This window comes from Xiphophorus maculatus, chromosome 11 (assembly GCF_002775205.1).
Source record: "Xiphophorus maculatus strain JP 163 A chromosome 11, X_maculatus-5.0-male, whole genome shotgun sequence".
NCBI classification, from domain to species: domain Eukaryota; kingdom Metazoa; phylum Chordata; class Actinopteri; order Cyprinodontiformes; family Poeciliidae; genus Xiphophorus; species Xiphophorus maculatus.
Window position 1 is genome coordinate 5,028,081 of NC_036453.1, and position 60,948 is coordinate 5,089,028.

The window sequence follows — 60,948 nt, forward strand, 5'->3', positions numbered from 1 at the left end:
TGACATTAAATGAAGTCATTATAAATACATAAGATTCCATCTCAATCGCAATATTGCATGAATGGCCTATATACGTAGTTGTACATGCAAAACGGCCCACTCTTGTCACTCACTTTTCTGGGTATGTCTGAATCATCTGGCATAAAGAAAGTAAATGTAAATGGTAATTGGTTTTTACGTGAGTGTCTGATGACAATACAAAAGCTCTCTCTTCTCTGCAAAGTCTGAAAAATTGTTGTTTCATACTTTTGCCTTTCTATTTTCTTCAATTAGTTTCGTCGTCATTGGCACTAGATTATATCTAACACACTAAAACTTGCTAGCTTTTATATCCTGTCTTATTTGTGTTTGTAAATATACTGTGAGTTTTTTTTCACATTCTTTTAACTGTGGGTTAGAAAAAAATACTTAACACAAAGTCAAAATGCTCATAATGCTGAACCATCTTATGTGTATCTTATAAATATCAGCAGAATCATTTAGCAAACTGCATATTTGTGCAAAGCTTGGAATATTGCATGTCTCACATATAAAGATAATACGATTCTCTGCATTTAGATTTTTTGCAGTTTTATCCATGGGGAAAATTTCTCTGGGTTTCAAAAAGGGAGCGAGAAGAGCTGCCTCTTGCCTCTGATAAGTTACGAATGAGCAAAGGAGCTGAATGAGTGAAGCTGCTGTTACATAAGCACATTACTCTATGCATGCATGTCCAACTCGCTCACATACACGCATAAAAGCAACACCGAGTTGCATTCTGCTGCCTGCAGTCTATCATTATCCTTGACAGTATTTCCACTGTGAACCCACTGCTACTCATCAGTACCTTTTAGACTGAAATAAGTTAAATATCAAAACAAGGCCTGATGTGTGTCAAAAAGTAAATTATTAAGATTCCTTATGTGACTTTTTCTCTTATGGTTAACATGTTGTTTCTCATTACACTTAGTATATCTGGCTAATTTAAGTTTAGCTTGGTGTATTTACTCAGCAAGCTCAAACTAATCTAAAGAAATATGATTGAGCTTTAAAACTCTATTATAAATCTTCTACTCTAATTATTATTCTTATTCTTATTATTCCAGCTGTTTGAATTCTTACATCCAGTTGAGGTATGTGATCAAGTAAAACAACTGCAGTATAGGTGTGTGTTTCATGGTTTTCCTGTAGGTTTGTATAATTTTGTAGAAAATTCCAGGCCAGCCATTTTGACTAAAGATATCAAATATTTTCGCAAAATCCCCACCACATGGCTGCTTCACCTTTTCACAGTTTTACAACATTGTAGCCATAAACTTCAGTGTTTTACTGGGATTTAGTGTGACTGACCAACACAAAGTGGTGCATACTTGTCCAGGAAAGGAAAGTTTCAAATTTGCTTAATAATAAAAATGTGATTTCAAAGCTGGATATTTTCCACAGAATGACCGATAAACAGACCACCAGGTCACATGAAATATATGAAGGTAGCAGGATTTTTGATCATTTTATGGTTTTGCCTAAACAAACATTGTAACAACTACACCCAGTCTAATCTGGGATACCTCTCACTAAACCTAACATTTTCCAAACATTCAGATTTTTCAAAAATGTCTAGACCTTCTAGATCCAACATGGCACTCAAGCATTGTTTGTCTCAATGAATCTTTCTCTCACATATAATTATGCAATGTCTATTAGTCTTCTTTAGTGTTTAATGTTAAAAATGGAGAGGCACTTTATGCTTCCAATGTGTAATACTATTTAGCCTACAGTACAAAAATAAACCAGTCCTACTGTTTTCTGTTAGTTCTTTTTCACTGGTTTGTTTTCATTCACTTATTCTATATTCCTTGTCATCTTCTTCAATTTCTTCTGAGTTGAAGTTTCAAAATATTGTGTGCTGCTCTTCCCGTTTTGGCTTACTAGGCATGTACTACTGTATTAATCTCACTGTTTGGCTTATTAGTGGTACAATATAACCTGCTTATCTGACACTTAGCTTGTGAATAGATGAGCCCAGAATTTCCTCTGAATATCACAAATGCTGAAAGTATTACCAGTAATTTTTGTGCCACAGTTTGAGAGCCATAGCCATAAAGTATTTATATATATTTGATTTAAATACAGAGGAGCAGCATGTTAGTCTGTTCAGAGTAGATTTCCACCTTTCTCATGATTCTACAAGACAGTTTGACTCAGAGGTCACAAATTTTGTCAAGGCTTTCAAAGGAAGTCATATTGATTTATGTTAAGTCCTGCCTTCAGGTTTAATGCTGACGACACAACTTCTGACCTAGCTAGATGATGATATATTATTGATCACTGTTTCCACTATGTAGTTTTTTCAACGGTTAATTATTTTGCATATTACAAATCTTTAAAATGTATCAATGATTTACAGTTCTGTTCAGAAGTTTATGTAGGTACCATGTGCTTGAATGTCATTTCTGGGCCTCTAAGCATGCATTTGAATACTTAATTTAATAACATAAAATTATTATGAATACTTCTACGAATTTCGAAAACAATTGTTTGCACAGGTTTAAATTTATTGTAGGCTTTTTTTCTGTAATCCACACATGATCTAAGCTATACTCATAGGATCCAATATAAACAAATCCACACAAGAAAGATTTGGTAGATGGCCATTATTAACTTACACCACAACCACATCTTTTTGTAGCAATGTTATACAAAAACATGTTGTTGTGTTGAATATTTAGGAACTTCTTTTGGTAGAATTGGTGTAGTTCATTTATTGTTTTTTGGGCTATTATAGTGCTTTAGACATTTTTTGAAGGGATAGAGGTTGAGATGTTTGCAGAAATTTACTGTCAGCCTGCTTTATCATTTCCAAAACCATGTTTATGGTTTATGGTTATGCTTAGAACACCAAAGTGTGTCGAATTCGTTGCCAGTTTTCACACTGGGAGATTTTCCAGCTTTTCCTTACTTCTACTGGTAACTGTTTTGGTCAGCTTAGACAAAATTGGGTGATCCAACATGGAAATGAAACCAAACACACATCATAACTGGTCTGATAGAGAACAGTTCATGCTTCCTGAAATTACCTTGCAAAACTTTTAACCTCAAACATATTGAAATGTTTTGTGTTAAACTTAAATGCCGGATAAGTGCATGGAATCCAAATCTGTAAAGTAAACTTTACCAAATTCTACCAATTGTTATTCTGCACTAACAAGTGGTCCATCCACAATCCAGAATTGTGGCATAACTTTGATGTCCAAAGAGAATCTAGTTGGTAGAACACATCTACTCCATAAAGGATCACGATTATATGGACACAAATTTAATCTAGTTTCAAAACGTTTATGCTCATGTTTACAAAACTCTAAATTAACTGGGTTTTATTTGAGAAGCAAATTCAATGACAAGTATTACGTATGAGCTACTTTAAAAAGTGAATGCCTCTGAAAGTCGTCAACATTAAGAGGCACTGTTTAAGGATGCCACCCTATGTTAAACTTTGCCTTTGTTTGCACCCAAATTTAGGTTTGCTAATCAGGCATAAAGGATGGGAGGGAGAAGAGGAAGAGGTCAGCTGTGAAGTGACCATCAGGTTATGTAAATGCAGACTAAAGGCAGCGAGGACACCACGCTTTGGGAGCTGGAAAAAAATATGCGTCACCATTCAAAATCAATTTCTATCGATCTTCTGCAGTGGCATTACCGTCCAATACCCACTGAGAGTCAAAGGTATCCTGCCCAAAAAAACTGGAAAAAAACAACACATCAAAAGCAAATGAAAAACGAACATACATACATGTTTATTTTACAAGAAGGGCACATTTGTTTTTTTGTCTTTGTACAAACTGTAAACTAAATATTTCTCAGGGTTATAATCTTTGACATCACTTTCATGGATCAACACCAAAAACATGTAAGATAATACACAAATTCTCAGTGAACTTTGCATGTTATCGTAGATTTTAATCCCACACTTGAGAAAACATACAGCATGTAAGTCTGCTACACACATTAAGGATTCTGAAAGATAGAAAGCACTTGTGTTCATCACAACTACATTTTGAACATCATTGTACAATACTCTATCCCTGCAAACCCCAACCCTTATTACTGCCATTAACTGTTTAAATAGTTTTATGTATTTTTTTTTTACATGAAACTTGCTGACTGTGGTTGAGGTAGGGACTCTGTCATTAAGTCAGACAGTTAAATGAGGTGAAACATCATTGCTAAAATGACTCCATACTTGCAGCGCCTGGCCACTTGTTTTAGGAGGACACAGAGGGATTCTGCACTGTCAGATTTGCTAAAGTTGTCATTCGTCACTGCTAGAACACTGATGGAGAGACTATGGACTGTCACCACAGCCATAGCTCCCTCAAAGGAACTTGTAGGGTCTCCCAGAGGAAATGCTCCACATCAAGCAAAACATTTTGCTTCTGGGAGTTTTGCACTGACATCGGCGTTCTCCAAAATCAAAACAGGGCAAGCTGGAGAGATGATTCACAAAGCTGACAAGGTGAAGGCTCATGAAGAGGGCTGGGGGGAGGAGTGGGGTTATACAGAGTCATAAAAAGATAATTTCAAATGAAGGTTTCAGTAAACCATCATAGGTTTACCAACGGCGTGTATAAAAAGACGTCACAAGAAATGGCAAATTAATCTTAGTGTCATCAAGAGTCCCCACATATCCCAACGTTCAGCGTATAAAACACTTATGTTACAGCATATGCTAAAAGTACATCCACATTCAACCAGACATGAGAACTTTGGCAAAAAAAGAAATAAACAGTATAAATACAGGTAAAATAACCAGTTGAGCTTTGATTTAGGGCTTTGATTTGGCGTTTAATTTAAATTACAAAATAAGAAAGCAGTCAGCTCTGGTTGCTGAACTATAAATCTAGTATTTATTAACATCATGAACCCTCATCAAGTCGACAGAGGCAGTCAAGAGAAAGAGACAGAGAAAGAAGGAGCTGCTGGGAGCAAAGGGAAAGGGAGGGGTTTGAGGAAAAGCCCACCCAAAGGCAGTTTTCTTTCATGTCCGGTTCTGATGGATTGTACACACGTCATGTTTTATCGCTTGTTGTGGCCGGGATGTGTTAGGAGATAATTACAGAGAAAAAAATTAAATGAACTGGTGCTGAGTGAGCATGCTATGAATGATTGTTTGTAAAATAAATGGGTTACAAATTATAAGGGATTGTTCACAGTTTATGACACTTTGTTTCACTGTTGCCACTCTCAACATGAGAGAGGGTGCTAATCCAAATTGAGTCCGAAAACATCAAATCCTAACCTGATGGAGCAGAGCACATGGGAGGCTACAGAGAAGCAGGGAGGACAATGAGGTGCTTTTGTGACACAAGCCAAGCAACATATTGAGCTAAAAGCTTTCCCCCCTCGCTTTGGTGCCATCCAGATAGCATTGGATTTTCCAATGCAGGAAAATCAAATGCTTTATTCAAGACCAATTGCCTTGTATTGGATCGGTTATTCCTTTCTCTGATGTGCAACAGTTTGACGCCATCATGGGCACACACAACATGCGGTGAATGATCTGCATGCAATGTCAGCGTGAGGGTTCCTTCCCCAGCAACTTCAAAATGAACTGGAAAACACAGCAGGGTAAACTTTGACTGGACTGCTGAGCATATTTAATACAAACTAGATATTTCAAAGTTCTTTTTTCAAGTGGAGATTCTTAAATAATTTAAAATTCTAGGTTTAAGTCTAATTTTAATGTTGTGGTAAAAACATATGGTCTAAACATTAAACAATTATTAAAAACTATTTGATCTGTGAGAAGTACTTCACACAGACAATGGAACAATTTTGAAATCTGTTAGTTTGTCCTCAATCAGCTGACATTCAATTGTTTGTAAGCTAAATGTGTGTCATAAAACAAATTTTAAAATATAAAAAAGAACATGTTAAAAAGTTTTGCTCTAAGGGAAAATTGTAATCTAGAAAAAAACAAGAAATAGCCCTACCACTGTTTCTGAGAATATTTAGTACAACCCTAATTTAGGCATGCTCAAGATCGCATCACATTTTGAGGCTTGATGAAAGTAATCTGGACTTCATCGGAGACTACTGGCAGTGCATAGATATTATACAGGATTACTATTATTTCAATAGTAATCCTGTTTAAAATGCCAGAAAAAAATACCTGTTTCATAAAGATATATCCAGAGAAGTGTGTCTCAGGTTTTTGACCATTACACTGAAATTCAGATTGAAACCAAAACTCTTTTGGTCATTTCAGCTCCGTTTGTAAATGACCTGTGCTGGCCTATTGTCAAAACATTTTTGTTTACAAATCAAGTTAGTTAAAATCTGGTTGCTCAGGAAGAACTACATCTGATCATAATCATGGAAAATAAGTGAAAATACTACTTCCTAGGGCAGCTGCATTCTAATCAGCAGCATCTGGACTATTGTTCTGTAATAAGAACTTAATGTTTTGCTCCTGTGAAATATGCCAATTTATTCCTAATTAGTCCTAATTTGGGAGTGTTTTCTAAGTGCATCTGTGCAGAGACGCATAACATGTCCGACAGCTCAGGGCTAATCCACATCACGATGCACCGTCTGTGACTTCACCTCTGTAAAACTAAGCGACTCTGTCACACTGCATGCTCCACATAACCACTGCAGCACAGTATGGTTCCCAGCCTGAGCAATTTACAAATCTGATATCTGGAAGTTTGCAAAAGGTCAGTAAGTGTCGTGTTTCAGCTTAACTTGTATCCCCGGCTTCTCTGTATGAGTGCAATGATTATTTAATTTCATTAAATTTTCTTTTTGTACCAGATGTATTTGCCAAGTGAAAAACCATCAGTACCACTCAAAGTGGGCAGAAGAAGTAAGTTAAAATGGAGGACTGCCAAAGGAGACTGTGAGGAGAGTGCAGACAAGATGCACAAGTGCCACAAAAGAAGGCTGTTAACAAAATGAGAAAGAGGGGCATCGTGAAGGAGAATGGGATTTGCAGACTGAGCAAACAAGAACAGGAAAATGAAGATGAGAAAAGAATAAATGACTGCTTAATAAGAAGCAGGAGGTGGGGAGATAAAGCAAAGAAGAGGAGGATGATGTAGAAAAGAAATGCAGGATGGTTTTGGAAAGACAATTTGATCAGAAAAAGGATACAGGAGATGAAAAACAAAACATTACAGTATTTTCAAAACTTCCTTGTCTCTCTTTCTCTGACTACAAATCATCTGGACATTTTACATCATAACCTTAAAACCAAGATTGGTTTCAAATAGATCTTTTTAGGCTTGACTTATAGAAAAGTTACTTTGGCATTTACAAAAATTTAAATAGTTAAATAAATAACCACTGCAATACAGATGTAAATTTTGCAATAAAACCACCATTGCTAAGATACTGAAGAGTTGAGCAAAAAAGTAACAAGCAACTAATTTGACTGCACCTGTTTAATCCACTTTGCTCTTTCTTTCATGTAACGCCTACAAAGCACCTACCTACATGATATTTCTCTAATACTACATTTTCCTCTGCTGAATCTAATGTGTTTAAGTCCTTCCAGAGTAGTGTCAATGCTGAGCTGTACAGTACACCTGAGCAGATGTATACATCCAAGGAGATATTTCAAAGATGTATGCATATGCACTGTTTTTCTGCTTTAATATACATGCTATCAACATTTATCATCAAATAAAAGGATTTCAACCTCAAATGCTGAAAGTATTTTGCAGATAGTTATATCCCGGATAAAGTGCCTTTACTTTTTGACATTCTGTAGGTTTTTCTATGTGGATTTTTATTGACAGTCCAGAGTCCTGTCACATTTTTTTTCTATCAGGCATATTCTTGGAGATCCTTGTCCTGGATGTTTGTTTTATGGTCCTCCATGAGTTTTGATCCATCTTCGCAAAGGTATCCTCAACATGACACAGCTTTGTGTTGCCCGTTCTGTGTGATGGGATTGATCTTTTCTAGGGTTACCTCGGTATCACTGTCTAAATTCCCAGAAATGGCCGGGGAGGGTTTCTCCAGGGCGCTGTTTACTATTCCTGCCTCAATCTCGCCTCCACATCCATCTTTCCTCTGTAACTCGTCCTCCTGACACTGGATGCTGTGAGGAATCACATAGCTTGCAGAGTTGTTCCCTTCCTTTGGGATGTGGCTCTTGGGCTCATACTGAGAGTTAGGGTTGGGCGCGGGGGCTGCCATGTTGTTGTTAATGCTGACGATCTCAATGGCGTTGTTCCCCGGGCACAACCGGTGGCAGCCCAGGAGTCTAGAGAAGGCCTTGCGGAAATCTGCATTGAAGGCATAGATGATAGGGTTGAGAGAGGAGTTTGCCCAGCCAAACCACACGAACACATCGAAAGTGGTAGAGCTGATGCAGAAGAAGTCTGCGGACCCATCTGGCAGGTTTGGTTCGCAGAAGGGAACCATGCAGTTTAGGATGAAAAAGGGCAACCAGCAGCACACAAACACACCCATGATGACCGAGAGTGTCTTTAAGACTTTGGTTTCCCGTTTGAACGACATTTTGAATGAGCTCTCGCTCTCTATGTTTGAGGTGTTCCCCATACTGCTATGTCGGTTTTTGGCACTCTCTGCTGCACGTTCCAGGGCAGATATTCTCCGAATTTGTTTCTGGGCGATGCGGTAGATCCGGGTATAGGTGACGAGCATGATTGCTACAGGGATATAGAAGCTAATGAGGGAGGATGAGATGGCGTACGTCCTATTAAGGCTAGAATCACAGTTATCAGGGGGCAGTTCACTGGGGTATGTACCATTTAACTCTGCATAGCTGGTGGTCTCAGCTTTGTGCCAGTCTAGCTGAACAGGAATGAAGGAGATGAGTACAGAGAGGGTCCATGCTACACTGATCATCAGGCACGCCACTTTCGGGGTCATTTTGCGTTCATAGCGGAAAGGGCTGGAGATAGCCCAGTAACGATCAACACTAATAACACACAGGTTCAAGATAGAGGCAGTGGAACACATAATGTCAAATGCTACCCACACATTACAGAATGCCCCAAATGGCCAAAAACCCATGATCTCTGTGGCTGCCTTCCATGGCATCACCAAGATAGCCACCAGAAGGTCCGAGATGGCCAGTGAGATTACAAAGAAGTTGGTGACCTTTGACCTCAGGTGTCGGAACTTGGTGACAGCAGCACACACCAGGGTGTTGCCAAGCAGTGTGGTGAAGATAAGCAGGGAGAGAAAGCATCCTGTTAAGACTCGCTTGGACGAGTCCCTGTCTGGCGTGAGCTGCTTGCCGTCTCGTACTGTTGAGAAATTCTGATCCATTGTTTGTAATCGCAGCACTAATGCAGTGAGAGAGGGAGGGTGGGCGAATGGGGATGTTAGCAATCACCCCATCACATCCCCAACCTGCAGCAGCTGTGCTTCTGCTGGAGTTTTTTTACACAGATGGTGGAGATACAAACTGTCTGGGTACCAGCTCTCTCTTGGACTGGGTCATCCACTGGCTGCTCGTCACAAAAAACATTTTTGTGCAAGTGCAGCTATAAATTTTTTAAACTTTTCTCTTCAGAAATTTCTTTCGCAAAACTCCGCGGTCCACTGATTCCCGCAGCAGCAGTAAAAGCAGCAGAAGCGCAGACAGTCGACATTCTAGTGTGTAGAGGGGGAGGAATTTTCCAGCTGTTGTTTGCATCCAGACTCCCAGCCAGAAGAGGTTTTCATGTAAAAATCTGAAACAAAAACGAAAAGTGTATCCTTCAGTTAATGTTCTTTTTGCACCCTGTAATTGCATGCAGCAAAAGTTCCACAGCCACTGCCCTTGAGCTTCCCAGTCAACAGCGGTTTTGCCAATCATTAGCCTTATATACCACCACATCAATGACTTCTATTGATGAGTTTTGCACCGCATTTATCTGATTTGTTTAGTGGTTTTCGAGGCGTGTCTCTGTGGTTATATTAGGCACTGTAATGACGTGGATCCACCCCTAATAATATGTGCCTTCTTTTTTTAAATCTAGTTTTATACATTTTTTTTCCTATCAAGCAAAAAGTTTTGAGATGGACAATTTTAACCATTCAAAATTATAACAGTTAAATTTAAGACAGACAATGATAAAAAAAAAAAATGATTAGAGATTAAGACATGTTAAATTGTGTCATGAATGTTTGGTCCTATAATCCTCATGCGTTTTTCCTTACATGTGGGTTAATGCGCATGGCTATTCCTGTTAACGCAGCACAGCAGCTTCTGACCCCCTTTCAAAAAAAAAAAATAAAAATGCCACTCGTTCTGACCACCCACCTAAATCATCTCTGGCAGTCTGATCCCTTGTTGGACGTCCTTGAAATTCGGGGGCAGTTTTAGATGTACATCCTGAGGCTTTTTTGTTGTTGTTGTTAAAGACAGCGTGCGCCTTGCTGCGTGAGAATGGACAGCTCCTGAAACGCTCAGACGTCCTGGGTCGGCTTATAAAATATGTTTGAATTCAAAAATTCAACAAAGTGCTAAAAAAAAGTATTAAACTGAAAATCGAAACCAACATTTGTCCAGTTTGTATCTTGATGCCAGGGAAGGCGCTCACCCTGTCTGCGCTCTGCTCTGTGGAAAGCTCTCCAAGACGCCACGGTCCTCAGGTGTTTTTTCGGTCCTTACTGGCTTTCCTTTTTGTTTCGCCGGGGTGTATCCTTGTTTGTGCGACATTCAGTGAGACTGCAGCACCGCGACGTGACTGCGGCCGGCGGAGAGTGACGGAAATGACTCTGATCTTTCCACGAGCGTTATTCATGCGCGCTCTCCTCTCTCTCCGCTCAGCTGCCTGCTGCTTTGGTCCACGTCCCCTGCCACAACTTCTCCATCCAAGGAGATTGTAAGGGTATAGCCACGCAACTCGAATCTAAGCCCCTAAACGCTTGCACTCGGAAGAATTTAAGCTGTGTAACGTGACCAGCTGGTTAAAGGTTTTTTTTTTTTTTCAAACCCATGTGTTTCACGATATCATATTTGATGAAGGAAGCAAAATTGTAAGAACTTTCTTAGTTATTTACTTTATCTAATGCAAATGCCACAAAGGTGTAAAATCAAAAGTCGTGCTAAAAATGTATTCCCCATATGTCCTGCGCTGAACTTGTAGCCAGCAGACACAGCAGGCCCAACGAGGCCATCTACTGGATGCAATATGGTAGAAGGTGATGTTTGACATCTCAATAATCCATTATTGTCACCCAAGTAAACAGAGCAACAGTAACTCTGAGTTAGTTGAGTCATGACAGCAAAGAGACCCACAGAGATCAAGAGTGTAAATTCACAAATGGCCAAAGGATTTAGAAGGGCGTGGAAATAGAATTTCATTTGGGGGTGACACACTTCCAAAGCAAGGCTTGACTGAAGATTCTTCCAAAACATTTGTAGCTCAAATTGCCAACTTTGTCTGCTTACATTTAAAGTTTAAAGAGGCCTCCTACACCTAACTGCATTATTCGTCTTGTTCAGAATCTAAAATACTTTGAATTATCAATTCTAACCGTGAGAAGTAAACATTGAGCAAAGATTCTTTAAAACAAAGTTTGAGTTTTATGTATTGTTATTCTATTTGTAAAACACACAGACTTATCCTTTTCATTGTTTTTTGTTTTGGCATCAGGATCATCTTAAGTTGAGACAAGCATACTACTATATAGGAACAGACTTTTACCGGTTAAATCTCGATTGAATTATCCTGCAAAGATTACAGGTCACTTAAAACTCTTTTTTGTGATTTGGGTAAATAAATGAATGAATGTATATTTTTCTCTTTCCAAAATATTACTAAACGATTTTCAGCTCCCGCCCATTGACCAAATATTGTTGTCTTGGGACAACAATATGCTTACAGCCATAGTAACTAAAAAACAGAGGGTTTTTTGTAACATGTCCAGTTGAAATGTATATGTTCTTGTGGCCCTTGGGCCAGGAAGGGGCCTTAAGAAACAAATAAAAAAGTATTTAAATGAATAAACATACCACCACTAGTATATGTACTGTCGGTTTGACCCACATACACAGGCACAGGGCTTATCTGTTTAGCTTTTTATCTCCTTGCTGAAACCTAAATATGTGCTACAGCTGCCACTAACTCTTGTTTGCATGTTCTCCCTGTGCATGCGTGGGTTCTCTCCGGGTACTCCGGCTTCCCCCCACAGTCCAAAAACATGACTGTCAGGTTAATTAGTCTCTCTACATTCTCCCTGTGTGCATGGTTGTTTGTCCTGTATGTCTCTGTGTTGCCCTGCGACAGACTGGCGACCTGTCCAGGGTGTACCCCGCCTCTCGCCTGGAACGTAGCTGGAGATAGACAGCAGCAACCCTCCCAACCGCATTAGGGACAAAGGGTGAACAGGAAATGGATGGATGGATGGATGGATGGATGAATTTTAATATAACAGATATAAGCAGAGATTCACTGATCGCAGTTTTTTGGTCAATTTATTTGATCTGAAATGTTGCTAAACAAAACAGTCACTGAGTTGGCAACAGTGGGATATGCAGACATGGCCTGACTCTCAGTCAAACTTCTTTTCGGCAGAGCCATAAAGGACAGTGGTTGATTTTTAGACTTTTGCTGAAGTAGATAAGATTGGTAAATAATTTCGGCTGCACATATAAATATCAGACGATACCGAGGACTGATTTATCGGTGGACTCCTAATAAACAGATTATAGTCAGGGAAGGGCACGCCAACATCTAAATTTAAAGACATAAAAATCCTCAATGGACTTTGGCCCTCTGTGCCTGCGTGCTCTGTGACTTTAGTTTTGTATGTGTGCATGTATGACTTTGCATGTCTGTAAATATGTGAGTTTTTGTGCATGTGTCCCTGTGTGTTTTTGGGGATATGTGCACATGTATTTGTGTCTGTGAGTGTGTGTGCCCATGTGAGTAATAAATGTAGACAAGCCGAGTGTAAGAGGCCTGGCAGACATAACGCCCACGTTTCCCTGTAGCACTGAGCCGGGTTGTGCGTGCAGCTGACAAAGTTCAAACCAAAACCACGTCACGTACAAACACACTGCGACTCGCTCATTCACTCACATGCACTCAAGACCGCGCACAACCAGCCATGCAGGGTAATTTATGTCTGCTCCAAAAGGCAAACAAAACAGAAATGGAATGGAATAAAATAGAATGAAAAGTACTGGATTAGGAACAGAATTCATTGTTATACAACAAATCTCACACAATCGATAAGATGAAAAAAGCTGTAGCTGTTGCTGTTGTATTGTATAGCATGTTCATTTTTAAATGAAGAAATCATGGATTTAAAAAAAAGAAAATAATGTTATGAAACCTTCTCTCTAAAACAATATTTTGACTTCTGTGTCTTAAAGTTTTCGTTATAAACTATCTGGCTTAAGTGTCATATTTTTAGGACTTTTTGATTCTTGATTGTACTAAAGAGGGTACTGATTAAGAATGACCTTTTGGTTATATAATAGATTTTAATGCTCACAACAGGCAGAGCCCACTCAGTTTCATGTTCACTTCATTAAAAAAAGAAAAACCTGCCAGAAACGAAGCAAAACCGCTACACAATAGCAGATCCACAAAGATGATTTTTATATATTGGTCTATATCCTTCATAACCATTTACTTTGCAGCAAACGTCTCCCATGACTTCCTGTGGCATTATTTCATATTTGGCTGTTTGCTAACAGAGGCCTTCACATACTAGCTATATGTTAATCTGGGAATAAAAATAAAATCAAATTATGCAATACTTTCCTTCAATTTCAAAATTATGTATTGCATTGGTTATAAAATTTAGAGGTTTACTGTTTGGTTGGTGCATTGTAATATTCAAATGTTATCCACAATGCATTTAATAACATTTTGACAATAACAACCCTGGGGCATTTGGAGAGGGAGTAAAATTGAGTGATTATAACGCTGACCACATCCAGACCAGTAATTATGAACCTCTTTCTTATACAAACATCCAGATTTCTGTACTTGTACATTTTATTCTGTACTTGGTTTTAGGCATACTCTTTTTTGTCAAATCCTGTTTTCCATTCCAAGGCAAGTATAAGCAAGGACAGACAAGGAATGCAATTCATGTCTTCAAAAACATTGAAGCTGGAATGTGTGTTGTGTGGAGTATGGTTGAAGCTTAACTACTTCCATGACTCTTTTTTTCCCCTTTTCTTATCAACTTATTTGAACAAATTAAATTGGAGCCAGAAGATGTAAATGTTAACCTCTGTGAGTCCTTTATTCCCAGATATAAACGAAATGCTGGGAATGAGGAAGAAAAGAAGATAGTGAAAAGTGTCCGTAATGTGTTCCATGCAAGTAATAAAAGCAATGCAATCAAATCATATGATATGAAATGGCTATATATGCATAAGAACAGTCTATAAAAGATGTAAGACTAAAAGTAATTAATGTGTTCTTATCTCATCCAGCCTGAATTCTGTGTCACATACTTAATAACGGGGAAGCCACTGTGGCTCTTTTTTCATGACTATTCAGAAAATTTGTTTTCATTGCAAAATAAAACGTCAAAATAAGCAACATCTTTAGTTATGCCATCATGTCTTGCCCTGCTTATCTCATGTACTGTAAATAAATCCCCCCTTAGCAATCAGCGATTTCAAGCAAAACAGTAATTAAGAGCCTGGTAGCTCAATAAGCTCTGTGAGAGGCCCACTTAGTCTTATCTCACATAAGAAGCTGTTATCTATTTATACTGCATACATGCACAAACACTATAGCTTGGTGATTTTGCATCAGATTTGCTCAGTTGGGATAAATGTGATATGTTGTCTTTTTTTTTAAAGTGATGAGAGTTATTGTATGAGTCGGGGGTGGGGAATATCAAAGGTGGGATGACACCACCTGCACATTTTCTTCTCACTGAGCAAGGGGACAGCAGTAACCTGAGACCTGCATGTCAAACTGACAAGAACAATCCACCTGAGCCCAATGAGAGATCAAGAAAGTGTGTGTGTGGCAGAGAGAGGGAGTATCTCTTTTTCATCTTTCTTCGCTATCAAGACATGATTGAGTTTTCTACCATGACTCCTCTCTCTGTTTCTTAGCTTTATATAAATCTACACATAAAGTGCATAAAGTACTAATATTGTTATAATGAAATCTAGTAATTGGCGGTCATTTTTATAAATACATTTTACACAGATTGAATAAATCTTTTCTATTTTTTATCTTTGACCTTCCTAAACAAAAAACCTTCTTCTTTCTGAAATGAGGTCTTGAGACCACTGAGGCTGACTCAAAACACAGTCCACACCTTGTAAATCTCTCCCCAGATTCTTGAATGAGGTTTGTTTGACAATCCTCTGATGGTTTGCCTATTCACCCTTTCCTTGCACCATTTCCTTTTGGTCAAATTTCCATCTTTATTAGCAATGACCTTCTTTTGCTTACCCTGATTGAAAAGCTTGTCTGCTGGAAAACTGCCACTATGTCGGTCTTCATACAGTAGCTGGACATTGCAAACTTGTGCACAAATCAAAATTTGTGTTTTCATTACCAGTAACATGTCACACTCTTTTGTAAGTGGAAGGTAATTTTTTAGCTCTTGATTATTTATTCCTGATCACACCTAAAACTTTGGGTTAACTGAAGATAATAATAGTGTTTTATCTCCAGTAGTAATTCATCTGAATATGGTGTTTATTATAAATAGGGTGTTGAGTGTCATGATTTCATATGGGTTATTTTGAAAATAGAGATGACAACTTCTAAAGTTAAGATATTATTGTCTACTAAACAGAGACACTGCGTGAGAGTGATGTGTCCAGGTCAGAACCATTTGTTATTAACAAGCACAACAATCTGGTCTCATTTTGTAAACAGTTTTATAACACTTTTCTGATCATTTTTATATGTCCTATTTAACTTTACATTTAAAAATGTATTTAAAAAAAAAAGGTATATATACATAATTGTCTACTCTGCACTATGGTGGATTTTGACAAGATACTTATAAAAAGTTTTGTAATCCTTTATTTAAAAAGACTTTGCAACTCAGCTCAAAATCTACACACTGGGATGTTATGGTTTAAGTAATGGTTTTCTGCTCTAATGAAGAAGACAAGCATAACAAAGAGTTACACAATCAACAATGACTATTGAAGCATTGCAACTTTATAATCTGCTGAAGCATTTGCTTTTGCAGGAAGATTATTTTGGGTTTTTTTGTAAAAACGAGGATTTCTTTCTGTGGTCTCTGGTTGTAGTACAAGCTGATGTAAGCTTAAAGAAAATCTGTCGCTTCACCAAGGGTGGCGGGGAAAAAAGCAGCACAACATACAATCATCAGTTAGGAAGGAAAGGGAAAAAACAACCTGGGTTGCAGTCTTGTCATAGTGGTTGAAAGCAGGTAAAGAAGATTATGTTATACCCTTGCAATTTATTTGAAGTTCATTACCATAACAGAATGTAGACAGTGCCTTGCTGTAGCTTAAACCTTTTCACATTTCCTCACATTACAACAAGCTAAATTTACTGTTGTTGATGCTTCACCATTTGACCATCACCTTTTCGGAACATGATCTATGACAAACTCCAAACTGAATTCATGAGTTTCTCATGAATTTTGTTTAAAAATGGTTTTCTTGTTTCCTCCTTTTCACCTATGTTAGTTATGAACTATTTTGTTTTGGCACATCACACAAAATCCTAGCAAAATGCATTAATGTGTTGTTTTGCAGGCCTACCCCTTTCTTCAAAATGCTATTCAGTTGAGAAACTTTCAAGTGGAGGACTAAAGCGCATCATATTTATCACTTAAATCCTCTTTAGAAACTGTTCTTGGAAACATTTGGTGGGGGGGTTGTTGACCATTACTCTGCTTCTGCCAAATAACTGTGAGGAAATATTCCTTTCTGACATTGTATTTTTTTATGATCATTGGCTTTTATTGTATACATTAAATCTACATCAGCACATTTGGCACTTGTGCAGCTTCCATCTACATCGCCCTGTAATGAATGTTAACCTGAACATATTATTAAACCTAAATATGATAAACACCACCTAGTGTTGTCAATATTTTGACCAATAAATGCAAATTATATAAATGTTGTATTTCAGCTAGGTTTTATCCCTTTGTGGGCACTTTGAAATAAAACGTATTTTAGGAATTTTCTCCAAATAGGTTCACACAGAAACTGTCACAAAAGCTTGGATTTTGTTGTTAACTGTTGTGCCAAGTGTAAAATTGTCATCTTTTTTTGTTCAGTTTGTTGAAGTACAAATAATGTGGCATACTTCTGGTAGCATGATGAATATGTGTCTAATTAGCAATCATGTGTCTTATTTCAGTAGCTTCTGATTATTGCTGCAGCTGTGTTTCAAAGCATTTCTCACATACGCTTCACCCACTGCACAAATTTGTCAAACTGATCCATTCAGTCACAGTTTTTATTTATAAAATTGACATAACTACTGTTGACACTTGAAACAAATGAGGTTGTCGTTGATTCTCCGTTCTATTCACTGAATTTTGTTTCTTGTCTGCTCTGAACTGACTCAAAGGGGCTCCAACCTGGCTGCACTCCCAAGATCAAAAACATCCCTCAGACAAACATCAATACGTCTGTTTATATCCACTGCTGTGAAAGCCAGACTTTCATCAGTGCTCCTGTCACTTCCCTGGCTACCACAGAATATCCTGGAGTCTTTAATAAGGGTTCAGATGAGATGTCAGCACCTGTATGTTGACTAAGATTGATATGAACCATAGATATTTAAGGTTGAAGTCACTAAAAATGTCTGTAATCCAGAATTTAGAGATGTTTTCAGATTATTACCAACGCTTAAATATAACACTTTAAGTAGTATTGGGTCATTGTACAAAATAAAACATTTATATTATTGTAGCAAAGTGTTGAAAGCTTCCTTTTCAGATATAAGTGTAACTGAATAATGTAGAACAGTATTTCTAGTGGTCCCTTATGGTGACAAGGAATAAATTACCAAATCCAAATAATTAAATCCATTTAATAGAATCAGCAACAGCTGGAGCAGGACCAGACGGTACAATCACCTCTCTTGTTCATAATAATTGCTCTTCTTCCAGCTGCCTGTCTTCAGTGATCTCACTTGGCTTTACCTGCTCTGATTTCACACACCAGCTCATTCTCTATCATATAATCTGCACCACAGTCTGGAGCAGAGCTTTCAGCTAAAATGGGATAGGTCGGACAATCAATAAGTCAAGAGATTCAAACAATTCTGATGCCTGTCCTTTGTACATTCTTATCTTTGTTCCCCTCCAAAGCACACAAAATTATTTTTTTACGTGAAATAATAAGAAAAGTACACAAAACAAACATCCCATTCAAACAGGGCAGACGTGCATTGAATTTTAATATACGTTTAAATGAAAGATGAATACACGTGCCTGATCATTAGGAGCAGCAGGTAGAGGAGCAGCTTCTCTGAGCCAGACGCCTGATGATTCCATGACTACAAGTGGTAATCAGGCCCTAAGTTAATGGTATTTGATGCAACGTTACCTTATGCTTATTTTCTTCCTTGTTCCCTCCATTGATGATCTCCTGGTTCCTGTTCCTCATCCCTACGCGCTGCTCCAATGTTCCCTCTGGACTCTCTCTTCCTGCCTTCTAGCCATTCCTTGGATTGATCCACTTACGTGGATCTCTTGTCAAGTTACACCTGCTTGTCCACCTTCCGTCACTCTCCATTGCCATCCATCCTGGAATTAAAGTCAAACAATCACCAACTGAAAGCTCATTCCGCTCTGCCAATCTTGGTTTCATAGGGCTCATTTTCTCCACAAATCCACCTCATCTCCATTAATAGAACCATTCATCTTCAACCTTTCCCTGCAATTCTTCATTCAAGCAACAACATTAATCAGTCACCTTCCATCCTAGTTTAGACCAGGGTCAATTCTCTGTCCTCCTTTTAATGCTGAATCACAAACCCACAAAAAATATATATTTTAACAGATTTATTCAGAATTAGTCTTTTGGGAACAAATCAACAGTAGCATACTTTCAGGCCTCCCTGAAATGTCCTGAAATATAGACATCCCTAAAGCATTTTTTCAATGTATACATTTAACAAGGTGTTTTGTTTGTTTTTGTAGGGTATGGATTTGTGTCAAAGAAGCCAATTTTTCTTACTAACTGTTCAAAATGGCAAGCAAGAACTTTCAATTGCATCCCTCCATCTATCCATTGCTTAAAAAATTGGGTCCAGCTCAGTCTATTGATCCCAAAGCAATCCCAGAAATACCCTGGAGAAATTTTGATCAGATTCCACATTATGGCGCTTTTTGACCTATTTCAAAGGCAAAACCTGGCTAGTCAATGGAGGAAGCTCCTTACAGTCACTTGTATCCTGGATCTTAAACATGCCAACAGAAACAAATTATATGTAAGAATCAATAAAAGATAAGACAATGAGGTTCCCCAACAAGACTTTGTCTTCTATATGACACAAATCGTTGATCAAACGTTTCTTTAATTTTTCAAGGAATTGATTGTCTGGGTTTTTGCTTCTGGAACCCAAGACGTTGCAGTCCTTCTGAACAATACCTGTACAGGTGACTGAACAGAGGATCATTTCTAAACCTTTGAAAAAAACCTGGTTTCTCCCTGCAGCTTGACAAATTTATAGTTTTTGTTCATTCTTACCATAGCCTGCCTTATTTAAATAATGAACTGAGGGTTAGACCAAGTTTTCTTTTCCTTGTAGTTAATTCAGTCCAAGTCACCACTTGTCACATGGCTCAGATGTAACATCAACTCAAAATAATTTTGAAGGCACGCCATAAATGCAGCTGTGATAAATAATTGCGCTGCTCAAGTGCTTTTTGTGCAAGCACGTAAATATGAATAATTGTTTAGTAAAACTGTAAATCACACCTGCTCATTCTCAGACTGCTTCAGGTTTTAGATTGCATTGTTTTTTATGTTGACAACAAAAGACAACCAACTAATCAGCATGCAGGCAAGGACACAACACTGACTTCATTATCGCCATTCAACGACAACCAGCCTGGCTGTTGTTTCTCCGCATTTATTTCATGTTTAAATTTATTTTACCTTCCGCTAACTGCTTTCACGACTTTTGCATCAATAAATTATTGTTTTTTTGTAATTAGAAATTACATTGAGAGGATACACATACAAGGGCAAAACGCAAACATGCTGACGAGGAGCTGAGTAAGAGGAACTGTCTAATTGCTATGCAGAGCAGTGCAGATGCTCTGATGAAAGTCAGTCATTGCTGAATTATGGATTTGACTTTATTGAATGAAAATTACATCTCAGAAGTAAACAAATGAAATTAAGCGACTCTGACATGTTAAGTGGTTAGAAATTTGTGGCACTTCTTGAATCATTTAAGAACACAAACAAAATCCTTTATAAGCACTCTTTGTGGACTTTATTTTCCTTTTTCTCAATATGTTTAGCAGATTGTACTTTCTACATTTAGAAAATATTGCATCTCTTCTCACCAATATAACACTTTGGTATTATTATGTTGATATATTTTCAATCCATTCTTAATATGGATATTACAACCCCAATTCCTACAATTGGGGTTGTAATCCCACAATGTTGGGACATTGTGCAAAACATAAATAAAAAAAGAATTGCAAATCCTTTCGAACCTATGTTCAGCTGAATACACTACAATGACAAGATATAAATTAAAAATCTCATATCGCATCAACTTTAAAATATTCCTTCTAACTTTCAAAGCGGTTCACAACCTCGTCTCCACCATATCTTTTGGACTTCCTTCACATTACTACACCCACCCGTAACCTTGCATCCTCTTCTTCTGTTCATCTGTTCCCTCTGCCCGTCTTGTTAGTATGGGGAGCAGAGCATTCACGGACGGTCACAGAAGCTGAATGAATGAATGAATGTGCTGCCATGCATGAACACAAAGAGTTAAGTCCATATTGAAGGACACACTAAAAGCAACTATGAAAAGGTCTTGTGATGCCAGATGAATACTTCGGTTTATATTAGCTAATGGATCTAAATTGAGGTCTTAGAAGTGTATACGGATGCAATGAAATATTGTGTAAGACCTCTCATTCAAAATACATTCATGTAAATCTTCAGATAACATGAGATGATATAAAAAGAAATCTAAATGGGTTCCTTCTGCCAAGAGTTGTTTTTTAAGATAAAGCTGAAATGTACATATAAATAAAGTGTTCCACTCTTATTTTTCTTTCTTCCCAATAACTTAAAACCTATCAAGGACTTTTCTTGGAGGAGACAGTCTCTTTAGCTGAAAGTCATTTTGACAAATCCAGGATGTGTGAGAGGTACTCAAAACAGAAGGACTTGAAAAATCAAAGAGGAGGAAATAATGTTAGAAGACATTTCAGGCTACACTTAGAAGGAATGAAAAAAATACCCTTACATTTATTAAGTCAAGCAGCTTGAAACCCTTATGATGTTATTGCATGCACAACTGCAAAAGTGATGTTCTTAAAAACAAAGAAAATTAAGTAATTTTAGTCTGTAGGAGTTAAAAATATGTAACAGTTTTTAAAAAAGTTAAATTGTCCTGATCACTTTAACTTTAATACAGACACAATGGTCATAATTTCAGAATATTGGGGTTTTGGAGATGTAGTTTAATTTTAACTATGGATTAGTAATTATATAACATACAACGTCAATGATTACTACCACAAAAACTGGAAAAATGTTGGATTTTCCCTGATTCACAAAGGCTCATTTAAACACACTTCTTAATCTCTTGACCACATATTTTTTTTTTGCATCCAGCACCAAGCTTTGGGCAGAATAGAATTGTTAGAGTTCCTTTAAATTATTCGGCATGGTCCACAATGTTTCAAAAGGGTTGAGGTCCAATGAATGTTTGGTGGGGCAATCAAGAACCTTAAACTCAGTGTTTCAAAACCACCACCATCCAGTTGGGTAATGCAAGTGGATACATTCAGACTATAACTACATATTAAATATGCATGTATAGATAGAGACATTTTTTATGGATTGATTCAACAAATGTATTTTGGCTTGTCTGATTTATTCTATACACAACGATAAGACCTATTCCATGCATATAGTTTACCACATTTGGAGCATGAGAATGTCCTGATCAGTTCAAAGAGTGGTCCATCATTTTAAATAAACTCTTTTCTCGAGAGGCTTCTCAGTAAGTGAACAGCCCTTCAGTGCTGCAATTTTTGTGAAAGGCCAGAAGAAGACTGTTCAGTGGAAGGTAATACTGTCATTTTAGTTTTTCTGTCTGTGACTACTGACTGCTGCTGGCTGGAAGTCCAAAACATCTAATTTATTCATTCAAAAGAAAGATATGGTCACTGCTATTTCATATCACTGTATCTAAACCTACTCTCATTGCTTTTCCCCCTTCTTATATTTCTTTACCACGTCTTTCTGCTCCTCTGTCCTTCCTAAAATTCCCGTGTTTTGAAAAGTGGAAAAGAATCAGATGGTTAAATGTGTGATTATCAAAAATGCAAAGTTAGCCAATTCCATTTAGAGGGTGGCAGTGGGTATTTTGAACTTTTAACACAAAAACACACAAGGTTCACACAAGACACAAGGTCATAACATTTTCATATCAGGACAGGATGAAAATAGAAAGAGGGCCATGAGCTGGACAGACTGAGGCACAATGAGTCAGTGGGCTGATAACGCAGACAGACTGAATCAGTAGGCTGAAAGCAGGAGGCATTTTGTCTGTTTGTGTGTTTCTGTCTTTCTGGGGGAAGACTAAAGGGAGGACATCAAGGAGTTGATGTTCCTGGGTTTTTAGGGGGGTCACTGCAGGTGGGGTACACTAGGCCTACAGGTCCCTGTGGATGTATGATGTTCTTCAGTTCCCCAAGCACACCCACCCTTTTGCCTGCACACAGTCTAAGAATAACCTGCCCTTCCTTCTTATTGCCATCAAGATTTATCACCTCTTGTGCATACAATTACAAACACACACACTAAAACTCTCCACTGTTTTACAGTTTGAATTATTGCTCATGCACCTCATTATACACGTTTAGACAGTGATGATTCTTGCAAGAATATTGTCCTGGTCAAGCTATTCTTACTGATTCTCCTCTCCTTCCTTTAATAACCCCAATTGTAACCCAATATTCTTTAAGGTAACTAAGGATTGCCCCCAACTTTTTTTTAAAAAAACAATGGTTGAACAAATCCCAAATGGTGATTTGAAGAATATAATCCTTTCATTTTTGACCTCCCAATAATTGTTTTTTGTTGTTGTAACAAGGTATACTTTTGGAAGAAAGAAGAGTCCTGAAAGGTTCTAGACATGTTCTGGAAGGAGCAGCATGTGAGCTACATTAATAAACCAAACGGTCACTACTCTAAACAGTTTGTGAAAGTGTGGATTTATGGGATATGTTATGGGATTGATATCAGCACAAAAGGCACAAAGGCAGCTATCTCACCAGTTTCCTGACAAAAGAGAAGAATAGGCAGCACTTTTTTGTCCTGTTCCATGAAGCCGGTCGTCAGGGTTGGTTGCATTTTATCTTAAAATAAATATTTTGGTATTGCTCCATGTCAGACACCAACTGTCAGCTCAGCCTGTTCACTTTTGGTTGGCTTACACTGGAGTCATCATAACGTTGTGAACAGCAGCAATTCTTAATCTGTGTGTGCAAGCAGTGGCATCTGTGCTAAACAATGGATCAACACACCACTATACAGAATGCTTTTGGAGATTGAGAATGTGTTTGGAACTAGAGGGAATGACATCTGCAGATTGCACCCAACTGGATGGAAAGTTACAGAATCAATGACAGAATTTTAAAAAGTTCTCTGAATGTTGGAGAATGGTATTATTGTTCTCTATGAAAAAATAGATTTTAGCCTTTGAAATGCCTGTTAAGAAAAAATAGGCCACCATCAATCAAAATTAGGCTCTTAATAGGTGAAATACACTCGTGACCGAGCGTGTCAAAAGTACTATTTATAGAATAGTCATTCACTGGCATGCTGAGCAATAGGGAGAGGGAGCTTCAGTATAATAGGTTTTTAAAGCAATATCGTTTTTGGCCAAACAGGGCCATCTTGTGGTCAAATATGTGATGACAAGTCCAATGTTTAGCTAACATGGCATTGTCTATGGTTAGTTCTGGACTTCACAAAAAGACACTTGATTGATTGCAGCTTAGTTCAGTTTATTTAGAAAGTCAAATAGATTCAGTCCACTTTCAGATTTTCCCTTAGAAAGCCAAAATTTTTCCATCAGTATTCATTCTACCCTCAAACAAAATAACTTCATGTCCTCTTTTGCCACATTCATCAATATCCTTTTCAGTCTTGCTCTTGGCCTCTTACCCTATAAGTCCAATCTCAGTATCGTTCTGTTGATATAATCATTGTCTCTCCTTGGAATATGTCCCAACCGTCTCTGTTCAGCCTCTGTGACTTCATCTCCAAAACAACTAACATGAGCTGTTTCTCTGATGTACTCATTCCTGATTATATTCAAAAGAAAAATGTAACATTTTGAGTTCTGCGACATATGGTGTTGCCTCCAGACTTTCTCTTTAGCGTTGACTCTACCATGCAACATTGCTGTCCCTCCATTGTCTTGTATACCTTTCATTTCATATTTTAACACACATTACACCTGACACTTTTTTCTACCCATTCCAACCTCCTTACACATGCTTATTTAGGGCTCTTCAACACTCTCTGTTGCTCATACCCCATTTTTTCCATCTACCTTATAAACCTTGATTCTAAGCTTAAGCATTGCTGTCTTCAATCTACTCTCATAAAAGCAAAGTGTATCCACCCTCCTTCTCTGCATCACATCCACCAACTCCTCAGCTTCACATAGTAACATTCAAAGTCCCTAATCTCAGTTCCACACTCTTCCTCTCTTCTCTCTCTCTCTTTGCCAAATAGTCGTCTGATTTCCACTGGCACCCTGTAGGTCGACAAAAAAGATGGCAGTCATTGTTCACACAGGCCTTGAACAATGTGATATGAAGTTCATGTTTGTGATTTCCATATTCAGAAATACATTTTGAATCCGGTCCAAATTCAGTTGCAAACATCCAAGAAAGAAAGAAGAAAATAAAGAACGACAGAAAGAAGGAAAAGAGCAAGAAACGGGGACATATTATCAGCATTACGATTGCACACTAAATGAAAAACAAGTTAATAACATTCGAGTTGAATTAATGATACCTTTTTATTAAACTTTCAAAGTCAGGTTTTTTTTTCTTTTTTAAAAACTGTATTTATGAAAATATATAACAATTTCATTTTCTTACCGATTACTTTTGCAATAAAATGAAATGCTAACTGTGTTTGAACGGCCGTTCTATAGTTTATGTTGTGATTTTGAGACCGGAAGTGAACAACTAACCTTACGTCACTTTCCCTCACAGCGCGAAAACTGTAGTTTCCCGTTTGCTCGTAAGTGCAGCCACTGTCCAAGGTAAGAGGGTTGAATTGTTTATATATATGTTTATCGAGCGCTCTTTGTAACCATATTACTGTCAGTGTATCTCTATGACGGCTGAGTACTTCAAAATGCATTTTATTAGCTGTTAAACCGCAAAGTAGTGGCGCAAAACTTCGTCGTTAGCTAACAGGTAAACATTTTTAGCTTGTAAATTCTGTAACAAAGTAAAAAAAAAAGTTTTAAAGGTAGCCGTCTACGCGAATCTCAGTTGAAAACAAACTAACTTTCTGCAATTGTGTCAAGCAGAGTTGTTTAATAATTAATTCGTAATTTTATTGTAAAATATAAGCTTTTACTTCTAAAATGAACACGTGCGTTAACTTCAAAGGCTCTTTCCGCTATGTGTTTATTACTTTACAAACTTCACGACGTGATAAATCTGGTGATAAAGGATGAAATAGTCTCTTCTATTTGGCTAGAAATTGATTAGAACATTATTAAAAGAAAAGATGCATGAAAGTATCTGTTTTACAATAGCTGTTTTGTGAAGAATATTTTATTGTTTATATTTTTCAGATATTGTCTACAATAAATATAGGGGATTCAATACAATATTGCTATACTTTGTGTTACCGTATTAGTTGCACCAATCAATTGCCCAGCGATAAGGATGGTTCAAGATTCTTTTGATTGACTCTCATTTTTAATTACCCTATTAAATATTCTAAAATTTATTTTTCTTTTCCATGTATGCATTAAAACTCAAAATAGTAGGGGTGTATGTTTTGATGCATGATTGAGACAAATCTTTCAACACCTTAATTATAAGTAATTCAAATCTACTCCACATCTATCATTTCTTTCTGTTATGTGTGACAAAAGTCATAATCGACACATTAGACACTTGAAATCACCATTGGCAGTAAAAAGCCTGACTGGGGCATTTCAGCTTTGTACATTTTTTTCACCTTTGTTATAAGTAAACAAACAAAAGACACCCACAGCTATTAATAGTTATTAACATTAAGTTCTTTTTATTTGTTTTTTTAGCTGATCCTTCCTTGGTGCAGACATTTTCATCTTTAAAGCATTTGTCTTATACTTTAAATGCCTTTGTTCTTTCTCTCTTTCATAAAGCAAAAATGTCGAAGATAGACAAAATGAGCATCCTCGGAGTGAGGAGCTTTGGGATTGAGGATAAAGACAAACAAATCATTTCTTTTTTTACTCCTTTGACTGTTCTGGTGGGACCCAACGGAGCAGGGAAAACGGTAGGAAAACATGACGATAATCCTAACTATTAAGCATGGCCATGTTTTATCTTAAAGCTCCGCAGAAGAGGATAGCTAAGCGGAAGTTTCCGAAATACTTTTGATATGTTTTATAACAGTTTGTAATCTCTTTGTACAATATAATCCACATGTTTTTGTGTTTTCAGACTATTATTGAATGCCTCAAGTATGCAACATCGGGGGAACTTCCCCCTGGATCTAAAGGAGGAGCTTTTGTTCATGATCCAAAGGTTTGTCTATGAATATTTCATCATTTTCTTAGAGAGAATCTTTAAGTATAGCTGTAAAGTACTATAATTAATTATTCATTTAAGACCTTATTAGTCATTACCTCAAATCTAATAAAATGTAGATTTCTCAAAAGCTAGATTTGATTCAAATGATTTTTAAAGACAAATATGTTGTTTTTTTTTATAATTTTCCCTAAAGTTCTTTTAGGATTATTCAAGATTTTTGAAGAAAAAAGTAATAAAAGATGAAGGTTAAATTTTTTTGATTTCCCAGAATAACATTTCTTGTAATAAATTAATTCTGTTCTGGCTTGTCAGATGATGTTGTCTGTTGGTGTCGTTAATTTATTTTTGGATTTTTAAAGTGATCATGTGCCATTGCAGGATGCCCATGAGACGGATGTACGAGCTCAGATTCGACTCTTGTTCTCAGATGTGAATGGAGAGAAAGTCACCATCCAGCGCTCCATGTCCTGCACACAGAAAGCAAAGAACTATTCATTCAAAAGCTTAGAGCAGGTCATTACTAGAATAAAGTAAGACACTTTCAATAAACTACTGCAGTATTTTACCTAGTGTTTGAAAACTTTTATAATGAAAATGTTGGTCTCCTGTTTTAATTCTTCCAGAGATGGTGAAAAAGTAAGCCTTTCTTCTAAGTGTGGTGAGCTGGATCGGGAGATGATTTCTGCTTTAGGAGTCTCCAAGCCGGTGCTGAATCATGTCATCTTTTGTCACCAAGAAGATTCCAACTGGCCACTTAGTGAGGGCAAAGCACTCAAAGACAAATTTGACTCCATCTTTGCTGCAACCAAGTGAGTCCAGCAGATATTTTTATTTCATTGAATGGCTGAGGTTCCAATCTCCGTAACACATCACAATAACACCATATAATTAATCATTACTGTTTACATTGTGTAGATATATTAAGGCACTGGAGACAATGCGTCAGCTGCGTCTCAAACAGAGTCAGACAGTCAAAGAATGCCAAGTGGAGTTACGCTATCTGAAGCAAAACAAGGAGAAGGCTCAGCAGCTCAGAGAGACTGTGGCCACCAAGGAGGCTCAGCTGATGGCCTCCAAAGACAGTGTCCAACAGACGGAGAGCCATATTGAACCGCTTGAGGTGTGTGAATTGTGCATTTTAAACTGAAACTAACACAAGTAGCAATCGGCATAAGTGAGGGTTAACGGCCAGTCCATGTTGAGGATTTGTCAGTATTCTTACCTTTTAATCAGTCTTCTTAATTATTGTCAGAATCGACTGATGGAGTTCGACCAGAAACTGGGGAAGGTAATGAAGTTGGACAATGACATTAAGGCTTTGGACAGCAGGAAGAAACAGATGGAGGAGGACAACAAAGAACTGGAGGAAACCATGGAACAGGTAAAGCAACAGTACTTGAATATTAATAATAACTAAAAAGAAATGTCAGTTTTATCGAGAGCTCACTGGGGAGTTTCAGCTGGTGTGGTGAATTCATACAGGTGGCAGATTCAACAAGTGCATCTTAACATAAAATATTTTTCACTTCATAAAACATAAATGAGATTTAACTACAGGCTATGCAAGGAGAGCTTTTGTTCCACCAAGTGCTGCATCACCAAAGCTGTCTATCTTTCCTCTATTTCATTTTGTTTTGCAAACAAATATTGAAGGAGTGCAATATGATGATATGAGATTGTGGAATTTTAGGAAGTGTCAACAATATTCCAAAGCAAAGATATTGTAACGTAATCTAAATGTCACGTTCAGTCAGTTGAGGTTGTGTGATCTTCTGCGAACTCATTGGTTTTATTTTCTTTTTTATTCATTTAGCTTTACAAACTTCTGATCATTTGCTGTGCGAGTGTTGTTCATCTTTGAAGTGTATGTTTTGCTTTTCATTTTGGGCTGCAAGTATCTCTTTGTATTTAATTGTTAATTTTACTGAACAAATATTGGAGAAATAGAACAGCCTGAGTCTCTTACTTGCCATAAATGTGAAATAATTTTTGTTCTTTGATGGCCATGTATAACAGAGGAATAATTGCAACACTTCTAAAAATGTTTTTTTTTCTGTTATACATTTTTCAAAACTTTTCAAACTGTTAGAGCTTTAATACACGCACACACATATATATGAGTAGGAAGCGTACATATATATGTATAAGAATTATGTTTTAGAAATATGTTTTTTTATTTATTTATTGAAACCATTGTTATCTGAAAAAAAATGCTGAGCTGTGCTTGTTCATGTAGAGATTCACTTTAAACCAGTGAACCATCTGTGGTGCAGGTGTTTCAGGGTTCAGATGAGGAGCTACAAGACATTTACCAGAACCACCAGAGGACAGTGAAGGAGAAGGAGCGCAGGTTGACCGACTGCCAGAAAGAGCTGGAGAGAGCCGGTTGGGAATGTCAGAGACTCAACAGAGTGAAGGCCGATCTCTTGGTCGAGCAAGGTAATGAAAATGTAAATTTAAACAATCCCTAATGTTCTTGATTTTAAAATGATTAGGGGTATAGATTGATATTTTTTACTTGTAGGCCTGCTCTGGCTTTTAAGCTTTATATAAAGATGGAAGACTCAATTAATCACATTTAGTTTTCTTTATTAGCTTTTGTTTACAATGATTTTCTGTGGCTGCATGGTGAGATGGCTCTTTGCAGTGTTGCCTTGCATCAAAAAAGTTCTGGTTTAAAGTTGCATTCATGGGTTCCATCAGGTCCCACTGTGCAGAAAAATGTGTTAGGTATTTGGTTGCTATTGTTGAAGACTTGTGTTTTTAATGTTCTTTAGATTTTACATGTGACTGATCAAAGTTAAACTAAACTGTGAAGTTTTAAACATTGTTTTGATTGCTGTTCCCTCTGGACAACCCTTGTCTTCCAAAGATATTAATCCGATTGCCTTCTGGAGGAAATCGGTTGCAGTAGATTTTATTTAGTGGCATCACAATAAAAGGTGGTGAAAACAAAAACAAGCCACATTAGTCAGTTTTAATTTGTATATTTTTGAAAAAGATGTATATGTTCTATCCAGTTCATAAATATGTGCAATTTGTGTTTTTTCATCACATAAAATCCCAATAAAATACACTACAGTTTTATTTTTAAGTGAACAAAATGTAAAATAAAGAAAAAAAGATAATTTTGATAATTTCAGTGTTTGTGAATGCTTTTGGAAGACACTGTAGGTGTTGAAGACCAATTCTCTTGTCTCATTCTTAGTTTCTCCTTCAACATGCAGGATAATTGCTCCGGCATATGAGCCACATGAATTTCATTTGGAACTGCATTGAGTTTGTTGCTTTGATTAAGCTTAAGTAAAACCTTTGCAATAACTGATGAAAGCTCCTTATTTTCATCTCAGGTCGTCTTCAGCTGGAAGCTGATCGCCATACTCAGAACGTCAAGAGCCGTGACACTCTGGTGAGAAGAAGAATGGAGAAATGCACTCTTATACTGACTTGCTGACGATGAAAGATAGTTGGTGTTTCCACTAAGAGTTAAAAAATGTTACATTATTGTACAGTGTTTAGGAGCTTTTAATAATCTTAATTTGTTCTGGTATTGTAATCAAACAAAAGTTTCAAGAAAACAACAGCTTTCCTTGGTTTCTCTCTCATCCTCTGCATCTCACAGGTTCGCTCTTTGTCATCCCATCTGGAGATGGAGGGTTACGACCGCCCCCCCTTCACCTCTCTGCAGCTTGAAAGCTTTCATCGTCACGTCACACAAAGACTGGAGCAGGAGAAAGAGACACTCAGTCAGATTATAGTAAGAAATACTTGGACTGAAACCAAAACGCTCCTGTCCAATTTTTTGGACCAATGACCTTTGTGCGTCCTTCTGTGTTTTCTGATAATTAATGTTTGATAACTTATCAAACTTTAAATAATGTTTGACAAGTAAAATATCAAACTTTACTTAAATTTCACTTGAAATAAATAGAATTTTGACAGTTTTGTTTATTGTTCTTTTTATTGTGTTGTAGGCAGGTCTGCAGGAAAAGGAGCAACAGAAGCAGCAGTCTATCGATGAAATAAGGGATAAGAAGACTGGCCTGGAGAGAACCGTAGAGCTGAAGAGGGACATGCAGGGAAAGAAGCAGCAGGAACTGAGGAACATCAGGGCGGATCTGCAGAAACTCGAAGGGTCATCCAATCGACTGCAAGAGCTGGAAAATGAATTGGCTAAAAATGTAAGATCCTTCACATTTATGCACTTTGATGACACACATCTTAAGTAATTTTTTATCTTCTGATGATAGTTGACTGCACTGCAACTTTTGCCTTGTTGTATTATTTGAAAAAATAATCAACAGCTTTAGATTTTTTATAACTGCTGTCATATTATTCTCATTGGTTACAGTTTTTTTTCATACCATTTCCCAGTTTTTTATTTGGGTATATGTAAAGATTTTGTATGAACTATCAAATATAACAATTAAGTTGTCATATGAATAAAAATATTTCTGTAACATAAAGTGTCTACTTTTATTTTTTGGCATATTTCAGTCACACACTTACCAGCTTCATTCTGTGTTGGTTTTCCCCGTCAGGAGCGTGAGCTGGAACGTGCCGTTCAGAGCTCCAATGTCGAAGAGCTGAAGACTGAGATTGAGGAACTCCAGAGAGAAAAGACTGAGCTTGACCGGGCGCAGAGACGGCTCGATCAAGAGATGCAAATTCTTAACACGCACACAACTGCACGCACGCAGATGGACATGTTGAAGAAAGATAAAGTATGAAATTATTACACATTGCAATATAGTTTCAGTCCTTTCATTTCTTTTTCTGTGTTTGTTGCTTAATTAAATCATGGTAAGCTGTTCAAATCAAACCTTTTTTAATCTTCTACTTTCTCTACATTCTTCTGTCTTTCTTTTTTTTTTCAAATGTTATCTTTTGTTCTTCTGTTTGTTCTCTTCTCATGCTTCCTCTTCACCTTCCCAGACAGAGAAAGAGGAGCAGGTACGGAAAACCAAGGCTCGTCACGGCGAGGATCTCATGCTCCTCCTGGGTCATTTTCCCAACAAGAGAGAACTGGAAGACTGGATCTATTCCAAGTCCAAGGAAATCAATAGCACAAGGGACAAACTTGCCAAATTAAAGTGAGTGGGGTTTATTTTATTAAACGAAAAACCTATTTGAGTTAAAGAGTTTTGAAACCTATATGTCTGTTACTGTTCTAATGAATCTCAGTAAGGACTTGGCATCAAGTGAGCAGAACAAAAGCCATATTGCTGCTGATTTGCGGAAGAAGGAACAACAACTAAGCAGCGATGAAGAGAAGTTCTTCAGCGTGTGTGGCAGTCAGGATCTGGAGCAGGATTTGGGCAGACTGCAAGAAGATCTGGAGAAAGTATCCAAACAAAGAGGTAACTGGATAGGAGCTGAAATTTACACATCTACACAAAACAGTTTATTTATTGTAGAGATGGTGGCTCATACTTGTTTTATCAACAGTTGAAGGTTGCTGGTATTTTTCCCTAGACTTTGGAGAAAGAACCCAAAGTTCCTGATTGGATTTAAATGGAAGTAGTTTCCAGGCATTGGCTCAAATGTCAATGTTTTGATCTTCATATAGCTGTTGTACATGTATTTCCCTCAATCCTCTGCAGTCCAGTCCTGGTACTTTCTGCAGACTTTCAGTTTATCTTCTTTGCAGCCATTCCCCAAATCAGGCCAGTATCTATAAGTTTCCCCCGATCTGTGTATCTCATTTGACTTTTTAATTTCCTAACAAACTGCAGTGGCGGCAGCCAAGTCCCTACACTGAATTCCCTTTAGGAGATAATTCTCCTGGCTCTTGCTAGGCTTTCTTGAGCATTCAGAAGTTCATAAATGTCTAGCTAAAAGCAAATAAAAAGGAGAGGTTATGAGCAACACCTTTTTTTAAAGTCACCACTCCCCTTTTATTCTATTCATGTCCTATCCTTATTAACTTGTTAACTCCCCACTCATGGTATCGGTCCAAAAGAAGTTTTGGGCAGTTTCATAAATGCCAAAGCAGTCAGCTTTGTAAAATACAAGTTGTCTGTGTGAGTCAGTCTTGAACCTTATTGGCCATAATTGTACATTTATTAATTGCAACTTCTTAACTTATTATTAATTGCAACTTGGAATGGGTTTATAAAAGTTTCCTGGACTTATGATAAATCTAATGAATTTATTTTGGCACTGTGGGATAAAAGTGTGTGCGTTTACCACTGTTGTGTAAATATGTTATTTTTTTCTCTTTTTCCACCTGTCCTGTTAAAGCCATGTTAGCAGGAGCCACAGCAGTGTACACTCAGTTCATCAGCCAGCTGACAGAGGAGAGGGAGCCCTGCTGCCCTGTGTGCCAGCGGACCTTTCCTTCAGAATCTGACCTGCAGGAAGTTATCAGCGACATGCAGTCCAAGCTACGCCTGGTGCCTGACAAACTGAAGAACACAGAGCAGGACCTGAAGAGGAAGGAGAGGAAGAAGGATGAAATGATGGCACTCAAACCTGTGAGGTATGCTGATTTAACTGCTTAGTTAAAAAAAAAACATAAATGGAGCAGTAAAGCTGTAATTTTTTTATTGCTTCAAAGAAATGAATGAATTCATAATCTTTTTACCTGCAGATGCAGAGATTAATATTTTTCTTAAAAGTAGCATTATTTATGCAGTTACAGACTTTTAGTCCTGCTTTCACCATTCTGTTTTGGTTGGTCTGTAAAATTATAGAATAGTAAGGAACACATAATATGAGACTCTCATTGAAAATGAAATATCTGGATATTCATAAGTGTCGTCAATGTAGTGAAATGAAAATAATAATTTCTGTCCATAAGCTTCATTTTTGTCATAGTTTTCTATGACTATTTTTTTCACAGGAAGGTATTATAGTTTAAAACAGTCTTCAAACTAATTCAAGTTTAAATAAAACAAAGTAGATTGGCCAGCACAGTTAGTAAACTTCCAGCCAGTTCCACTAGATGGAGCTAAATTATCATACGATGTAAGTTTTACCTCATAAGAATACTTGAATTGTGTTCTTATGCAGTGACCCAGCAGTTTCTTTTTCTGTTTAAATTCTTTTGTTGTGTTTGAATTTTCTGGCTACTGATAAAACTAAAACATGCACAGACTTACTGAACTCTTGATGAGGTAGATCTTGCTAAAACTGGTTTGGATCACTGTTGTGTTAACTCCTTGTGGTTGATTGATTCAACAATTCTTTAAAAATGTTTTTCAGATATTTTGTTGCATATTGGTCAGATGCACATCTATGATGCTAATATCCTACATCTTCCCAAAGCTGCACAGCTGGATTGAAAACAAGTGAAAGTGGAGACCACTAAAATACAGTGAACTCTCTGTGATGTTCAATATACCAAGTTGAGATGATTTGAGGTATAAAGAGGTGGGCCTGGTAGGACTGATTTATCCTGTGGGGTTTGATTGATATTTCCTGGTGGAAAGGAAAAATATCCCAATGTTTTATGGATGAAATCAAGACCCACTGGATCAGTCAACATTTTTCTGCTTTGTTATTGTCCATACTGTTATTTTAATTTTGTTAGAATCATGTCTGCCGTCCTGTTCTTAGTTGATAAAAGTGGCATCTGGTGTAGTTTTCTTGAGTTGATGTATTGTGTCTTCAAAGATGGTACTGTAATCACTTTGAACTGCCTTGCTGCTGAAAATGTGCTATAAAACTAAAATTACCGTACCTACCTTACTTTCTCACCCCTTGGTTGTGAAGAGTGATTATTTGAGCTCTCTTTGCCTTTCTGTCATCTCCAACCAGTCTACCCATTATTCTGTCATTATCAAGACATTTTAATCCACACAACTGCTACTTACCAGATACTCAGCTGTATTTCTGAAGTATGCTGCTAATTTGGGATTTTAAAGTTTGAAAGAAATACTACATACTTCTTTTTTAACTAATTTATTTTTTTGCAGACAGGCCATTGTACAGTCTCAGGAGAAGGAGTTGCCTGAGCTGAGAAACCGACTTCAGACTGTGAACAGAGAAATCGAGAGGCTCAAGGCAGAAGTAGAAGAACAGGAAACGCTGCTTGGTACCTTAATGTCTGAGGAGGAAACAGCCAAGGCCTGTCTACAAGACATCTCTCTGATGGACAGATACTTGGTACCACTGTTCCCTCTGCATCTTCTCATCACCTTAGCTTTTCTCTGGTTCATCCACATTTCTAACAGACGCCCAGCTAATCTCCTCAACAATTAGTATAAACATTCTAGCCTTTCGCCTCCATTACATGAAAATCTTTTGCTACAAGGGCAGATCTGATCCTTCTGAGAATCAACCAAGATTAATTTGAGGTGTCTGTAACCGAAGTTGTCATTTGAGTCTTTTTAGATCAGGTTGATTTTCCCATCCAGCCAGTCACCACAGATCCACTTCATAATGTTAAACATTTCATTTGAATCTTGCTTTTTGTGTCATTTTTAAATAAGAAAAGCATTTTAATAACCAAGTTAATAATTGGATCTCAAAAGGTGCTTAATAGGAGATTTTGTTTTACAGGATTTAAACTGGGTGAAGCTAAAACTATGCCACTCAATGAATCCTGAGTAGAACATATTTATAGACAAAGGTTTTTTATCTTAAATGCAAAATGTATTTTTTTTTCTAGAGTTTTGATGTAATAATATTTGCATTCCTTAATGAAAAACAACAAAGTGGTGCCGTTGTTGAACCAGTTTTCATAGACTGGGCCTGATGCTGGTGCAGTTGAAACAAAACTGGTTCTAAGTTTGACTGCATTTCCATTAAACAAAGACAGAGCAGGCTTTCCAAGCAGAATATGCCACTCAACAAGAAAAGGAGTGTCATTCACTCAACCTCTCAGTGGGTCAGAATGCCATGGCCTAAATGTGTATATGTATATTTTTTGTGTGTTACTGTTGACTGTTAAACAATTTCCCCAAGCTGTGTTTGTTTAAAACATAAGTTGTCAATTTTAAATGCAGACCTTCAAGCGTCGTGTGCTAATTCATATATTTTGTAAATTTGCAGATGGACCTTAAAGAGCTGGACAGAAAAATTGCTCAGCAGGCAGCTAAACTCCAGGGAGTAGACCTGACTAGAAACATTCAGCAAGTTAGTCAGGAGAAACAAGAAACCCAGCACAAGCTGGACATCAGTAGGTTTTCCTCATTCACAAACTTCCACAGTGCATTACAGTTTTAATGTTTTAGTTTTGCTTTTTTTACTTGATTAATTGCCTTGACTTCAACTACTATTTAAAAGCTTAACCTCAAGCATGCCTGCAAGCAACATTACAGCACACAGTTTTAATCAAGTCATACTTGTTTATACAGAGTATTGTGTAATACAGTGTAAAAACAAAACAAAAAAAATTTTTTTTGGATAATTTTCTAAAAAGAAAAACATTTTGTCAGATTCTAACTATAATGTTTAAAAAGGAACATTTTTGATAATAGTTTTTTTAGTATCTTAAAAAGATATTTAGCTTACAAATGTGTTAGTTAAAAGAATCCTCTTAGAAATGTACACTCATGCAGATACCTATTAAATTTATTTATTTTTTTAAACAATACTCTAAAGCAGAACCTGATGAATCTTTTTTGCACATTAGCATCATGCCTTAAGAATCAAAGTTGATCCACTTTTGATTCAACTCTTTGTCATTAGCAGATTGTGTCATAAAATTGTTTTTCTGTCTCTGACACTGTCTCTTTCCAGCCTCTAGCAAAATGGAGCTGAAACGTAAGCTGATTCAAGACCAACAGGACCAGATTCAGATCCTGAAAAGTGCCGTAAATGAAACAAGAGCAGAGAAGCTGCAGCTAAGCAGCGACATGCAGAAACAGCAGCAGCTGGAGGAGCAATGTATTGACTTTACTGCAGAGATTCAGGCTTTAACCAGAGACATTAGGGTAATTATTATAATATTCATGTCTTTTATTCTCATGTACTTTTTACAAACTTGATAACACATCATTTTGTGCATACAGACCAATTCAACAAATCTGAATATTATTGAAAAGTTACTTTTCAATAACTCAATTCCATAAGACAAGCATATTAAATAGAATAATACACAGTTTAATCTTTTTAAGGTTTATTTCTTTTAATTATGATTATTTTTCACTTATCTTATGAAAACAGCACATTTTAGGTTAGTATATTATATCAGACCATTTCTTTATTAAAAACATATTTCATACAGAAATACTGGCTTAATGAAAAGTATAAGATCTGCTTAAATGTTGTTTTCTAAAGAACAGATATATTGTTCTTGTGACAATACAATTTGGTATTTGCATATTAAGAATTGATTTTCCAGTAATATTTGCCAACAATTTTTTCATACAGGAAGCAAAGGAACAACTGTCACCTCTGTCTGCTGCTTTGGAAAAGCTGCAACAAGAGAAACAAGAGTTAATGGAGCATAAAAGAAAGAAACAGGAAGAAGGCCAAGAGAAGGTTGATGCTTACTCATGTTCTCATCTCAGTCATCTCCAAACTTTTGGTGTTTGTCTCCAACACGTGATGTACAATGCAGATTCTAAACTTCTTTCTCTGACATTCTTTTCTGCTTTTAGTAATGCTGTCATGTCACCTGTCAATGTTTTTTTGCTTTCCCTTAAGACTTGGTGATGTACTATATAGTAAAAGATAAACTTCACTTCTAACCTCTTGTGCATGCGGCTCAAGTTAAATATCTTTAACACTTTAAGTAAACACAAAAACACATCTATATTTTCAGCATTGTTTTCATTTCAGGTATTGTGCGTTTTACAATGTAATCACTGTTTCTTTACAGATCAATGGCATTAAAGAGAGGGTAAAGTCTGTCTCCAGTTTGGAACGAGATATTAAAAAATACATGGATGATGGAAGAGAGGAATATAAAGAGGTAATCTGTTCACTGATTTTGGTTAATATTCATTTACATTTTTTAGCTTTAATTTTTTGAAAGCACTGTAATCACTCACAACTTTTCCCTTAAAAGTAATTGCAATTATTTCTTTATTTTAATATATGATAAACCTTACCGACCATTTTTCTTTTTTAATTTTAACTGCATCAAACAACTGTTTATTCATGCTGCAGCAAAAGGAATCTGAGCTTCAAGAAACCAACACTCAGCTCCATGAGGCTGAGAAGCAGAAAGAAAAGATTAATAAGGAGATGGGAAACATCCGTCAGGACATAGATACCCAAAAGGTACAGACTTTTGGCTCATTATTTTTATTTTTAATATTATTGAGGTATGATAGTGTTAAAGAAGAACAGAAATTGGAGGTTAACAAAATGTTTGATCAGCCTTGAATGGAGAAGAGCCAGTCAGAAACTCAAAAATCATGTATTTTTCCAATCAATGAAAAATTTGTGATTGTACATAACGCTACCAGGTTGGGCTGACAATTGCTCTCATCTGTGTAAATGGTTTTAATGAGTGAAGAAAACTCAACCATACTTTGATATTTGATACAGTAATGTCAGGAAAGTGCTATTCTCCTGGGAACTGCCAAGCCCAGCCTCGTTCAGTGGATTACCAGAGAGGGAGGCGTGATTCATCAATCGACAGAACTTGTCTCCATTGCTATAGTGGAAATATTTATTTCCAGTGAAACCGCATGTGATACGTCATGGTCATGGAAACTTATTCTCTGGAACTGTCTGTGCTCAATTCTTGAGCTGGTGTGAAGACTTTCGAAGTTTTGGGATCTATAGGCATTGTAGGTTTTGGCATCTGTATTGAACCAGAAGATGCACAGGGATGTAATAAGCCATAAAAGTGTTTTTGATATTTTAATGTATGGGTAACACTTTACATGAAAGGATGCGCATAAGATTGACATGACACTGTCGTAAACATGACATAACACCTGTTACACACATGAAGGAGTCTTCATGAATATTTGACTATTGCAATGAAGTGTCATTAGGTAAATACTTTTAATGGACCTTTAATGCAACTTCTTGTTGGATTAAAAGTCCTCATGTTAGTCTTATGCAAACCCCTTCAAATAAAGTGTTACCTGTAATCCGTTCAGGCTGCAATAGAACAAGACTTCCAGCAGAATTGGAATTTTTAATTCTTTAAACAAGTTTTTTCTTATTTTATAGTTTTTCCAAAAACTATAAAAGAATTGGTTTAAATATGTAATTGACAAATAATCTGGAGACCAGAATTGAACCCTCAACATTCTGCTTTGGACATTTTTCTTTAACAGTGTTGTTATTATGTATTTGTTTCTTGCATATTTGTTATTTCTTCAGGTCCAAGAGCGCTGGTTACAAGACAATCTGACATTAAGGAAACGAGTTGAGGAACTGAAGGAGGTTGTAGCTAAACGAGAAACTCTTATGAAAGAGATGGGCAACATGCAGGTGTTGCAGCTGCGCCAGTAAGAGCACTTCACAATTTGTATTAGTCTGTTGAAAAACAAAACAAACAGTAGCACTTCAAGATAGGCCAAGACTAATAGCCTCTTCACTATCCCCTGAGTGGAATGTTTTTAGTGTTTCAACCCTCTCTATTTTATTTTCTGTGGATTTTTTTAGAGAACGTCGTGATGCAGAACGCAAGTTAGAAGAGTTGAAGAAGAACCGGAGCATCGCACTCGGTCGGCAGAAAGGCTTTGAAGAAGAGATTCTGCATTACAGGTAAAACTGTCATGTCAACTGAACTGAAACAGTATCAGCCGAAGTGTTTATCATCATATCACTTAGTTTTCATCTGTGGAACCCAAATGAAAGCCCCTTAGTAGCTTGGATATTCTTCTCTGTAGAGTAGCACTGCATCTTGTTTTTTTCTGGAATTACTTCTGTGGATTTACTGAATAGAACATTATATAGCTCCAAGACAAGTACCGTATTTTCCGCACTATAAGGTGCACCTAAAAACCTTCAATTTTCTCAAAAGCCTTAAAGAGTGCGCCTTATAATCCGGTGCGCCTTGTATATGGACCAATATTGAGCCACAACAGGTCTCGCAACTACGGTAAGCAGCCGCCGACTTAATTATCCCCCGTAGAAGAAGAAGCACGCGGTGCATGCTGGGTTTTGTGTAAAGACCCCAAAATGGCTCCTGTTAAGAGACACGCTTACGACGCAGAGTTTAAGCTCAAGGCGATGAGTCACGCAGTAGAACACGGGAATAGAGTAGCAGCGAGAGAATTTAACACGAACGAATCAATGGTGCAGAAGTGGATATATATTGTGATTGCACTAACATTTGATTTACCTTAAAAGTATCAGACTGTTTTTACGTGTTTATTGAATCGAGGAAAAGTTTCCCTCCACTACATGTTATACCTTGCTGTTGTTAAAAGATAAACTGTGTCACAAAAATACCACATCACTTACTTTACCTCGGGGAAAATAATAAAACAGCTGTTTATTCATTTTGGGAATGAACAGAGTTTTCAGAACGCTGGTTTGTAATCTATTAACAAAGTTTGACTGACCTATCTGACTATTTTGTTGACATTCTCTTTAGCGCAGTTCCATCTAATGGATGCATAACGTAACCCCAGCCTCTACTGTAGCGTCTATTCTATGCGCCTTATAATGCGGTGCGCCTTATATATAAAAAAAAGTTTTTAAATAGGCCATTCATTGAAGGTGCGCCTTATAATGTGGTGCGCCTTATAGTGCAGAAAATACGGTACTCATTAAGTGGTAAAATATTTGTAAGAAGAGAAAGATCACTCTTTAAATTATTTCAAAATTAGTATTTTTTTAAAACTTCTTTTTACTATTTTTTTCTTAATTAAATTGTTACAGAAAAGAGTTGAGAGAAGATCAGTATGACAAAGCTGAGGAGCGCTACAAAAACAAGATGATCACCATGAGGACCACGGAGTTGGTCATTAAAGACCTTGATCACTACTACAAAGCCCTTGATCAGTAAGTAACTGATTTGTTTGAATTACTGATTTTTTTTCCCACAAGTGGCATTTATCAAAACCTTACCCTTTTAACCACCAGTGACTGCGGTTAAATGTTATTCAGGCGTGAGAAATACTGAAACTGCTTGCACTTTGGAATTTTGCATGTCTAAAATGTTGTTCAAAATAGATGCCATGTTGAAGGTAGTGGTTGTCCGTGTATTAGTATTACTGATCACACAAATATCCTCAAATGAAAGTAATAGCATTGGGTTTAGGTGGCACATGTTCTGGGCCCTGGTATTTACTTAACTTAAAAGTCAGGTAATAGATATTATCTTAAAAATCCAAAAAATTACATAATCACCATACTAAAGAGAAGGCATTCACAAACATTAGTGCAGAATTTAGTATGCTATCAGAATACTGATAGCATACTTAATGTATGGGTAACACTTTACTCGGAATTCTAATAATTTTTCTCTAATAATTTTTTAATACACCACATTTCTGCACGCAGCATTTCACCAGTAATGCTGCAGAATAATTCCTGAAACACCTGAAAGTTTATAAGTGTATTGAACAGGATATGAAGCCGGCAGTGCATCAATCACACAGCTGGCACTTCTGCATGTTGGCCACCTAGCGCGCTGTCGCGGCTGCATCTCTCACTCAATCCGGACGATTTGGAAGGCGTTCTAGTAAAAAAGCTTCATCTGTATCGGGATTTATATTAACTCCCATGAGGAATAATTTATCTTCGGAGAACCGCATCAAGGTCTGAGTCACGTTTAAAAGCCACATCCAGTCCTAGCCAGTTTGGCGCCCTGGGCGAACCACTCTACAGGCTCCCCTGCTCCCCCCCTGTCAACACATTTGATTTGGGGGACATGGACATGTCAGTCGATATCAACAAGTGGATATCTGACTGCTTGTCATGAGATTTGGAGCATAATTATATTCTACAAATAAAGAGAAGGACTATGTACATTTAAATGTAGGTTTCTGGATAGGCCTGTCACGATAACAAATTTTGCTGAACGATTAATTGTCTCAAAAATTATTGTGATAAACGATAATATTGTTTGAAGATCTTTTTACACTGGTTTAATGGAAATGACGAGACAATAATGCTGATAATTAAAATGACGTCAATAGTTTTAATTTATCGTACGATTAATTGATTTATCGTTTATCGCGACAGGCCTATTTCTGGATGTATACAGTCACAAGAAAAATTAGTTCACCTCAAATATGTATTTCAGAAATGTTCAAATATTGGTTTAATCAAACTTGAGCAACAGAATTACCTTGTTTCACATTTTAAAAGATAGATACAAAATGCATTTACTAGTTGAGGAAAAAAGTTGGGCATGATACACTCCTTTTGTCCTCCTTGTCTGACTTCAGTGAAATGCTTCTTGTAACTGTATACCATTCTTTGTCATCAGTCTTAGTAAGATTGTCTTCCTAAGAATGAGGTTCTCTCAAATTTGTAAATTTTGGTAAGGAAGCACATGTGAGGAGGTTTGCACTCGCAGACTCTGATAACATCTGAGAAATGAGCGATCACACAATTTACCCATGCATGTGGGTGGGTTATGAGCATCATTGTGCAGTTTAATCAAGATGCAAAGCAAGCGTAAAAAGCCTTTTTCTGCACCCCATACATTCACGTCACAGTTTCTGTCTGAATACAAAGCAGTCTGTTTCAAGTTGAGATATTTAATGTAAAAATGATAGTGTAAATGGGTTATTTACCTTACAAAACAAATGGTGGCAGCAATATGAATGAAACTTTACAGTTGGCCGTTATAAATGGCCAACTAGAAATTATTCATATAGTTTTTAAAAGCTTCCACTATCAGACATGCTTAAAAATATGCACAAATATATATGTATATATGTATGTACAAATACAACTAATAACTCTTATATTGCAAAAAAAAACTGAGATAAATCATTTGTAATTACTGCATTTAATACATTTGAAATTTTTAAGTTCATAATAAAAGCTTTTATGCACAACTTTTTAAATAAACACCATAATTAAGGGGCTCAAGATTTCAAAAGACTTAAAGAGCTGTTAATAATAGTGTCTTAATAATAGCAATTATATCTTATACATTAGAAACCTCTACTGTGTGACGCAGATGTGTTTTGGTAATACACACTCTTTACCACTTTTGCATACTCCTGCGTAGAGCATATTGAGTACTACCTAGGAAAGTGAAACTAAATAAAGAGGTAATTGGGTCACAGAATGAACCAGATTGCACCTAAGAGAAACTTTTTTACAATCTGTGGCAAATTTGAGCATTTTCTTGAATCTCTGAAGATGCTTTGATCTTCTTATGAAAATTTGTTGATTAGATTCTAAATTTTTAAATCATCCTTTCTAGATGGAGGTTAAACTACTTTAAACTTATATTGTGATTTGTGGAGGATGCTAAAATGTTTGATATATTTTTAGATTTTTTGTTAGAGGGTTTTATGATTTTGACATGAAGATATCCTTTTACCCTTATATCATATCTGTGTTTTTATACCACTGAATTTGCAGATTTATAATCTCTGCAAACTTAGTTTACTGAACTTTATTAGTTTTTTAATATGTGGATGCGCAGTATAAATGTCCAGTTCACAAAATAATATTTTACTTTGTTTGATTTCTTCTTAGTGTTGTATTAGTTTAAGTAATGGCTGAACTTGAGCATGCCACATCCTTTCCTATTCTGATAAATCGTTTGCACTGGTACCACACTACGTCAGTATTGTGACCTAGTTCACATCAGCAGGTCTAAAGCGTTTTCTAAGGCTTTAGCCACTCTTATACCAGTGTGACCGACTAATACACGTGGACAAAAGTTAGCTGTTAATGACCCACAATGGCCACTGAAATAACAGACAAAAGCAGTAGTAATGAAAAATGTACTGAAAATTAACAAAACAAAAATCAGACTTTCTTTTTAAAATTTGGTTCAACTGAATGATTAAAAAAAAATCTAATGAAACGACCAGACAAACATTATGGTATTGACAATAATTTGACTATTGGCATATGTTAAACTAAAGTGAGACTTCTTAACATTGCAAATGTCGTCAAGCTTGTAATCAGGGAGTCAGCCTACTTACAGGGTGACAAGTTGTCATTGTGCTATTTGATGACATGATGTGTACCATACTGAACATGAACCATAGAAAGTGAAGAGCTGTCTCAGGATGTTAGAAAGAAAATCATAGACAATAATGTTAAAGGTAAAGGCTGTTTGACAATCTCCAAGCACATTGATGCTTTTGTGGCTAAAGCTGCACATATTATTGAGACGTTTAGAGTTCAGTGGCAGTAGCCAAGGTCTAGAGAGGTCTAAAAGAAAATTGATGGCAAATTGAGAAGAAAGACAAAGAGCCCTGATCAACATTACAAAGACATTAACGGTAAACTCCACGTTTGAGGTACAGATCACACCATATGTTGTCTTTTGAGTCAAAGTGGACTTCAAGTGAGACGACCAAGGATGAAAAAGCGAAACTGGAATTAACTACAATGCATATTAATGAGCCAAAGTCCATTGGACAGTTGAGACAAAACTGGAGCTTTTGGGCGAAGCACACCAGATTTATGTTCACGGCTGTTAAAATGAAGCGAGGAGGGAGCTTAGTTATGTTATAAGGCTGCTTTGCTGCATCTGGCACACGGTGTCTTGAATCTGTGCAGGGAATAATGAAATCTCAAGACTATCAAGGCATTCTAGAGAGAAATGTGCTGCCTTGTGAGGCCTGTTTCTTTAACAAAGGACAATGGCTATTCAAAAGCAACGACTGATTTTTGTTGGTGAATTTCCAGTAATTTATTTATTTTTTAATGTATTATTACTTTTGTCTCGTTCAAGTTATTTCAATGAAAATATGCTTAAACATTCTGATTGAGGTTGTTGAAACAATGGACGGAAAGCCCTAACTTCAAGTCCTGCAAGGGTTCTAGAGGTGATATAAAATGCATAGGTCCTGCTCTGCTCCTCTTTACTGCTTTGCTTCCAAAGTATACCAAGAGTCTTTGTGAAACTCTATTTTATTAATCCATGCTAGTAAGTAGTTTTTCTTAAGCATTTTCTATAGTGCTGCATCGTGCTTTTGCTTCGATTGGGAACACTGTAAATGCTGTATCACTCTTATATTTAAATATCCAATGTGTTTATTGATAACGATAACAGGAACGATAGCAACATTCCTAATATCCTAATACATTAATCCAGGTTAAGTTGCTTATATTAGCTTTTATTGAGTTTCTGATGAATTCATAGAAGTCCTTTTTTGGAAGATATATACGGTTTCTACAAGGAAGTCAGTAATTACATCTGTTGACTAAGCAGTTGCGTACATAAGGCAGTAGGTCAGATTGTTGGATAAGGTGTCCTCCAGTACTTCTAGTTTCAACTTTCCTCTGTGGTTCATCTACCCCCCATATATGGTCATAGGAAGAAACTGCGTTTTGTATGGTTATCACTCGTCTGTTTAACCACACTGGACTTTTTCATCAAGTTGCTAGATGAAAGACAAAATATTTCTTGGTATCCAGGAAGGCAGCATCCAGTCTTCTGTTTGCATATCTTTTTTACAAAGATATATCATCTAACATGTCGGTATTAAATGAAGAAAAAAAAATGTTGCTGCAGTTTTCATTTTGTAACCAAGATATGTGAAAGTCACATTTGCAGCAGTGAACTTGTTTAACCTATATTTAGGAATTGATGATGGTGCATTTTTGTCATCTTGAGGGGATTTTATTTTATGAACACGTGATTGACAATACACTTGGTATGTCTTACTGAGATTATTTTGGTATTTTCAATCTAACAAAGACAGCGTGCAAATAAAGCATCCCCTTTAATATTGAGTTTTACCGTTGTTTTCTTTCTGCTTTCCACAGAACCATCATGAGATTCCACAGTATGAAGATGGATGAGATCAATAAAATTATTAGAGACCTGTGGCGCAGCACCTACAGGGGTCAAGGTGGTTCTCTTTTACAAATATATATATATATATTTTCAAATTTATACAAAGTAGTTCCTCTCCAATATTTTCCTCTGTTAAGTCTTTTGTCTTGTGTCTCATATCTGCTTCAGATATTGAGTATGTGGAGATCAGGTCGGATGTGGATGAGAATTCATCAGCTGGAGTCAAGAGGAGGGTTTACAACTACAGAGTAGTTATGGTGAAAGGAGACACAGCTCTGGATATGAGAGGACGCTGCAGTGCTGGCCAGAAGGTGCTGACATTGCCAGTTCTGTATTTGTCCTGGCATGGCTAAAAGTTATACATGTATAAAATGTACACACAAACATTGTCAATCAGTAGCAGTCCATGTATTTATGCTGATGTGTCGCAATACAGGCATTGCATACAAGTAAAAACCGGCAGACGACAAATCCATTATCAAAGGCTATCACCACTGTGGTCCAGGAGAGATGATGTACACGTGCTTTTGTCGCATGAGACCATAAAAATATTTTTAAAGTTCTCCACAATTACTGTATGACAAGAAATGCTGATAATGAGGAAATCAGAGGGAGCAAGTAATGGAGATATAACAAGCTATTCCGATGTATAATCTTGCCCTCTGCAACACCTGATAGTGTATAGTCATCACAAGAGCAGGGATTTAAAAATCTTGCTAAACTATAGATACAAATGTCAGCAGCTAACCCTAACCCTAATTTTGTGTCACCTGCTGTTGTCCTGCCAAGTGTGTGGTAATTATAAACACTTTGATATTTAGAGAGAAGTTCTTCTCCACTCCTTTATTGCCCATATTTGGCATGAATTTAGGGTCAAATTAATTGAAACACTCCTTATCATTTCCTAAAACCTAGCATTCTCATAACATAAAGATCTGCCTTTCAGCTAATTAAAATATTTGTTTGGACATTTTACAGGTCAAGTTGGAAAGAAATATAAAATCTCGATTTGAAAGTTTTAAGTTGTAGTTTAAGACTACCTTTGAAACACATAGTACACTCATATAGTATGTGTGTTTTTTTGAGACTTTAATATTTATAATTCTATTCTGTACCAAACTGTAGGATTTAAACTTAAGTGTATACAAAATCGTGACTTGTAATCAGTTCGCATATAAGCAACACAAGAACAACAGAACCGTTATGTTGTATCAGTGTAGCTGCTCTGTATAATCAGTTCCTCTTTTTCCCAATCATGGCCATTCCTGTGCAGGTGTTGGCGTCCCTGATCATCCGTCTTGCCCTGGCAGAGACTTTCTGTCTGAACTGTGGGATCTTGGCCTTGGATGAGCCCACCACCAACCTGGACAGAGAGAACATCGAGTCCTTAGCACATGCCCTTGTAGAGTTAGTGCTTTTCATGTTTTTGCAAAACTTTAAATCCGTACCTGAAGCTGTATCTAATGTGATTAGAGCTGCAGAATAACTGTCAAACAGTGTGCAGTGACAAGATCGATTAAAATTAACTCACATCTTCTTCACTCTTCTTTCTTTCTTTTTTTGTCCTTGTGATTTCTCCACCTAGCTTTTGCATTATAGTCTGTATCAAGTGAAGACTTCAGCGGCAGTGAAAATCCATCCAACTGATGGTGTACACAGTTGTCTTCAAAATAATAGTAGTCCGGCTTACCAGCAAGAAACCTTCATCAAGTCATTATAAAGAGCATAGAATTAATTGAGCAGCATCCTTATTCCAGAACAACAAGATTGACATTATGGAGTGTTTTCAACAGAAAAATAGCTGAAACTGTAATATTTTTCACCTTTAGTTAATTGTTAACATTTTAGATCAGGTTTTATTTTTATTTTTATTTAATTTGGAAAGTAATGCGCAGTGTCTTTCATGTATTAACAGATATAGAAATAAATTCCTTTACAATTTTGAGGTTGCCGTTTTTTAAACTCACTACTATTTCTTTGAATACAACAGTAACAAACCAAGTATTAAATCCAGGTCGTGTTTAATAATAGCACACATTGATATTGTAATGATTTAGATTTGATATACTGTGCTATCCTAACAGTGCATGTGCACTTTTCTTTTAAAGTGTGAACCTTTTCTGATTGCGAAACATTTTACAGACACTTTTTTTAAGATTGCAAATGTGCAAGACTGTAGAGTAAGAGTTGTGCAACATTAATCATCTTTCAACAAAGCAATCACTGATCACTGTTTCCCTTTCGTTAGATTTAGAGATTATCAACTTTGCATTGCTTTTAAAGTTGCAAGTATTCAGCATGTTGTACTTAAGCTTGATCTCTTTGCTGTGCTCTCTAGAATCATCAAGAGTCGTTCTCGTCAGCGCAATTTCCAGCTGCTCATCATCACCCACGATGAAGACTTTGTAGAGCTCCTGGGCCGCTCTAGCTACATCGAGAACTTCTACCGAATCCGCAAGAACCAGGACCAGAACTCCGAAATCAACAAGTGCAGCATCTCCTCTCTCTCGTCTTATCTCCATTAAAAAACTGACTGTGTTGCATAGCTTTAAAGGTTTTTAGTAACACTTCATTCTTTGATTGTAGTTGATAAAATTCACACTGTTTGATTTACTCTCTCTTTGCTGTGAACCGTTTAAATTTTCTTATAGTTACGGTAACTATATACTATGAACAAGAGCTTGAAAAAACCTTTTTTTTTCAATTTACTTGAATAAACACTAAGTAAGAAACTGAAAGTACAAGTTATACATATATATCAATGACTTCCATGTCTTTGCACGATTCACCGATTGCAGAGTTGTATTAAAGAAATTTAGCATGCCTTTGTTAAGAAATGAAAATAATTTTTAAATGATCGAATGCTTTCAGATAGAAAGCATTGATAGTTTGTGCTTCAAAATCTGAGACATTGCAGTTTACATTTCCTTGCTTCATTTTCAAAAGTTTGACATTCTGGTATTAAATGTTCAGAATTACTAAAGCTGGAATGATTTTTTTTTTAACACAAACTCATTTTAGATATTTCACTTTAACAGCTAAGAAGCCATCAAATTCAAAGAAATAGTCAAACCACAGCTTATCTCATAATCACTGCAGACGACATCTCGTTTTAGCAGTGAAGAAACATAACTAGAGGCGTGGACAAACGGTGTATAAAACCAACCACTCAGTCAGAGCAACTTCAAGCTCACAGCTGAACAACCAAAGAACTTCAGAGACTCCTTCTCGAGACGTCCTCAACCTGCAAGCAACCATGGTGATGGCAATACTTCTGCTGGTGTGTGCTGTGGTTCAGCTGGTCATCCCAGCTCCTTCTACCTCACCTGATCTCACACACCTCAACCTCAACCACATTATTGCAGAAGCTCACAAATGTAAAGACATTTTCGCCAAAGTGAGTATTCTCTTTTTAGTTTTCCTTTTTCCAACAGTTTACGACTAAATTGACGTTTTAAAAGTTGGCAGCATGTTTGACTAAACTTCTTTTCTCTTTGTGATAGGAGTTGTTTGTGGAGGACGTGCAGGATTTGGTTGATGCCGGCTGTAATGTAAGAAGAGTACTTTGTCATTTGAAATATACTTAAATTTTCTTCAAGAGTGTTGAAAATGTACTTACATACTTTTCAATTACTTCCCATGTAGAGTGACTTCTTTTGCAAAGTGCACATGATTCTGTCTAAGCATGAGAAGTCTGAAGAACCCAAGAAGAAGGAGCTATCACTCGTGCGCTACCTGGGCACATACATCAACAATACACATGTAAGTTTTTTAATTTGTCTCGAAGGTTTGGATTTTTATATAAAAACAGATCATATGTGTGTGTTAGCCTTAGCAACAGAGTGGATTAACTTGCAAAAACAAAAAAATTACTGATACAGCTGCAGAAATTAGGGTGAGCAACATTGTTGTGCAGCTTGAATGAACTGGATTTCCTGTCATTCAGATCGACTGTGCAGAGGTGCTGAAGACGGTGAAAAACTCAACTGTAACCAGGCCAATCACTGTTCTGCTGGATAACGTCACCAAATGTAGCAAGAAGAAGAACTTTAGGGTATAGTAACTTCAGCACATGGAACCTTTTCAGCATTTGCTGATCTGCATGTACAAATCCATTGTAGCTGTGTCTTATAAGGTTTATTTGCATTTTTACATTTTCTGAAAGTGGAAATTGTGCATGTAAATTAAATGAGCAACATGATATGAGAAAATTAAGTTTAATGCTGTGGTTTAACTTTTGTGTAGTATTTTAGTTGAAAAGTTGTTTTTATTTTAAGATGTTCCATCTTATTTATTTTTTATTTAATTTATCATAAGACAATTTATTTATTGCACAGTATTAAAATCAGCTTTAGAGAACATTAACTTATTTCTCATGACGTTCTCATGCAAAAATGCTTTGTTCTGCATAATTTGTCAGTTTTATTATAGATCTTAAAAAGATTTTTGGAAATGAAAATGTTTTATAAATTGGCATTTACAGTTTGCATATACTGACTGTACTTTAGGATAATCAGATGGAATTGTGCTATATATTCTATTTTAATTTGATTATTGGATTTAACTGTATTGGAATAAACTGAATTAAACAAATTTGCAATGAATTGGATTTGTTTGCTTTGTAAAGTGATTTTTGATTTGAGTGAAATAAACTTAATTGTGCTATATATCTTGCATTTTGTCCTGTTCTTGTGACTTAGGAACAACTGCTAGGTATGAAACAGGAATCTAAAAATAGGAAAAACATGACATTACTGGAGGGATTCCCTTCTTCCTTGATCTATTGCACACCATATGTAACATGTTCAGTCATCAGCTCTTTGGGAATCACTTTGTTGGTGATAAAACTATTCATGGTGTTTTAAAATTAGTCAAGGACATTGACTTGTGTGGACAAGTTTGTATAAGTCATAAATTACTAAGGTAACTTAACGATTGAGGGAGGGGGAACTCACAAAATACTATTTTGTATATAAAAAGCAACTAATCTTAATCAGAACTGTATGTACAAGAATTGTGGTAAAGTTGCATCTCTTACTTTATTTGTATGCTGGCCTAACCTTCTGAAAACTAGTTGCTTGTCCTATGACATTTGCTTTGTCCAGAGAGTCTGGGCTCTTGGCTGTTGAGAAAAGATTGTTTCCTAGAGGTGTGGCCTCTTTTGAGGTTTTAAATTTTACCCAATAGCTAATGTTTGCCTATGTAATTCACCAATTCGACACTATGAAGCTTAGCAGAAATTGAATGTGCTTTAAACAACCATCTGCCACCGCAAAGATAGAAGTGCAAGTGTTACAGAAAAAACTGACCCATCATTTTCTGTGAACGCAGGGGGCAATGGCGCAATTATTCTGGCTAGAATAATCTGTGACTAGTATGATTTTAGTTATTTGAGGGTTAAATATTATTATAAATACACCCAGATTGTTGTGATGAGGTGGTACACCTCTGAAAAATAGTTGTTTAAAACTCTGACATTATTTATTATCAATGAGGTCACAGATTATTTTGGCCAGAATAATCTGACCATTGTGATCCATTTCTTAATCAGTTGCCGATTTATTAAATGGCCACAGTTGGTTTACATATTTTAATGACAGCACACAGGGATTCGATTTGATGCGATGGTCATTGTTCAGCCTCAAACACAAAGTAATATATTTTCTCTGTCAATGCGATGATGATATAGGAGCCATAAATCTTACAATCCCAGCTGTATCAGTATTTGCACGCTATCGCCCCCTGCGGTCACAGAAAATAATGGGTCACAGATTTTTCTGCAACACCAGTTCGAACATAGCTGTTGTTAATATTAATTCAGCATTTGGAAGTGCAGCCAACACGGACTGAACAACTTTGTTCACTTATTCCGCTGCCAATGCTAAACTGCAGGCAGACTACAGACTTCTAAAACAGAGCAGAAAGTCGACATCATCTTTCACAACTTCTCCTTCTCCTACAATCTGAGTAAAGGAGAGAAAGCCCTTACTGCTGTAAACGCCATTTTCTTTTCAAGCAGAGTTACACAGCAAGGCAATGGTCAGGCAAATGCTGAGTAGCTATTGTATACTTTTTGCAATTTAATTCCTGGAGAGCTCCAGATGGCCTTAATTTAACTTTATAAGTCTTTTGTTTGCTAGGTTTTGGACATGAATGTCGCTTTTTGATTTTCCAGAACTACAAATATATCTCTGAAAGGTGTTTTCTATCTGGATAACAAATAGTTACTTCTGCATTGTACATCACTCATTCTTTTTGACAAAAAAGAAGTCTGTTCTGACTCAGCTATATCCGTGGCAAAAAAAAAAGAAGTTACTTTTTCACTATTATCGCACTTTCATTTTCGAACCGCATGAGATTTCTTTGATGAGAAAGATCATAGACAAAGGTTCTTAGTATTCAGGAAAACACTAGAGCTCCTCTGATTTGTATCTGTACAAATGTCTCTTGCAGCAGTGCAAGACTGATACCCTATTAAAAATATTAAGACAAATAAAGAACCTGCTGTAGCTTTGTAACAGTTCACTGATTTTGTCTAATGAGGGTTTTGGCTTCAGAGTGGATTTGCCCCACATACGTGTTAACCTCTCTTTTTTTCTCTTTTTAAAAACTAGTTATATTTAAAACCTTTGAAATGTAGTGGCTAAATGTAGAGTAATGTTTACTAAAGTATTATCTAGACATTTGGATGTGGCCTTTAGAAAAAGTGGGCATTAAGGTAAAATTAATGTAAGAAGAAAAGAGACACCTAGTGGTCAGTCTGGCATGTCTGCAACCGTAATGTAAAATAAGTTATTAAATTTATTAGCTAAAACATTTCTCTGCCCCATTCTCTGTTTTGGAACAGCCAGATCTCTGATATATGATTCAGTTTTATTATTAGGGGCTTTATGGGAGAAAGAGAATTTAAATCTAAATTTAATTCTGGATTTAACCAGGAGCAAATGAATGTTTACAAACAGGATATTTTAGAAAATATTATTTATTTATTTTGTATTTGTTTTGTGTGGACAATTATTTTTTGGAGTATTTATTAATTATTAATAACCTTATTTATTCATTTAACTCTGAATGAAACAAAGGTTTTAAAATAAATTTCATATTATTCACATCTGATGAAGAAAATGATATGTCAAATAAGCTGTCAAATTACAAAAAGTGAAATATTACTAGACTATTTGCTATATTACTGTTGGAGGATGGAATTAAAATTAAACATACTGAGTTAAGATTTGTGTTATTTTCTGATATGTAACTAATAATTTATTTATATATAACAAGACAATAAGGATAAAAGATCATCAAAAAATCCACATAGCACTATTGATAAAACATTTTTGTTAATAGGTTTATTGTAAACTGTATCTAACCCACACGGGAACAAAAATTAAATATGTAAATACATGATCCTTATAGACAACCTATAATCTAAGCATTCTAGATTGTCTTTTAACTTAATATGGTCAACTGCAGATAATATGGTCATAATAAGTAATTTCACCTGGTAGTTTCTTTTGGCCACCACAAAAAGGATTAGTTTGATAGTACTCACAGATTGGTCAATACTCAAGACAATAAAACAGTTGCAGGAACCTGCAGAAGTAGAAGTCTTCTTAATTTTGTGTAAAGTTATGTAAATATGTTTTTGTCCTTCCTTTCTTTAACAAGGAGAGTTTTTAAAAAAAGCATCAAACCCTAAAATAATTAAACTAATGCCCTCATTAAGCTCTCGTCAAAACCATACAGATGGGTTGTAGAAAGATAGATTTTGTGTTTATCAAAATGTTTAAAAGAAAAATGGTGAAAAGTTGACTTTGATTTGCCTGTACTGGACTAAATCAAGACAATCTTTTCTTTGTTATGACCAGAGGGAACAATTACATGTTATTTGTCCTCAGAGGCTGTTATGTGTCTTGAAATAGCAATGCAGGAACGTTTAGAAGTTCAAATGATAACTCAAATATTGATGATTGTGTAAATCATTCAGCCCATAACGAACTTCGGAGGAACCCTCTTCTCTTGTTGTGCACTCAGCTAATCGCAGCACTCCAGAAGTGCATTTGTGTAAATGCTCTTCTTTGGCTGTGGGGAGCTGGTTCTCTCTCTGAGAGGAACATGTTTCACCACTCTTTTCCCTCCTGCCTGAGACAATGTACCCGTCACTCTGTGACTTGATGCAATGTGAGAGCTACGGAGGAGGCTTGTTCATGGTGGGACTCTGTGTGCCATTCAGCTATGTGTATCTATGCTACTGAACCGTGGCTTCCTCATTACTTAATAAAGAGAATCACTCTCCTTTTCAGCATCGCTTTTTATAGAACTGTTGAGGAAAAAAATCCTCTTTGTGTATGCTTTTCTACGATAAACAAGAGGTTTTCCAAAAATGTCAAAGAGCAGGTAAACTCTCAGATCAGTTGAAAGTAAAATGAAGAAAAGTTAAAGTTCTGCACATGATTTAGGTCACCGCCGTGTTTGAGAACTTTCCTAAAAAAGTAGGCTGATCGCTGCAGAAATACATTTTATTGATAAATGCTGTGATTCAAAAGTGCTATTATATTAAACCAGCCTTGGTTGAGCTTAACTTCCTATTTATTCCTCATTTAATCCTGCAGCACACAATAGAGAAACTTTACTTATCTGTTTCCCTGGAGGCAACAAACATGTAACATTGGCATATTTGGAATGATTGAATTTTTATCTCTTTAAACTGATATATTATGGTGACATTACAATGCACTGTAAGCTGGACACATTAAATGAGACACATTAAATCATATAGTTTGTTCTTCTTGAGCCTATAAAAAACCCTAAAAATAAACAACCATTTATGTTTTTCATATTTTGTTACATTAACATACTTTTTGACATGTTTTGCTGGGTTTTACAATTGTATAATCTTTTGTGCATAACTGTAAAGTACAGGCAAAATGATCCGTGATTTTAAATTTAATATTCCAGAAATTGTGTTTTTTTTATATATTCATAATTATAACTCATCATCACTACTAATATATTTTATTATTGACTCCTATTCTTGAATTTGGATGATGTGCTTCATTTGAATCTATTGAGACATTTTGAATATGATTTAAATATTTAGTATTTTATGTGTTGTGGATAGTTAAACAGCTTTGTAATTATGTTAACTCTAACATGTTTTACTAGTTATTGTCATTAAATACTTGTTTTTGCCTGACTTGAATAAAAGATACTATATTTTTGTTTATCTTTTTAGCCATAAAAAACACGCTAAGTTTTTTCTCTTTTGCTTAGCATGCTCACCTTTAACACTATGGTCCATCACATCCTTTATTCCAGGAAACTACGAGTAGCTTTTGTTTTTTAGCTGATCTGATGTGATGCACAATTTATAATGAAAAACATTTTCTGCAGCTCGCAGCAAGTACCAAGTAGTCAGCTCTGCAGAAGCATGTAAATCTTTAAAGTGTGAAGGAGCCCATTGTGGATCACTGTTTGTATTTAGGGTGGCTTGATAAATTCATCGTTTTGTTAAGTTCTTCTCCTTGATCTGTACACATGAGGAGGAATACGTGCTCAGAGCTTTCAACCTCTGCTGCTTTCTTGATTGTGTTCCTGGTCGATTAGCCTCGGGGCTGTCTTCAGGGCCTGGGGCCGGTGGGAGCAAATGGGGGAAGGGCGGGTGGCTGCATCTGCTAGGGGACCTTCTTCAGGGGGTCCCACTGTGGCCTGGCTCAGTTTTCATGTCTATCTTCAAAGGCACAACCCGGTGCAGAGAGAGAGAAGAGAGAATGGTGAAGAGACGACGCCGCTGCTGCTGTTATTTTCCCAAGTGCCTTTAGCAAGCACTACTGGTGGAACAGCATTCTGACACCAGGTTGCTCTATAGATACCCAAAGTAAACTGAAATATCATTTTCTATGTTTGTCAAAATTATTTCAAAATTAAAGTTTAACCAAAATAATACACACAATAACTGTATAATTCGCCCACACATGCAGTGACCCCGTGGATCAGAGATATACAACAGGAAGGGAGTGATTAACAGTGAAACTGCCCTGCAGTTTGTGCCGAGCATGAATTAGGAACATAAATAAAACATGCAGAGAAAAAGTCTAATGAATAGACCTTGAAAATCTAAACAGGCAGGACTTTGAATGGGAGAATGTCTCTGTTGTGCAGAATTTTGCAGCTTCCTCGTGCCTCCTGATCCTCTCTGTAGCCGATCCTCTGGGCACGGCTGCTGTCACAAGGGTTTAGCTTCACATTTTTCAATCCAGCAGGGAAGCACTCACCTTGATGAGACCAACTTAGAAAAGAAAAGCTAAATCCAGACTGTCAAAAATAACAGAAATGTCAACATTTGACGTTTGTGTTTTCTCTAATTTTTTTTTTCATAACGCATTCTCTTTCACAAAAATACATAATTTACATCTCTTCAGATTGCTTTTCTTTTACTTTTTATATGTATTTTCTTCCTTCATCTACTTTATCCACTATTTCTCTCCCATCCTCTACTTCTGCATTCTCCATGTTCAGTGGCTTAGAAATGTACATGGACTCCTTGAACAAATTCATAAAAGCCACAAACTTCAGTAATTCACACAAAGGGGTTCATAGTAGTGAAACGGAAGGTTACGTGGTTTTCAAAATTTGAAGTTTGCCATTCACCTGTATGTTTTTCCTTTATTCTAATTCTACATGAAATGCAGATTAATCAGCTGCTTTCGGGGGACATCCAGTTGTGGATGGGTGTATTTTAATCTTATTTTAGGTAACACTCTAAAATTAAACCTGTTTGATTCACTAAATCTGTGAATTAAACATGCAAAGCAAAAAACGTACACTGCACATCTTTCTGAACACACCACACCCATGGTGGTGGCAGCATCATGCTGTTGGATGCAGTTTTTCTGCAAGAGCAAGTAAGCTGCTTAGAGGCTGACAATAGACAGGAATATATATCTATAATTTTGTTTGTCATTCCACTTCACATTTCTGCCTTACTTTGTGTTCACCTATTACATAATATCCCGGTGAAATGGTTTGAGGCTTGTGATTGTATCATGAACTAATATGAAAACATTCAAGGTGTAATAATATGTGTGCAACCCACTAAGTGATTACTTCCCATCTTAGTTTAAGGAAGACTTGTTTCGTTTTCTTGTCCTCGCCTTTTTGTGTTTTAGATCTTTACATCTCTCGTTTTTTCTTAATTTTCTTCTTTCTGCTTTACGTCTACATGTCTGAGAAGGTTTTGTCCATATACTCTCATCTGAGTTTGTGCTTAGCAATTGCACCTGACCAAGTGTGTTATAGGGAGAAATCACGCCACACTGAGTTATTTCTGGCTGGGTTAGTCGTATTTCTCTGGGCACTTTGATAATGGAGAGCATTTGAATAATGAATAGAGTGTATAATACTGTTCTTCAAACTCGCTGAATGAATTAGGCAAGTGCACATAAGAGAGGTTTCTGAGTGTATGTTGGAGGGAACGAAACACAAATTTCCTTTTTAGCACTGCTTAATAAGCAAAGGAGTGACCAGAACTATGAATATATATTGACATAGACAATTATCTCTTTCTAGCTTCTTTGCAACCATTCTGATTTGGGTGGGCAATTCTTAATAGCACTTAATGTGCTGTGATACTAAGCAGACCCCTTGCCTGAACAAACCCCTAATCTGAGAGGCAGTTTTGTCTCTGTAAAGAGAAGACGCAATGACAAATGAATCACTATGAGATGACTATGTAGTTCTTGATAAAGGTTTAAATAACGTGACTATTGTACACACCACCTGAAAAATTATTTAAACCACCATTCACTTCTTTACACTTTGATTCCAGTGAGCCATACTTCTTCAGTATAAGACTTTATAGTTCCTTCAGTTGTCTGAAATTTCTTATGATCTAAAGAGTATTTTCTTGGAAATTTGCTGATTTTTCACTTATATTTTGCCCAGAATATTCTCAAAAATAAGGAAAATGAAAGAGTACACTGTCAGTTCTAAAAAGAAAATACTCAGGTAATTAATATTATTCATGTCTTTGGATCTGAGCTGTGTGATAGCACACAATATTTGCACCTATGAATATTTAACATTGATTGTTAACACTACTGTTAAAATTAAGTGGTTGAATAAATAATACAACTCTATTTTTTTCTGTAAAATCTAATTAGAAATTTGATTTCTGGTGGGGAATAAATTCATGACTGAAACCACAGAATAAGACTGAAAGAGTTACAGTAGTCGGGCCCTTCAGAATGAAGACTCTAGGAACTTATGAGTCTATTGACAGGTTTAAAGGGATCTCAAAAGAATTTGAAACTCTTCATGCCACTGTTTGGAAAACAGTTTACAAGTGGAGGAGATCCAGACAACGGGCAATACATAGAGGCCTATCTGTCCTGTCTTCAAAAAACCTAAAATACCATGACTGGACAATTCAATCCAGTCATGATTGAGTTGTCCAGTCAACAAAATTAGATTAGGAATCAATATGTGGATATTTCTTAATAAATAACTGAATGTTTAGTAGGTTCTCCTATGTTTTTTTCATAACTTTTTATCAATCCTAAATTTCCATGTTTGCCAACTTTTCACCTTTTATTAGTCAATAATGATGAATAGAAAATGTTGATAAAAAACAAGGATAAATTAGACATAAGGATGTCAATTTGAATTCATAACCTGGAGCAATGAATTCCAGTGATTAGAGACGGTAGAAAATGACTGTTCCTAATCTTCTTGATAGAAACTACATTAATTAATATTCAGGTGTTTTTTTTCTAAATTATAATTTTTTTTCCAATTGCTCAATTATTAATAACTCCAAAATCATTCAAAAAAGGTACTTTCAGTCTGTTTTCAAAAGTGAATCTTGCTGAGTGTGGAGGAGGAAACTTCCATTAAGACATCTATCAACTACAGTTTTCATTTCTACAGCGTAACTCAATCTTACTTTGTTTATTTTAATTTGTGTGTGTGGGTGTGCGGGGGTGCGGGGTCGGGAGAGGTTGTGTGTGTGTGTGGGTGTGTGTCGGTGCTTCATATATAATCTTGCAGGATGACTTGGTCTCGTGCTGGTTTGGCTTCTGACGATAACTGAAGGTGACTAAAGGGAGGTAGCTGTCTTCTTTCGCTGTGGTCACATTCTCATTTGTTGCTACTGGCATCCTATGAATTATTGAGTCTGGAGTGTCGTGGCTCCCACCTCTCCTCTCACATTCCCTCAGTATACTTGACAGCCACCCTGTGTGTGTGTGTGTGTGTGTGTGTGTGTGTGTGTGTGTGTGTGTGTGTGTGTGTGTGTGTGTGTGTGTGTGTGTGCATTTGCGCGCTCTTAGCGTAAAAGTGCATGCATTCTTCAGCAATTAGACGGAGCTTCCATCCTCATTCTGTCAAAAATGTTCTCTGCTGCATGAAAAAATCCAAAGTAAACACAATTTCTCTTCCGCGCTGTCTTCTTTCCAATCCACATTTTAATGTTTCACTTTGAATCTGCACCTTGTATTAATTTGCTTAAATTGCAAACTATTTCATGTAATGTACAAAGCATCAAAGTTTCGCGCAAAAATAAAGCAGAAATTGGCCTCCCGGTGCACCTCGATTATTGCATGAGAAACAGCAATATACCTTTCAGGTTCTGCTGAATAATTGAAGTGCCCTCAGTCGCCACATGCCGCTGACGCTCATAGGCCTTCAGCTCAACTTACCACGTTATGATATCAATGCTGGTAATATGAGGATCAATTATTCACAAGACCAAACCTCACTTTCAGGCCAGAACATTTTCAGAAATTCAACTTTTTATGCCTTAGTTTGCATTTTTATTTCTGACTAAACTTGAAAACGCGCATTGAAACGGCCTAACTCATCAAAAGGGGGGAGGATCCGTTACAACAATTAAGTTAAGGGCTCGTCTCTCCCTTTTGAAAAAAATCCATTAAACACCATAAATTAGACTGAATTAAATTGACTCTCACCATCAAAGAGAATATTCATGAGTGCCACAAACGTTTCCGCGTAAAGCTGCAAAGTATCGATCCCATCCAGCAACCGGCCCACGGTCTCTCAGGGAAAAATCACACAGCCGCAAGCCATGACCGCTGTGGGAGGATTCCGGCAGAAGCTTCTCAATTTAGCCTCTAATGCATTTATTTATTCATTTCGTTTCTAGAAACATCTGAAGGATGTTTGGTGACCGTCTCCACTGGCGGAAATTACTATTTTAAGATATTTTTAATGTGTCATTTTAACGCATCTTAATTTTGCTGAGTAGAAACATCTGTGAAAATGAACTTAAAGCGTACAATGCATCCGGAAAAGGCATAATAATAATAATAATAATAATCATAATCATAATAATAATAATAATAATAATAATAATAATAATAATAATAATAATAATAATAATAATAATAATAATAGCCTAAATGCATAGTGCTAAAAAGTGAATTAAAAGTAGGCTGGTAGTGCACATGCGCCCGTAATTTTAATTTATTAAAAATAAGAAAATACAACGATAAATCTTAAAAATACTTACATACCAAAAGCCTAATATTAATGAAGTAAAAGAGAGAGAGAGAGTCAGAGACAACTCTCCCTGTTTCCTCGTCCAACCTGTGGTGCGTCTCATGAGTCGCCCTGGAGTTCCCATTCAAGCCTCTGCTCCCTGTTCGTCCACACTACTTGCTTTTATACACATATATAATTAATATTGCATCGTCATTACTTAATAATTTCAGTCCCAACGCATGAGACAACCCGGTAACACGAGGGCATTCATAATTGAAGGCGCGCTAATTGGAGAGGAAGGGGCCAGGACGCGCACTTGTCGCTCCACGGTGTGAGAATCACTGTGAAAATCAAGGGCCCTCCCTGTGTTTATTTGTTCTGCTTGTATCATATACGACAAATGCATATTTAATGCCAGCAGAGTTCTAGGGTCTATAAATAATAGAGCCCCTAAAAACTACCCTCTTTTTTTTCTTACACTGTAAACATTTTTTTTGTTATATCCACTGAAAAAAGTGGAGTATTCACCAAAGTTCATTTCTCTTGAAGTAATGCCCAGTAGCTACGTCACCATACAATTAAAATACTCACAGTTCAACACTGTATCGTTTTTACATCGGCTCATCTTGCTGTAGATTTGTACTACAGTCACGGTGATGGTGATTTAAAGAACAGTTACCATGCAGACACTGCATGGTAAAATGAAAAAGGTTGCTGATCTT

The 60,948-nt window shown here is 36.6% G+C and overlaps 2 protein-coding genes across 2 annotated transcripts; one reads left to right on the plus strand and one right to left on the minus strand.

The window, feature by feature from the left end:
* Positions 1 to 3,775: 3,775 nt before the first annotated feature.
* Positions 3,776 to 10,831, minus strand: LOC102219241 (D(1)-like dopamine receptor). Its single transcript, XM_023342872.1, has 2 exons — positions 10,259 to 10,831; positions 3,776 to 9,686 (listed from the first exon to the last, which is right to left on the minus strand). The coding sequence occupies exon 2, from the start codon at positions 9,277 to 9,279 to the stop codon at positions 7,888 to 7,890; it is 1,392 nt and encodes a 463-aa protein (XP_023198640.1). The 5' UTR covers positions 9,280 to 9,686; positions 10,259 to 10,831; the 3' UTR covers positions 3,776 to 7,887.
* A 14,544-nt stretch (positions 10,832 to 25,375) lies between these two features.
* rad50 (RAD50 double strand break repair protein) lies at positions 25,376 to 48,710 on the plus strand. The gene is made up of 28 exons (XM_005805439.3): positions 25,376 to 25,424; positions 26,529 to 26,662; positions 26,830 to 26,913; positions 27,298 to 27,449; positions 27,543 to 27,728; positions 27,835 to 28,039; positions 28,172 to 28,300; positions 29,193 to 29,358; positions 30,270 to 30,328; positions 30,542 to 30,676; positions 30,894 to 31,100; positions 31,461 to 31,643; positions 31,855 to 32,012; positions 32,104 to 32,279; positions 33,163 to 33,400; positions 34,839 to 35,028; positions 35,917 to 36,043; positions 36,607 to 36,800; positions 37,240 to 37,350; positions 37,691 to 37,783; positions 37,981 to 38,094; positions 39,154 to 39,281; positions 39,439 to 39,540; positions 40,663 to 40,785; positions 45,697 to 45,782; positions 45,896 to 46,038; positions 47,001 to 47,134; positions 48,066 to 48,710. Exons 2-28 carry the CDS (start codon positions 26,534 to 26,536, stop codon positions 48,250 to 48,252), a joined length of 3,939 nt encoding a protein of 1,312 aa, XP_005805496.1. The 5' UTR covers positions 25,376 to 25,424; positions 26,529 to 26,533; the 3' UTR covers positions 48,253 to 48,710.
* Positions 48,711 to 60,948: the final 12,238 nt, after the last annotated feature.

Coding starts and splice junctions, on each gene's coding strand:
- LOC102219241 (XM_023342872.1), bottom strand. CDS start 9,279: ATGGATCAGAATTTCTCAACAGTACGAGACGGCAAGCAGCTCACGCCA.
- rad50 (XM_005805439.3), top strand. CDS start 26,534: ATGTCGAAGATAGACAAAATGAGCATCCTCGGAGTGAGGAGCTTTGGG. Junction 27,450..27,542: donor CAGGTCATTACTAGAATAAA/GTAAGACACTTT, acceptor TAATTCTTCCAG/AGATGGTGAAAAAGTAAGCC. Junction 32,280..33,162: donor GAAAGTATCCAAACAAAGAG/GTAACTGGATAG, acceptor GTCCTGTTAAAG/CCATGTTAGCAGGAGCCACA.